Consider the following 58,364-nt stretch of genomic DNA (forward strand, 5'->3'; position numbering starts at 1 on the left):
TCATCCATGTATTTTTTTTTAACATATTTACAATTATATTATGTACTTACATTGAACTTACTAAATAAAATCATGCATGCACACATGCTTTTAATATATAGATGATTTACCGCCCCTTGCTAGACTGGCATGTGAGTCCAGAATGTAAATATCAAAGCTCATTGTTCAGTGTTGTTAGCTAATATATGCAGCTTCTCTACAAATATTGGTCCTATCAATGTTCGGTTTGGGCGCTGTTCATGTTTGACCCAAAATACACAAGCATACCAAAAGGCAAATGTCAGCTCTCCAGTTTGTGCGCAATCAAAATTGCATGCACGCACACACAGCTTTTTGTCTTTTCTGCTTTCTGCTGTAAGCAGGTGCTTTTTTTTTTTTTTTTTGATAGAGATGGTGACAGAAGACACTGAAAACAAACATTTCACTCATAGTACCAATATGACACTTCAACCTCATGTTAAAAGCAACATAACACTTAACTAAACTGAATAAACCAATTAAACTACAAAAACACAATAAATCAATAACACTAACAACACTGTCAAACTAACATGAACCACAATAACATTTAAAATTCCGAACACCCATAGTGCATTGCAGCACTTCAACTGTTTACTGGTTAGATAAAATCATTAATTTCTCAAAAGATATTAGTCCTATCAACTTCCCGTTTTCACACCGTTCATCCAAAATACATAAGCAAACCAAACAGCAAATGTCAGCTCTCCTTGGTTGCGACATGACTGAAACCATACACAAGTTCTGAACACGCTCAAGATGCTGAGTTGCGATCTCAGATACAGACGCTCCTTTCGCTTGCATCAAAGTGTGGCAAGTGGGCAACGTTATGTAAAAGTCGAAAAACGCTTCCTGGATCATCACAATTTCTCTTTTCTTTGTCTACATGTTGTCCAGCTGATATGTGGAACTGACTGATCCAGTTGCTTCTTGGTTTTCACAAGTGGTGCACAAATTGTATTTACTTCTACAAATTGGTCTCACTCGTTTCTCCTTTGGATAGATAGATTGAAGCTTTTGTTTGGACAAATGTCACCTTCTGTCTGGTCTCATATTTATATTTGGTGTAGTTCAGAGTATATCCAGAAGGACTTTCAGGGCTCAGAGAGGAGCTGAGGTACACAGAAGCTTTTAAAAACAAGCAGTGTGTGACTGAAGCTTTTATCCTCCAGAGCGTCACACTCCATTAACACCATCCTTATTTTTAGAGCATGTGCAAAACATTTCTTTTCACAGTGAAGCACCTGGTTTAAGTTTTCCACACTGTTGTACATGCGCACCTAAAACTACCCACAATCCTTCTGGAACCAGCCCGTGATGGAAGCAGAAAGGGGCGAGAATCCTGAGTGCATGCAGACTCTCTTAGACCTAGATCTTGTTAGAGATATCCGGCCTTCCTGCTGGAGTACTCGTGGGCTGTCACTTCCTTGTACTCGCCCGTAATCACTGTGGTATTTTTAGTTTGCCAGACTCAAGGTAATTAAAAAAAATAAAGGGGATCATGAAGACGGATCTCCCCTGGCTCCTGGATTCAACAAGTTTAAGGAGGACACTGGCTATAGAATTTTCACTAAGATACCGCCACACTGATGATTGTTTCAACAACGGTAACAATTCATCGCAACAGATAGGTTAGGCATGGGAGCAACTGGTGCCTGGACATCTCCTTGGCTTTCTGCAGCCAATCAGCCCTCAACACCCATGTACGTACAGATGTGTGTGTTGGTCACACATAAATGCGCCTCGTGGCCAAAATGACGAAGCTGATGCTCCCTAACAATGCAAGCGATACTCCATCTTAGTTCCCTCAAGTAACCACTTGTTTGACACAAAGTCATTCCAGAGTTACCCAAGGATCCTCTGAACTGATCTAGTCCAAAGACATCCAGTTGTCAATTCAATCCAATTCACTTTACAACCCCTGGCAAAAATTATGGAATTACCGGCCTCGGAGGATGTTCATTGAGTTGTTTAATTTTGTAGAAAAAAGCAGATCACAGACATGACACAAAACTAAAGTCATTTCAAATGACAACTTTCTGGCTTTAAGAAACACTATAAGAAATCAGGAAAAATAATTGTGGCAGTCAGTAACGGTTACTTTTTTAGACCAAGCAGAGGGAAAAAAAAATATGGACTCACTCAATTCTGAGGAATAAATTATGGAATCACCCTGTAAATTTTCATCCCCAAAATTAACACCTGCATCAAATCAGATCTGCTCGTTAGTCTGCATCTAAAAAGGAGTGATCACACCTTGGAGAGCTGTTGCACCAAGTGGACTGACATGAATCATGGCTCCAACACGAGAGATGTCAATTGAAACAAAGGAGAGGATTATCAAACTCTTAAAAGAGGGTAAATCATCACGCAATGTTGCAAAAGATGTTGGTTGTTCACAGTCAGCTGTCTAAACTCTGGACCAAATACAAACAACATGGGAAGGTTGTTAAAGGCAAACATACTGGTAGACCAAGGAAGACATCAAAGCGTCAAGACAGAAAACTTAAAGCAATATGTCTCAAAAATCGAAAATGCACAACAAAACAAATGAGGAATGAATGGGAGGAAACTGGAGTCAACGTCTGTGACCGAACTGTAAGAAACCGCCTAAAGGAAATGGGATTTACATACAGAAAAGCAAAACGAAAGCCATCATTAACACCTAAACAGAAAAAAAAAAAGGTTACAATGGGCTAAGGAAAAGCAATAGTGGACTGTGGATGACTGGATGAAAGTCATATTCAGTGATGAATCTCGAATCTGCATTGGGCAAGGTGATGATGCTGAAACTTTTGTTTGGTGCCGTTCCAATGAGATTTATAAAGATGACTGCCTGAAGAGAACATGTAAATTTCCACAGTCATTGATGATATGGGGCTGCATATCAGGTAAAGGCACTGGGGAGATGGCTGTCATTACATCATCAATAAATGCACAAGTTTACGTTGATATTTTGGACACTTTTCTTATCCCATCAATTGAAAGGATGTTTGGGGATGATGAAATCATTTTTCAAGATGATAATGCATCTTGCCATAGAGCAAAAACTGTGAAAACATTCCTTGCAAAAAGACACATAGGGTCAATGTCATGGCCTGCAAACAGTCCGGATCTTAATCCAATTGACAATCTTTGGTGGAAGTTGAAGAAAATGGTCCATGACAAGGCTCCAACCTGCAAAGCTGATCTGGCAACAGCAATCAGAGAAAGTTGGAGCCAGATTGATGAAGAGTACTGTTTGTCACTCATTAAGTCCATGCCTCAGAGACTGCAAGCTGTTATAAAAGCCAGAGGTGGTGCAACAAAATACTAGTGATGTGTTGGAGCGTTCTTTTGTTTTTCATGATTCCATAATTTTTTCCTCAGAACTGAGTAATTCCATATTTTTTTCCCCTCTGCTTGGTCTAAAAAAGTAACCCTTACTGACTGCCACAATTATTTTTCCTGATTTCTTATAGTGTTTCTTAAAGCCAGAAAGTTGCCATTTGAAATGACTTTAGTTTTGTGTCATGTCTGTGATCTGCTTTTTTTCTACAAAATTAAACAACTGAATGAACATCCTCCAAGGCTGGTGATTCCATAATTTTTGCCAGGGGTTGTATAAGCACCAAATCACAACAAAGTTGCCTCAAGGTGCTTCACAAGAGTAAGGTCTAACCTTACCAACCCCCTAGAGCAAGCACATAGATGACAGTGGTAAGGAAAAAATCCCTATGATGACATTGAGGAAGAAACCTCAAGCAGACCAGAATCAGAGGTGTGGCCCACTGCTTAACCCATTTTAACACTTTCAAGGTATTTACAAAGTTTTTAACAAGCTGAAGAAACAGGATTCAGAAAACCGGAACAGCACGTGCATTATTGAGATCAGCACACATTCAGGTGCTTCGTGAGATAAGTCCAGTGCCCTAGGGGGCAGGGCCAGCGACCATCCATCATGTCGCCAGTGGGCCACAGCATAAGCTTGTCTTAATGGAAGAGTCATCACCTTTGGTCACTGGTTAGCATCCAAGTCTGAACCATACAGTAAGACAAGAAGCACCAGTACCCTAAAGACGTGGCTCTTCATTCTCCTGCAAAGATAACCAAACAACTCTGTCAGGGACCTCATGACTACATGAGCTTCTTCAAGAACATAAATTTCACTGCAGACATAAGTTTGTCTCTCTAAAATTTAGGGTTTGATGGCACATAGATGGACTTTTTATGGCCGAGTTCAGAAACGTTTTCCAACCGTGGATCTTGGTCTTGATCCAGAACAATCAACACTCAAGATTCCTCAGTCAGCTTCTCAAGCGCCGCAATCAGGGTATCCATTGTTTTGTAAAGATCACAGCATCGTCCAGAAAATCAAGGTCAGTAAACCTTTCCTTGCTAACAAAAGTAGTTAAGCTGCTGGTTTCCACAACCCTACTCAAGATCCCGTCTATGCAAACATTGGACAGAGTAGGAACCAAAACACATCCTTGATGAACGCCAAAACACACCAGGAAGAATTCAGAGATTCTGCCAACACTTGCCCATCACAGTATCTGCGTATAGGCGAGGTACGGTGTCCAGCAATTTATTGGGGTTCCTGCAAATTTTCAGGAAATACCCGAGAGCAAACCAGTCAACTGAACCAACTGCTTTGAGAACGAGGCAACATACCACTAATTAGTGGTGGGGAGTAACTTGTTACACGTGACAGTCACATAATTAAATTGCAAAAGTAATTTTAATCAGCTGCAGTTACTGAGATAAAAACAACATATTATATTAGTTACTAGTTAAAATATTGGTGATTACATTTGGATATAATAATTTTATTTCATTTTTTATACGTATAGCGCCAAATTACAAAGTTGCCTCAAGTCACTTCAATAAAAAATGTAATGTGTAAAATGTTGTAAAGCAATGTAATTATGACCAGGTTTATGATGTAAAGTTTACATCTTTGCTGTGCATGAACTGCAAATCTCTGAAAATGTGTCACCAAAACCCACCGAGACAAGTTTTTGACTGGTCCTTTTTTATTTACTCCACCACATCTCATCTGTGAAGCAACCCGTCTCAGTGTTGCCAATTTAGCAATTTTATTACTAGATTTGGTGACCTTTTAATCTTCACTAGTAACTAAAATGCTATCTAGTGACAAATCTGCCAACTTTTAATCCACATAAACCAATCAGTTGCATAACAATGGGACTGTTTGGAGAGTTGTTGCTGAAGGGAGAGAAAAGAAGGGGACCCAGTGGAGGAGCTGACGTCCTCTGTAGGCAACCATAAAAGTTACATTTAATAACCATTTGACAGAATAATTGTGATGTCCGCACTGCCAGGTTTAAATTCATAAGATTTTTCAACTTTGTCCAGTTTAAAGCATTTATTAGAAAAGTAATTTTACATTACTCTGAAGTCATTAAAAATACGTTATTGAATTTTTAACAGTATAGCTAGTAATCTGTAACCTAACATTTCAAATTTGTAACATTTCAAGATCAACACTGCCATTAATGTTTCACTGCTAAAAAGACATTTCCTCTCTCTGAAAATAGATTCATGGAAAAAATTAATTCATAAATATTTGAAAAATTTGAATGAATAATACACCAAATATTTTTTTTTTCTTCAAATAATTTGAATGGCAGCAAACAAAAGGTGTTTAGAGTTCATTATAAAAAACAAAACAAAAAACAACACATACTAAAACTTAATAGTTCCACTGTCTACAAAAGTCCATCAGAAACAAAATTTTACAGTTACAAAAAAAAAAGAAGCAATTTTACACAAAATGAGATGACAGCACATTATTTATTCAGATACACTGCAGATATAGAGAATATAAAATTGCACATGATGATCTCAAAAATAACTACAGATTTCTACATATTGTGACTTCTTCAATAAATACACTGAGTGGTCATAAAAAACACATTAATAATAATTTGCTGCTACTTCATAAAGAGTCTGCTAAATTAAATCTCAAGTGCCTGAAAACAAGACAAATAAAACAAACCTTCATATTGATTGCTTCCTGGTGCCTCCCCTCTCTGTGACATCATCCTTGGGGGGAGGAGCGGTGAGGGGAAGGAGAAAGGCTGTTCTGGTTTGATCGGTGAGCTTAGCACTACCATCGCTCCGGTAGTGTCGACTGTCGCGTACAGGCAGGGGGCGCTGTGGCCGGTCAGGATGGCCGGTCGGCCGTGAGGAGCAGGTGGAGACACAACAGGTTAAACATCATCAGCACCAGCACCAACACAACCAGAACCTTCTGAAGCCACAAACATGAATCCAGTTTGTGCTCCAAACGCTTGTTGCGGGCCACCATTTGCATTAGCTGAAGGTTTATAAAAAAGAAAGAGAGAGAAAGATCACTTTTAAAACCTGATTAACTATTTTGATTATCTGGAATTATTATTAACAATAAAAACAACAATTACAGTAATAATAACTTGTGCTTTTATATGAATCAGTGTTTCCGACCAGTTTTAATTAAAAAAACGAGCGTACACTTTCATGAACAAAGGTACCAAACGTGTTGATTGAACCTTGCTGACATCACAGCAACTTCAGCATCGATAGCAACCAGGCAGTGGCCATTTCACTGGGTGTATGCACTACAAATCCAACTTTTTGCTTCTCTGTCTAGAATTATCTGCAGTATATCGATGGCAAAAAGGGAAAAATGCCACTCAAGCATCAGGGAAGCCTTGATCCAGTTATGCTGGTAACATCCTGCATTTAGGTCTATGTTCCTGTACAAGATAACAGCCATAAAAAAAAGCCTGATATTTAATGAGCAGAAGACTACGAGAACCTAATCAATGAGGTGACTGAGTGCCCAGGACATTTGGGAGGTCATCATTGAGTGTGCAGACCAGTACTGATGTACATTTCTTTAAGCCTTAAAAAAAACAAAAAACAAAACAAAAAAAACTTTCACCAAAGCAAGCTAACTGGTGATTACATATTTGCGGCACATGGGCTCCCAAAGTGACTTGATTTTGTTGAGCTTTTGCCTTTTGTCTATGAATATGCTGACGCTCACAGTGACGTCTGGTTGAGACATCCATGGATACGACAACAATTCCATATTTTTGGTGTTATTGGATGAACTAGAAGCAACCTTGATGGAAAACAAGAGCCATGGGGAGATGACATGTCCCCCCCAGTCCTCACAAATCAGTGATACAAAGTGTCAGGGGATCACCCAAGTTCACCCATATGCCAAATATGAATGAAATTGTTCAACTGGTTCTTCAGAGGTGGCACGGCTTAGTGGTTAGCAGTGATGCTTCACACTAAGAAGGTTGTGGGATCACTTCCCGCCCTTTCCATGTAGAGTTTGCGTGGGTTCCCTCCAGGTGCTCTGGCTTCCTCCCACACCCAAAGACATGCAGGTTATGTAAATTAGAAACTTTAAATTGACCGTAGGGGTGCGTTCGAGATGCTAATGCATTTGTTTGTCTACATGTGGTCCTGCGACAGATTGGCATACTCTGCCTCACGCACTATGACTGCTGGGATAGGCTCCTGCTCCCCCGTGACTCTTAGTTGGAATAAGTGGGTATAGAAAATGGGTGGATGGGTCTTAACATACACTAACAAGTGAAAATGGATGGATGGACGGACAGACAGATGTGTTAATTGCTATAGCACCCATATTTCATAGCAGGAATAAAATGGCGTAGAGTTGTTTTGTATGTGTGTGCATGTTTACAAATCCTACTTGAATTTACGTACGATAGGTCGACACTGTCATATGATATTACGACTGCTGTGGAGAAAAGCCCCTCCCTCATCAGAACTTACTGATGTGTTTAATTCCGGCTCCATGCTGGTTCCTGTCTGCACAGGACTGTCTGCCAGAGGGCTAAGTGGTGGATTTACACTCTCCACAACATGGCAACGCAATCTGTGGGAAAGAGCAAAGGCCATTAGGACAACAAGCAGTCTGAAGTCTACCACTGCCAACATGTGTCAGATTCTTCTGCTTATTGTCAGACTTCACGTGTGTACCTGTGCTCCATAATCTTTGTTTTTGGTACTTCTTTCCAAAATTGGGCAAGATCTTGTGGCCCCACACTGTCCATCTCAGCAGCCATGATCAAAAATCGGTCCTGTGGAGAGGCTTGATATCCTACACAGCATAATACAGGACAAAGTAACGTTTTAAAATACCATATTGATATTCTATATGCAGTACATTATAAAAACTACTCCAGGTAGTAAAATGAACCCAAATCCTTTAAAAGGCTGCTAATATACAGCTTTTCTGCAAGCAAATGAAGAGCATCTGTCAGAAAGATTGCAGCCAAAAATATCACGTAGGCACAGATGACATAAAAACAATACTCCTAAAAACAAGCTAAATTTAGTTGATAAAGTTTGATCACATGTGCCGGAAAAGAGTGGATAAAATCTATTTTTGCACAATGAGGCCTCTGTTTTCCCAAAAAAAGCAGAATGTTAAATTGGTTACCATGATTCAAAAGGGCCTGTCTAAATCCAAATGGTCACCTACATTTTTTGGAATAGTCTATTGTTTTCAATAGCTGAACAAGAGATTTTATACATGTTTAAATTAGATTAAATAAAATCTGAGCAGGCAGGCAGCAGACAGACTTCATCAGCCAGGTTTAGAAATAAAAAAAAAGAAAAAAAAAAACAAAAACACTCTGCAAACTCTCAGAAAGCATATTTGTCTAATTTCTATTCAAAATCTAATCTGCATGAGACAACAAAAGAAGTAAAAATTCAGCAAGATGTTGGGACGCGTTTTGATTTTGTAAACGGATTGTTTTGAGTTGTATCTGAGAACAAACAAGCTTTTTTTTAACTTAACATAGGATTTTTAAGATAATTGTGAAACATGCTAATACCAGTAAAACACAGATTTTTATTTTTGTTACAAGTTAAAAACACCTTGTTTTCAAGTAACACAAACAACAACAACAAAAACTACCACAGGAACATGTGAAAATTCACTTATTACTTGAAATAAGGTCAACTGAGAAAACTCATTTCCAGCTTTATTTTACTCATCTTAGTAGGCGTTACATCTTTTACAAATAACTTTAAAAAAAACCTTAAACCTGAAATTTCACTAAAGCGATTTTGTCTCATATCAAGTGTAGATTCGATATTTTGATGAGAAATATGTTTCTGCAGTGTAGACATGATGTTAAAAAGCCAAAAAAGAAACTGAAATATGCAGTGCTGCTTGTGAGTGAAGTGCAGCAGCATTGAAACCACGAGGTCGCGCGCCACATTCTGTTCCGCTCAGACGGTGCTGTCGTTTCAGGTTGATGGAAGACAGGTTTGTTTTAACACTCCTGAAATATGCATGTCAGGTAAAAGAAGGTCACCACTTTGTGCAGCTGAAAGGCTTTGAAAGTAGCCTAAGCGAGCAGGGGGTAAAGTGCAGCGCTGATGAGCGGTACCTCCGTGTAAGGACACCAGGATGTCGACGGAGACAGATGGTTCGCATGAGCTGCTGCTGGGCTTCACTCGGTACTTCTCAGGCGCTGTGGTTCGAACCTGTAGAGACACGAGAAACGCCTCAGACATCCCAGTAACCGATTTATAAACGGTAACAACATAAAGCAGCATCTGGCAACTCGTGTTATTAACACTGAAAGGCAGTTAGGGGGCACCATGTTCAGGTGTAACATCTGCCATGCAGGTGGTCTCAACGGTCCAACCCCTCTGTCTCAATATAGGGTCTGGACTCGCATGTTTACTGACTGCAACAAGGTGGTGACAGAGCTGTGGATTTTAAAACCTGAACACCAGGCACTGATTGGCTGAGAACTGGTCGTAAGATAAGTCAGAATTCTTCACCAATTTCTCAAATACTTGTAGTTACGTTGAAAATGAGATAATCATTGTGTAAGTGGGACATAGTTTCCTGTAGACCACAGGAAGAGCACAATTATGACTCTGGTGGTCATAAATGAAAGACATGCTGGTGGTGGTGGTGGGGGGGTGTCAATTATACAGATAGAAACAATCAATTGTGTAAATATAACTCAGAATACCACTGACACATTTTTCTTCAATTAAACCACCAAAAGATGGTGTTGTAGTTTTGGAAATCTTGGACTGGGCTTCTTGAAATCCACTTCAGTCTACAAAACTTCAGGTGGTTCAGAATAAAATGATTAGAAACTTGTTAAATGCCTCTCCAATGACTCACATTGGAGTTGACCAGTTTGTAAGGGTTAATATGCTGCCAGTTGAAAAGAGGGTAGATCAGCTTAAACTGAACCACGTATATAATGTCATTCATGATTTGGCACCTGATTACCTTAAATCTAATTTTATTTTGCATGTTTCATCTTATGAGACAAGGTCCAGCCATCTGTCTTTTAGCGTGCCTAGAGTACAGTCTTTTGGCTTATCATCTTTTACATTTACTGGGATTAAATTATGGAATAGTCTTCTTTTCTCTATTCGTGAAACTGCTTCTAGGCATGTGTTTAAACATCGAGTTAAGCAGTTCTTATTAACTAGTATTATAAATTCTAGTCAAGGAATTTTTTTATATTACTAACATTCTCTTAAGTCTTTTTATCTGTTTGGTCTGTATGTGAATTGCTTAGAGCTATTGCTCTTATTAGTAAGTCCCTTCGGCTGCTCCCTTGTTTGCACTCGGGGTCGCCACAGCAAATCCAAGGTGGATCTGCATGTTGAATTGGCACAGGTTTTACTCCAGATGCCCTTCTTGACGCAACTCCACATTACATGGAGAAATGTGGCAGGGGTGGGATTTGAAGCCGGAAGCTTCTGCACTGAAACCAAGTGCATTAACCACTTGGCCACCACCCCTACCAGCTATTGCTCTTATTATTGATTGTTATTTTACTGTATTATTGTATGGTTTCTGTATTTTCGTAACATATTTTGTAGAGTTTTTCTATTATTGTATTTTATTTTTGTGTACGTCTTTTTTTTTTCTTCGAGGACCACAATGTAAATAAGCATCTGTATTGGAAGCTTTCTTGTTTTTATCCTCAGCAGTATTTTTATTTATTCTTATGTAATTTTACTGCCGAATCAAATCAAATAAAATCAATATGTGAATAGAAGGAAATAATATTACAACTCCATGACCGAGACGTCGCTCCTGGATGGGGGCTGGACGCTTCATTTTTCTGGCATTGCCCACGGGGAGAGGCGGAGAGCTGGGGTTGCATTGCTTATTGCTCCCCAGCTCAGTCGCCATGTGTTGGAGTTCACTCCGGTGAACGAGAGGGTCGCGTCCCTACGCCTTCGGGTCGGGGACAGGTCTCTCACCTTTGTCTTGGCCTACGGGCCGAGCGGCAGTGCAGAGTACCCGACCTTCCTGGAGTCCCTGGGAGGGGTACTAGATAGCGCTCCGACTGGGGACTCCATTGTTCTCCTGGGGGATTTCAATGCCCACGTGGGCGGCGACAGTGAGACCTAGAGGGGGGTGATCGGGAAGCACGGCCTCCCCGATCTGAACCCGAGTGGTGTTCAGTTGTTGGACTTCTGTGCTAGTCACAGTTTGTCCATCACGAACACCATGTTCGAGCACAAGGGTGTCCATAAGTGCACGTGGCACCAGGACACCCTGAGCCGGAGGTCGATGATCGACTTTGTAGTCGTATCATCTGACCTTCGGCCATGTGTCTCGGACACTCGAGTAAAGAGAGGGGCAGAGCTGTTGACCGATCACCACCTGGTGGTGAGTTGGATCCGCTGGGAGGGGAGGAAGCCGGTCAGACCTGGCAGGCCCAAACGTATTGTGAGGGTCTGCTGGGAACGACTGGCGGAACCCTCTGTCAGGGAGGTCTTCAACTCCCACCTCCGGGAGAGCTTCTCCCAGATCCCGGGGGAGGTTGGAGACATGGAGTCCGAGTGGACCATGTTCTCCACCTCCATTGTTGATGCGGCCGCTCGTAGCTGTGGTCGCAAGGTCTCTTTTGCCTGTCGCAGCGGCAATCCCTGAACCCGGTGGTGGACACCGGAAGTAAGGGATGCCGTCAAGCTGAAGGAGTCCTACTTATCTTTGTTGGTAGGTGGGACCCCAGAGGCAGCTGACAGGTACCGGCAGGCCAAGCGTGCCGCAGCCCGTGCAGTCGCAGAGGCAAAAACTCGGGTCTGGGAGGAGTTTGGGGAGGCTATGGAGGAGGACTATCGGTCGGTCTCAAAGAGATTCTGGCAAACCGTCCGACGCCTCAGGAGGTGGAAGCAGCTCTCCACCGGCACTGTTTACGGTGCGGGTGGGGAACTGTTGACCCTGACTGGGGATGTTGTTGGGCGGTGGAAGGAGTACTTCGAGGATCTCCTCAATCCCGTCGTCACGTCTTCCGAAGAGGAGGCAGAGATTGGGGACCCAGAGGCGGACTCATCCATTACCCAGGCAGAAGTCACCGAGGTGGTTAGAAACTCCTCGGTGGCAAGGCTCCTGGGGTGGATGAAATCCGTCCTGAGTACCTTAAGTCTCTGGATGTTGTGGGACTGTCTTGGCTGACACGCCTCTGCAACATCGCGTGGCAATCGGGGACAGTGCCTCTGGAATGGCAGACCGGGGTGGTGGTCCCTCTGTTTAAGAAGGGGGACCGGAGGGGGATCACAGGGAGCCAGTTGGGTTCTTGGATGATGCCTGAGGGATCACACTCCACAGCCTCCCCGGTAAGTTCTATTCCAGAGTACTGGAGAGGAGAATTCGACCGATGGTCAAACCTCGGATTCAGGAGGAGCAGTGTGGTTTTCGTCCTGGTCGCAGCACACTGGACCAGCTCTACACGCTCCATCGGGTGCTCAAGGGTTCATGGGAGTTCGCCCAACCAGTCCACATGTGTTTTGTGGATCTGGAGAAGGCGTTTGACCGTGTCCCTCGGGGCACCCTGTGGGGAGTGCTCCGGGAGTACGGGGTCCGGGGTCCTTTGCTAAGGGCTATCCGGTCCCTGTACGACCGCAGCAGGAGCTTGGGTCGCATTGCCGATAGTAAGTCAAACCTGTTTCCAGTGCACGTTGGCCTCCACCAGGGCTGCCCTTTGTCACCGGTTCTGTTCATTATTTTTATGGACAGAATTTCTAGGCGCAGCCAGGTTGTAGAGGGGGTCTGGTTTGGGAACCACAGAATCTCGTCTCTGCTGTTTGTGGACGATGTGGTTCTGTTGGCTTCGTCAAATCAGGACCTTCAGCGTGCACTGGGGCGGTTTGCAGCCGAGTGTGAGGCGTCCGGAATGAAGATCAGCACCTCCAAATCCAAGGCCATGGTTCTCGACCGGAAAAAGGTGCTTTGCCCTCTTCAGGTCGGTGAAGTGTCCTTGCCTCAAGTGGAGGAGTTTAAGTATCTCGGGGTCTTGTTCACGAGTGAGGGACGGATGGAGCGTGAGATCGATAGACGGATCGGTGCAGCATCTGCAGTGATGCGGCCACTGTATCGGACCGTCGTGGTGAAGAGAGAGCTGCGTAGGGGGGCAAAGCTCTCGATTTACCGATCGATCTACGTTCAGATCCTCACCTATGGTCATGAGATTTGGCTCATGACCGAAAGAACGAGATCGCGGGTACAAGCGGCCGAGATGAGTTTCCTCCGCAGGGTGGCTGGGCGCTCCCTTAGAGATAGGGTGAGGAGCTCGGTCACTCGGGAGGAGCTCGGAGTTGAGCCGCTGCTCCTCCACGTCGAAAGGAGTCAGTTGAGGTGGCTTGGGCATCTTTTCCGGATGCCCCCTGAACGCCTCGCTGGAGAGGTGTTCCGGGCACGTCCCATTGGGAGGAGGCCCCGGCGAAGACCCAGGACACGCTGGAAGGATTACATCTCTCGGCTGGCTTGGGAACGCCTTGGGGTTCCTCCGGAGGAGCTGGGGGAGGTGTGTGTGGATCGGGAGGTCTGGGCGGCTTTGCTTGAGCTGCTGCCCCCGCGACCCGACTCCGGATAAAGTGGAAGAAAATGGATGGATGGATGGATGTAATTAGTCATGTGAGGGAGATCCAGAGGATCTTTCTCTGCAGATTCCAGTGCGGCATATACCAAGAAACAAAACAAACAAACAAACAAAAGACTAATAGAGTTATATGGGGCTTCCCCAGGAATCAATGCACTAAACAAGAAACTTCAATAACAATCACACTACAACAATGCTCAGAAATTCCAAATTAAAGACCAGATTAAAAAAAAAAAATTCAGACTGATATTTATTGTTATGCTTCCAGTGCGGTAATCAGTGTGAATTTGCATCAAATAACATCTACTATATTGTCCATCTTGCTCATTTTTTGGAATTTAAATGCCCTTATGTTAAGTAACACCACATGCTGTGGTGTGCACGTGCTACACCGAATCACTGTTAAAAAGCGAGTTCCACATACAGAATAAAGGTGCGACTTGTTTATTTTCCTCTTCAAGAGGCATTTTTTTTTTTTTAAACACACCACACTGCACACTTAACGAGCCCAACATTCCTCACAGGTTTGCTGCGTAACAATGAAGGTACTGAAGGCGTGGATGAACTTTTCAAGTGGTACTGTGCTCTGTGAACTATTCAGGTTCCTCACTTTGAGGAAGCATGTTGGATGTAACAAGCTATGTGTTGTAATTACAGGTGAACCACCGTTAATGCCCGTTTTGGATTAACTCAGGGTCAATTTGTGGACCCTGAAAATTTAGTCTACTGTATAAACATTTTTGTCAAATGTAACAGTTTTTGGGAGGGGCAGGCACATGTATAAATTCTGGCCCAATATGACTGGAACTGGATCATTCTTTCGTTGTCATAGCATCCACACCCACAAAGATGTTCAAGCAAGCAAGCAAGTTGTGGTTCTTAAAGCAAGCAAGTTTTCAAGTGCGCAAGTGGCCATCATGTCCAGTCGCGGGAAGGAGCTAAAGAGAAGGTCACATCCAGATCCGTAAATGACAAACTTCGAATCATCCGCACTGACGAAGCCCTCATCGCTGAAGTGCAACAGCATGAGGAAGAAAATCCCGAACCCACTCCAGATGAAGAAATCATCACCATCCAGGAAAGAATCACATTTCAAATGGTCAAATCTGCTGTAATATGACAAAGTAAGCTAATCTGAACTTTTTTCTGGTCATCTTCATTAACTCACACTTTCAGCTAAGTCACGGGTCTATTTTGTAGACCCCAACTTGCGTGAGTTAACGCAGTTTACCTGTAGTTGTCTTCTGTTGCTTTTTGTGTGGACCAAATCCAAACCGTGTGTTCTGTCACACTGTTTCCACGTGGCACTAGTGGTGTGGCCCAACAACTAAACATCGGTCAGTAAACAGCGATGTCCCGCCCCAACCCAAAACAGCAAAGCAGAATTTCTTCGAAAGCTCTCACACACACACACACACACACACACACACACACACACACACACACACACACACACACACACACACACACCTTAAAGGCCACTTGGTTTTTGGTCACATTGTTCAGGATTATGAGGCATTTCTTTTCTGTTTCTTTGGAGCCAAAGCTGAGCTCTTCTGCAGGGCTGGAAGGAGACACACAACAACAAAATACTTCATGAAGCTGTCAGGCTCTTGAAAGATATGAGGCAACATTCTGCAATATACTGTCTCATGTTTAATACAGAGTTGGTGCTAAATGCAGGCAGGGGTTCTCATTAGCATCACAGGACGATCTGATGTTCCGCTCCTGTATATTTAAAGACAACTGGATGCTCACCCGCATGATTGGCAATGACAAGGAAAGAAAAGGGTGTGCCTGACAAAACTTGTAACAATCAGACAGACAGCTGTTTTAGTCTCATGTTGATTTGTTGGCTGTGCAGTGGTGTCAGTTGATCGGGAGACTGGATCACAAACTTGAGAGAATGCAGATTCTCACGTGCGATGCCTTGTGTGTCGACCTGTTTCACTCTACCTCTAAGGCACAGCCAGTCGAAAATGGTCTATAGACAGGTTTTTCCTGCCTGGTCTGACATGATGAAGTGTGATATGGCTTTTAACAATACAAATTAAGGGAACAGAAGTGGAAGTACTAACCATAAGTTAAAAGATCCCATGAATGTTCTTTATGCCACTAGACGTCACACTTGCAGCAGACCCTAGGATGCAAAAATTCCTCTCCCCAGCCTCACCTCCTCAACCTTCCTTCCTTCAGAATTAGCAGGACAATCGGCAGTTGTAACCGTTTAATAAGTCCAATGACTCTGTGTGAACCGTTTTGGTAGAGAGTCAGACAGCAAGAGCAGTCATTATAGTTAATCGTATTGTTACTGGATTTGTTTTTGCCCCTTTCACTAAGAACTTGTGTTTACAGGGCTGCACTGGGATTGGGCCCCACCGAGTCCCAATACAAATCTTGTGGGAGTGGGCAGTTACAACAAAGAAAAACACTGTGGGTTTGGAAGCAACAGGATGACTCAGTCAACAAAGGAGAATCGTGTAAAAGTATGCGGTGTCCACATGGTACTTTCAGCTGAAATAAAACATTTTTAATTTAACAGGAGCAGAGGACAGGGAGAGCACCAGAGCAGGTACACAGACACAGATGCAGCTACTGCATGCCCATATATGGCACACATATACGAAACAGTCTAAGAAACGAAACAAACAACCCCATGAATCTCTTTATTAATAGCCTAAATCACGTATTCTCCCAGAGGACATGAGGAGACACAAAATCAATGCATGTCTATTACAGTGTGCACATAAATTCTCAGCATTTTGCCAGTGCGTGCTAGACTAAAAATTCATATTACGGGAACGGGCAGGAGTGTAACACACATGTTGCGGGTGGCAATGGTCGGATTTTCCGCGGTAGCAGGACGAAGAAATTAGTCCCTCACAGGGCGTTACTGTGTTCAGTTGGACTGTATCTCTGTTTTATCCTTTTGAAACATGAACCTTCTTTAGAAGTCACTCTGAAACCCAACTCATCTTCAATTAATGCTTCCTCTAATCAGGATCCAAATTCTATCACTTTTTCTTTGAGAATGTTGGGATTTGTTGAAGTCATCTTCAGTGGATAATTACTCTGCCAAGACAAAATGACCATGACGAAATCTAAAATCTGTCTTGTTTTTGAAAAGCTTCTCACTGATGGGAGACCTGCTGAGAACACAGGTAGGTTTTCTTTCCCCTGTCCCGGCATACTCTTTTTTTTTTACTTCCTCATGAACAGACCTGTGGAGACTCACACCGCTGGGATCACAGCATCTCTCTGGGCTCAGAAAACCTTTTTCTAACTCATCAAAGCCTCCCTATGTACCTCTAATGCCTGCAGTTTCAATTTAGGGCTAACATAGCTCAGAGAAATAGTTTAAGGCCTGAGTAAATCTGTTTATCACATTTTGAAGCCCACAGCTGCCAAAATCCTCAATTCAAAGGAGCGACGCCGCAAAAAACAGAGCATTATTCATGAAAATGAAAGGCATCATCCAAGAACCCAACTGGCTCCCTGTAAAACTCTCGCAATTCAGTCATTCTTCATTTGCATATATAATGAGTTATGAGTCTGAAACCAGTGTTCTGCTGTTAAAGACGAATCGATCATTAGCTGGCGTCTCATACTTAATGCTGAAGCATTGTAATCATTAAAAACCCCAACCGACGTACACTCAATTGATTGGCTGGAATCCTTAAATCAAGCTCATGTGTCATCAATTGAGCTCTACAAGGATAAACTCCTCAATAACTTTTCTTTAACCCAATGAATTGATCATCTAGATGCCAACTACGTGACACCAACTCAATTTGTACAGCACATAGTTTGAATACGACATGTTAAATCCACATTCAACAGGAAAGAGTGTAATCGGCCTCTTCAAAGCCTTGAGGCTCAGCGGCTTGCTCACAGGGAACGTTGGGAAGAGAACAAACGGACAACATCCAACTATTGGCTTTGGGAAACCTTACACAGCAATTACGTCACAAAGCGTACGTCTTCAAACTACTCTGTAACCAGGATGATTACCTAACGTGTAGTAAAAGGCCTTTGAAGGTGGTCAGCGGCTTCCTGGCTCCTTTGGTCCGCGAAGTGGACTCCCCTTTATCGTTGTCTTCATGGAAATTCACCTAAAACAAAGACAATTCATTAGAAAAAGACTCAATACTGATAACTTAAGAATGTGATTTCTCTGAAAATGTTTGACCTTTGCTCTTCATGTAGAAAAAGCCCACAGTTAATGAAAGTAATAATGAACAGAGACACACCTTTTCCCCCTCACAATAGCAACTCCGATACCCAGAATTAAAGTAAGCAGGTGCCAACCAATAAAAACTGCTTTTAAAAAAATCTGAACAACTCTGCAGAATAGATTGTTCCCAATCTTTATACATGAAACATGAAGTTGTATGAATAAAGAAATCAAGGCTGTAAAATTGCATTTTGACAGGGAGAGATAAATCTGAAATCACTTCAATATCTGTCACAATAAACATTCCGCATCAGCATATCCGCTAATGATTAACTGGCTTTTCAGAAACAATGTTGGTGTGTCGTTCAATCATAGAATAATTGTCTCGAAAATCATTTGCTTTTATTGGCAACACCCTGACGATGACTACTGTCCACTTTTTCTTGCAATTTTTAGAAAACCAGACACACAAGCACAAGCCAAGTTTGGGATTTTTGACAACAACTAAAAAAGGTTTGTTGATAAGCTGTTCAATCATGGCAGATGTGATGAGGACGTCAGTCGCATGGGACAACTTCCACTTCAGGAAAAACACTTTCACCCACATCAGCTGAAGGAGCAGAAAGAACCCAACATTTGCATCAAGGCGGGAAAATACAGACACTGAGGCTGGAAAACGATTCAACTGGACTTTTTTTTTTTTTGGTGCTGTTGTTGTGACCACAGTTGGTGTATAAACGGGAAATCAATTTCATCACGAGAGTGAAACAAGGAAAGAGGTCAGAGGGAAGTGGAGTCAGACAGGAGGTTTGTTCTTTGCTGTGATGAGAACCAAATCACCTGCATGTACCAGACGTGTGCCAAAAATAAAGACGTCAAGAGAAAAGTCAGCTGGTTCTGAAATGTTTCTCTTTATTCATCATTTCCCAAATATAAGCAAATAACATAAAAAAAACATACGTGGTCAATGTTAATATTAAGGAGAAAAATGTGGAGCATGTAAAGACATCAGATCATTCAATTAACAATTTAGTGCATAAAATGTCACAAAAGAATGAACAATGACATCACAACTTCCCAGAATTCAACATGACGTCTTCAAACATGCTGCGGTAGCTGAACAGATGGAACTTTAACGATAATTAGATTACACCGACACAAACAGAACATCCTGACATTGAACTTGAACTGTGAATGTTTTATCCAGTGGATTTTTTGCATAAATATATTTGGCTCGTAAAATACCCCCAAATTAACAACCAACCTCTGCTGGTGAAAAACGTCACTTATTTCCCTCAGTATTTGAGGTAAATGTTGTATTATACTGAAATTAGGAAATGTGGGAGTGAATCGGATTTGGTAATAAAATGTGAAATACAGAGTGAGCTTGTCATTACAAAAGTGACTTTGATTACTTTCAATTTTTAAAAGAAATTGAGGTTGGAGGATTAAAAATTAAGAAAAATCTTTTTTTTATGATTATTGCAATACATACACTGGATCTAGAAAGTCAACACACCCTTTGGAAATAAAAATTCTGTTTGGAAACAAAAAAGTAATTCAAGCTTCTCTACATCAAGATTTCAAAAAATTATTGCCTTCAAACCCACACTGAAAACAAATCTCCACACCATGACAAAAAAAAGCATCAAAGCCAAAATAATGGAATGCATGAGTACCCTTTACTATATTGTCTATCCCCTGACCAGTCTAAAGAGAACTGGCTGTAAGAGTTTTTATTTCCACTGCCAATAATTCTTATATTTTGCCCAATTACTTATGGCCTCTTAAAATGGAGGGAGTGTGTATAAAATTGGCTGTAATAATTGTAATTGGCTTTTCTCTCAAAAATTCTTGAAAGGGTAGTTGTAAAACAGCTAACTGATCATCTGCAGAGGAATGGTCTATTTGAAGAGTTTCAGTCAGGTTTTAGAATTCATCATAGTACAGAAACAGCATTAGTGAAGGTTACAAATGATCTTCTTATGGCCTCGGACAGTGGACTCATCTCTGTGCTTGTTCTGTTAGACCTCAGTGCTGCTTTTGATACTGTTGACCATAAAATTTTATTACAGAGATTAGAGCATGCCATAGGTATTAAAGGCACTGCGCTGCGGTGGTTTGAATCATATTTGTCTAATAGATTACAATTTGTTCATGTAAATGGGGAATCTTCTTCACAGACTAAAGTTAATTATGGAGTTCCACAAGGTTCTGTGCTAGGACCAATTTTATTCACTTTATACATGCTTCCCTTAGGCAGTATTATTAGACGGCATTGCTTAAATTTTCATTGTTACGCAGATGATACCCAGCTTTATCTATCCATGAAGCCAGAGGACACACACCAATTAGCTAAACTGCAGGATTGTCTTACAGACATAAAGACATGGATGACCTCTAATTTCCTGCTTTTAAACTCAGATAAAACTGAAGTTATTGTACTTGGCCCCACAAATCTTAGAAACATGGTGTCTAACCAGATCCTTACTGTGGATGGCATTACCCTGACCTCTAGTAATACTGTGAGAAATCTTGGAGTCATTTTTGATCAGGATATGTCATTCAAAGCGCATATTAAACAAATATGTAGGACTGCTTTTTTGCATTTACGCAATATCTCTAAAATCAGAAAGGTCTTGTCTCAGAGTGATGCTGAAAAACTAATTCATGCATTTATTTCCTCTAGGCTGGACTATTGTAATTCATTATTATCAGGTTGTCCTAAAAGTTCCCTAAAAAGCCTTCAGTTAATTCAAAATGCTGCAGCTAGAGTACTGACGGGGACTAGAAGGAGAGAGCATATCTCACCCATATTGGCCTCTCTTCATTGGCTTCCTGTTAATTCTAGAATATAATTTAAAATTCTTCTTCTTACTTATAAGGTTTTGAATAATCAGGTCCCATCTTATCTTAGGGACCTCGTAGTACCATATCACCCCAATAGAGCGCTTCGCTCTCAGACTGCAGGCTTACTTGTAGTTCCTAGGGTTTGTAAGAGTAGAATGGGAGGCAGAGCCTTCAGCTTTCAGGCTCCTCTCCTGTGGAACCAGCTCCCAATTCAGATCAGGGAGACAGACACCCTCTCTACTTTTAAGATTAGGCTTAAAACTTTCCTTTTTGCTAAAGCTTATAGTTAGGGCTGGATCAGGTGACCCTGAACCATCCCTTAGTTATGCTGCTATAGACTTAGACTGCTGGGGGGTTCCCATGATGCACTGTTTCTTTCTCTTTTTGCTCTGTATGCACCACTCTGCATTTAATCATTAGTGATCGATCTCTGCTCCCCTCCATAGCATGTCTTTTTCCTGGTTCTCTCCCTCAGCCCCAACCAGTCCCAGCAGAAGACTGCCCCTCCCTGAGCCTGGTTCTGCTGGAGGTTTCTTCCTGTTAAAAGGGAGTTTTTCCTTCCCACTGTAGCCAAGTGCTTGCTCACAGGGGGTCGTTTTGACCGTTGGGGTTTTACATAATTATTGTATGGCCTTGCCTTACAATATAAAGCGCCTTGGGGCAACTGTTTGTTGTGATTTGGCGCTATATAAAAAAATTGATTGATTAATTCCTAAATATCTGATGCAATATTTCTTTGAAACCCCTTGCATTAAAGCTTAATGTCTACACTACAAGCACATCTTAACTGTTTCATTTCAACTCCACTTTGGTTATGTACAGAGGTATGAGTGTTTCACTGTCCAAGTAGGGGAAACCGAGGCAGGGTGTATCACGGGGCACAGTGAATCAGTAGCTATATCTGCAAAACTACATATATTTGCAGCAGTTATGCCATATTTTTATGCATAAAGACATCCCCCTTAAAAATGAGTGTTCTGTTTTTGGATACATTAAGGGTAAAACTAAATGGCAAGTGAAGTCAGTTTTTTCCTATCAAAAATTTTGTGGATGTCAGCGTCTTTGTATTTATTTCTCACAACAGAGGAAAGATGCCCCCAAAAACTTATTAGTTACAACCCCAATTGCAATGAAGTTGGGACATTGTGTAAAATGTAAATAAAAACAGAATACAATGACTTGCAAATCCACCCAGTCTTTTGTTGCCCCTGTCACAGCTTTTTTGAAATGTATTGCAGGCATCCATTTCATAATGAGCAAATATTTGCACAAAAACAAAAAAGTCTATCAGTTTGAACATTAAATATCTTGTCTTTGTGGTGTATTCAACTGAATATAGATTGAAGAGGATTTGCAAATTATTGTATTGTTTTTATTTACATTTCATACAACGTCCCATCTTCATTGGAATTGGGGTTGTAGAAGACTACCCCATCTAACTGATGAGCATGTGTTATGTCTTCTCCAGACTATAAGCTATTTGATAACATGACTCGTGTCATATGCACCCGAGGCACAGTGAATCAGTCTAGAAAGTGATTTACTAAGTTATTTACTGAACAGAAACGGAGTAACAAGTAACAACGGAGGATATCTTTGAAGAAGATACAACCAAATTAAGAGAAACTGCAAAAGCTCTTACACGTATCGACGAAAAGCTAAAACACTAATGTGCTGCTCCCCCCTCAGAACGGTAGGGGAGCCCCCAGCAGACCTGGGAAGGCACACACACGAGAAGAAGAAGAAGAGAGAAGAAGAAATTATTACAGTTGTATTTATAATAGTTTCTAAAGGACTAAAGGACTATATTGGGGGAGCTGATGGTCTAGTGGTTAAGGCGTTGGGCTTGAGACCAGAAGATCCTCAGTTCAAATCCCAGCCTGACTGGAAAATCACTAAGGACCCTTGGGCACGGTCTTTAATCTCCTACTGCTCCCAGTGTGTAGCGAGCGCCTTGCATGGCAGCACTCCCACATGGGGTGAATGTGAGGCATTATTTGTAAAGCGCTTTGAGCATCTGATGCAGATGGAAAAGCGCTATATGAATGCAGTCCATTTACGATTTACTATATAAGACACTCACACATTACATAGCTGGTTTGCCGGATTATAGTTTGTATGTGCATCAGCATATATTTAATAATTTAAGTAAGTAAGTAAATTTTATTTATATAGCACCTTTCACAGACAAGAGCCACAAGGTGCTTCACAACATAAAAGCAGAGTACACCACACAAAACATCAGTCAATGGCCGAGACATAAAAACATAAAACAAACATAGGATAACAGAGCAGCCTAAAAGCTAAGCAAACGCTTGAGTAAAAAAGAAAGTCTTAAGTTGGCTTTTAAAAATTTAGAAGAAATCTTTATAATCGTGTTTTTTCATTATATTCTGAGTTATACATTTTTTGATTCACTGTGCCCCGGACACTAATTCACAGGGCACAGTGAATCAAACATTTTAAGACACCTGGGGAGACATAAATAACACAGCCTTATAAATGCTAACATGCTCTATTAAATCCACAATAGAATGACCTAAACCTATGCATAATGTGTTTATGCTGCCACAAAACATTTCTGATCCACTGTGCCCCGGCTTCCCCTACATATGGACCAGGCTGTATGGAACTAACCATATTTCCTGAGTATTTTAGATTACCATCACTGGTTTTCAGAATTCTTAATTTAAGTTTTTTTTTTTGTGGTGGTGGTGGTGGTAAGACACTGGGTCCAATACCAGACAGCAGAGTAGAAACTAATGAATGTATTCTTCAGCCTACATTAGCTAACACAACCATTCACTTTTTCAATCTTTAAACATTCATTTTCACACATGAATTGAACCCTGGATATAAGAAACACCAGAGACACTTTTACAGTCATGTTTTTTCCTTCATTGTCAAATATAAATTACAAATATAACTAAGTTGTAGCACAAATACATTTGACTTAAAAGTGCAGTGTTTTGCTAAATTGTGACTGGCCCTTCTGCCAAATTTATAACAATAGTGTACAAAACACAAAAACATATTTTAAGACCGTAGTTGACAAAAGGCATTTACAATTAAAGTCCAACTGAAATTATGTTTCCCTTTTTCTCCCTCTTAAATTATATGCATATATCTGTGTTATTTCATGTTCAGTTGTCAGATAGGACAATAGTTGGTTGTCCAACAACTAGGAGCTGAAATTGTAAAATATAAAACACAGATAGCATTTTGTTGGCAGAGGAATAGGAGTTTAACGGTCACCAGCTTGTATTTAAACAGAATGACCCTGATATTTACATGCAAGTTAGTGTATTATAAGTGCTATATTTAAACAAGCTAGTTTATTAGCCTGCTAACTAGGTTAGATATGTACATTTCAGTGTTTTTCATTGAAATGCAGGTTAAAACAATAAGGGCACTCAACAATTCTTTGGTCCCAGAATTACAATGGCAGCAAATTTTTAACTGTGAGCTAAAACATGACCAGATTTGGTTATTGTTTTAATTTCGTTACCATGAAATTGACCAATAGCTCTTGTTACTTACACCTTAAATGTATTTTCTTAAAATTCCACCATGCCCTGTTTGCGAGGTAAACTACAAATGTTTTCAACTAAACCAAGGACATACAGTATGTATGTGGTGATGAGGCCAATCACCCTACCCACACATTTTAAGTGACTGAGGAACTAACTATTAATAGGAAAACTCGCATCCTGGTTAGTGTCAAGTGCTGTCTGACATAAAAAACAAACCAGAAAAATCCAATAATTTCCAGAAATGTAAAAACAAGAGTTGCTATTCTGACAGACAAGCTAAAAAGAGCTACACATGGATTGTCTCCATTTCAAGTAAATACCTGTTTTTCCCTCTAAGCTGACCATAAAAACCAACATCTTCATGCCAAATTCAATTTTTAAGCAAGAAAACAAACATTTTTGGACTTCACATAATAATATACCCTTGAAATATAATGGATCATAACAAGAGAAGCTTAAAATAAGACAAATTTAACAAACCGTGCTAACTTGAAAATGATAGGAATGATTTGTGGTTTTACACCACAGTAAACTGAAAAAGCTTCAAATGGAGTGTTGACTGATTACAGTACATATTAAGGCACAAAATACCATAAACGGTACATGAAATGAAAATCAATAAAATCAGACCTTGGCTATAAAATAAGGCACAAAGACAGTTTTAGTTCATTTGCCTGAAAGGCTGATAAAGTTAACAGTTTAGTGTGAAGTGTTAAAAGCATACTGTAACAAAACAGTAGTTAGTTTAGAAATTTTAAAATTTCAGGTTAGTTGTTACTCTGAAAATGTTAGTGGACACAGGTGATAATTCCAGACCTTGTTTGTAGTGAAGTAATCATGACTTTGTTCCACATTATAGTGTAGAGAAAGTAGACTACATTTGTACTGTTAGAAGCTGTTAAAGGAAGTGCAATGTAAATTTAAGAGGTCAAATTCAACTGTGGGATGGAGGACAGGTCAAGGGTTGAACATGTCCAGGGTAGCAGCTTCGACAGGTGACTGTGAGGGAGGTGCACTCAGAGTGACTCTTAGACGTGTGAGTACACCTGCCCCCCCAGCCTGCAGAAATCTTCAGACCGCCTTACCACCTCCAGCCCTTGTTTCAAAAAAGAGAAAGGTAATTAGCTTCCCACAGTCATCAGTTATAAGTGCAATGCTAGAACCCAGAGGAGTTCAGGTCGAGGTGGGAGGTGGCCGTGTGTGGGGGAGACTTTTGTTTATATTGCAGACAGAGGGGCACCAAGCTGAGCCTGAACAATGTATTCAGAGATGTTTGACGTATCGGCATTTTAACACAGCCTCCAATATCATGAAATAAAGCATGTGAACGTGACTAAGGAAAGCGCTTCACTTTGTGTAAAGATGTGGCAAAAGGCGATACCAATGAAACTAATTTAGGAAATGACAAGTTTTGTCTTTAAAGGTGTCCCAAGTTATTTTTTGTGCCACTAGATGCCACACTAGCTCCATTTTCAGAACTAAAATAATGAACCCCTTCTTGGCCATTCCTTCCCAAACCGCCCTCCTCTCCAATGAACAGAAAGAATGTTAGCAGAAGTCTTTTAACAGATCTAATGGCATTCCATTTGAAAAAGCCTGAAAAATGTGAACTGAGGTGCAATCAAATTCTTGGTCAAAGGCAATTTTAGCCTCTAAATGTGATCTATGGAAAGTTGCTGCTCTCAGAGCTACTTGAAAAAAAAAAAAAAAAATATTCAACAGGTACACAGTGAAGTCAAGGGTATGCCCACGCTTCACCTTGCTGCAGCAGATAGATTGCTGCATTCAAGAAGTGGGGACAGACCAATCGTCTGTGTGTTTGTAATTGCTATTCAGGACCAAAAGTGATTCCATGGTGTAGTGATGCGAGGCACCAGTGCATGCTCTCAAAATTTACTTGAGTTGCTGTGAGTATAACAGGGGGGAGGGGCAACAGTTTGACAGCGTAGGAGGCATATGAACTAAATGAGTTAGTGGAGAATTCTCATGCATACGTGCATATGTGGCCACACCAAAAATGCAACCAGGGAATGGAAAAGCTCATAGCACAGAGGGAGTGTTGTGCATTCTCTGAACAAGACACCCTTAAGCAACTAAGGGCCTGATTTACTAAAGGTCTGCATGTGCTAAAATTTGTACAGTCACCATGACATGCGCAAAAAATGTGCGTGCCATTTTACCAACAGTGTGCACTGAGGATCACATCTTTCAAATGAGCAAAATAGCACGTACTGTCCATTTAGCGTGTTTGCCTTCATCTTCTTCTTTGTCTTTCGGCTGTTCCCGTTAGGGGTCGCCACAGCAGATCAATCGTTTCCATCTCACCCTGTCCTCTGTATCTTCCTCTGTCACACCAACCACCTGCATGTCCTCTCTTAGCACATCCATGAACCTCCTCTTTGGTCTCCCTCTTCTCCTCCTGCCTGGTGACTCCATCCTCAGCATCCTTCTCCCTATATACCCTGGGTCCCTCCTCTGCACATGTCCAAACCATCTCAATCTCGCCTCTCTGACTTTGTCTCCAAACTGTCCCACCTGAGCTGTCCCTCTGATATGTTCATTCCTAATCTTGTTCATTCTTGTCACTCCCAAAGAGAATCTCAACATCTTCAGCTCTGCCACCTCCAGCTCTGCCTCCTGTCTTTTTGTTAGTGCCACTGTCTCTAAACCATACAACATAGCTGATCTCACAACTGTTTTGTAAACTTTCCCCTTCACTCTTGCTGATATTCTTCAGTCACAAATCACTCCTGCCACCTTTCTCCACCCACTCCACCCTGCCTGCACTCTCTTCTTCACCTCTCTACTACACTCTCCATTACTTTGAACAGTTGACCCCAAATATTTAAACTCATCTATTTTCACCACTTCTACTCCTTGTAACTGCACTATTCCACTGGGCTCCCTCTCATTCACACACATGTACTCAGTCTTGCTTCTACTGACTTTCATTCCCCTTCTCTCCAAAGCATATCTCCACTTCTCCACACTAGACTCAACTTGCTCTCTACTTTCACTACAGATCACAATGTCATCTGCAAACATCATAGCCCATGGGGACTCCTGTCTGATCTCATCCGTCAACCTGTCCATCACCACTGCAAACAAGAAAGGACTCAGAGCTGATCCTTGGTGTAATCCCACCTCCACCTTGAATGAGTCTGTCATTCTGACTGCGCATCTCACCGCTGTCACACTATTCTTGTACATGTCCTGCACTACCCTAACATACTTCTCTGCCACTCCAGACGTCCTCATACAATACCACAACTCTTCTCTTGGCATCCTATCATAAGCTTTTTCTAAGTCCACAAACACACAATGTAACTCTTTCTGTCCTTCTCTGTACTTTTCCAACAGTATTCTCAGAGCAAACATTGCATCTGTAGTGCTCTTTCTCGGCATGAAACCATATTGCTGCTCACAGATCTTCACCTGTTTTCTAAGCCTAGCTTCTACTACTCTTTCCCATAACTTCATGCTGTGGCTGATCAGCTTTATGAATATGCAATTTGTGGTTTGTGTACACTAATGCACAAAAATGTAGGAGCAAGCATGCAAACAGGTGTGGTTTGCATACGCAATTCTCAAAAAGAAATTTAGCAGGTGCAGATAGCATATGTATTTGGTGCATTTGAAACCTTGGTTTGGTTAACTGATTACACTTGACAGATTGCTGATCCAGCAGCAGAGAGGCCGACGCTTTCTCATACACAGGAAAAAAGAAGAAGGGAGCAGAGGGAATCATCATTGTAAACATCAAGCACATTTAAAGAGTTGATGGTTTACTTTGCGCTCATTTCTAAAAGAATAATGCATCTCAATGCTTAACCGACAAACCACATAGAGATTGCACATATCAAGGTCAGCATGGGACATCTTGGCTGTGCGCACAGTGCATTAACACACTTAAGTGCTGGCTATTACAACAACAACAAAAAAAAAAAAAAACAATGTCCTATTACAAATATTTAACTATTGTTTCAGCCACGGTATTTAAGCAAACTGGTGACTAATTATGCTGCGGTCTGCCTGTGGAACACACAGACAAGACATAGTTGTCAGTGTGTGTCAAGTTTAAGGTTGGCACTAAAAATGCCTCATAATTCCAATATAACCTACTTGTAGATCACTGCCCCTTACCTTCCTCCTAAAAGTAATCATATATCTGCCACAGCCAGATAAAACCCACAACATTTTTCAGTTGAGGCATACACACACTAGGTCATGCTCAGAGAAGGTGCCACATGGCCAAACTCTAATAGCTGATGTTCCCTTACTATGCAAGTCTCATCTGAGTCTCAAAATGTAGCCATTTGTTTGAAAAACGTTTTTCTGATGTTGCCCAAGAATTTTCAAAAGAGATCTTCAGTGCCCTCCAAAAGTATTGGGCCGCTTGATATTTCCCACATTTTAATTTGTTTATTTGGCGGCTTTGCTTGAGCTGCTGCCCCCCGACCCGACTCCGGATAAAGCAGAAGAAAATGGATGGATGGATAATTTGTTTATGCCATTTATATCAAGTTGCAGAGATTTACTTTGAATTTGAGTTTAAGAAAGATAATTTTAGAAATTTTTGTATTAGGAAGACCAATTTACTTTTTGGATTTGAAATGGCATAAACAATTTAAAATGCGTGAAATATCAAGCAGCCCAATGCTAAGCGCTTCAGCGTCTCACCATGTCATTTAGGTCTTTCAGGCTTTTTTCAATAAATGCTTCTGGGGAGCATTAGCATGGCTAAAAACCTTTAGCTTCTGGGGGGGCTTCAGTGCCCAGACCCCCCCCCCCCCCCAACTACAGCCATCTTAACTCCCTGCCACTTAAACAACAGGTTAATATCCTTTGCTGTAGCTCCAGGAAGTGTTCAACATTTGACATTTCCTGTTTCACTGGGGGATCAAAGAGAACCCACGCAAACACAGGGAGAACACGCAAACTACACACAGAAAGGTCATAGGTGGGAATCGAACCCATGACCTTCTTGCTGTAAGGCAAAAGTGTTAACCACTAAGTCACCGTGCTGCTCCTCACGAGATCTCCTCTATTGTAAACCCAGGAAGTGTTCAACATTTGACATTTCCTGTTTCACTGTGGATTCAAACTTTGGCACTTCCTGTTTCAGAGTCCCTGTACCTCGCTTGTGCGGCCCTTCGCTTGTATTACTAAAGAAGCTGCTGCCTTATGGCCCGGTCACACGGCACACAGTGTTAGCTCAACAAAGGGGAAAAGAGTCACAAATCGTCGAAAAAAAGTGGACGAATGAGCCTGGACTTCGAAAAGCCTGTAAGTGCAGAGCACATAAAAGGTCGAAATGAAACCGAAACTAACAAAAGAAAAACGAAGCGAACGGCGACCTTGACACTTATAAACAAAATCAAAATGAAGCGCCAGCATGTGATCATTTCTGCAGTCACCTGCAGCTGCGTTGTCCTGACAATGTGTGCGTGCACATGAACGTCTTAGCCAGAGATGTTGAGAGGCTGGAGAGAGAGCGAGAGAGAGAGGGGGGACTGGAGGTTGAACAAAGTTGGACGACAATCAAACTGAACGCTGACAGTATGGGAACTATGTAAATGATGATGAACCGTCAAGACAGAAAGCAAAACGGAATACGGACGAATTGAGGTTGTCAGGATTCGTTCAAATTTTTTCAACAGTCTGAAAATTCTGACAAAGCGCCAGCTACAGAAACGAAGATGGACGATGGTTAAACGCTGTCTCCAAAAGTCAACGTAAGTCTCGATTTCTTGTTTCATTTGGGCTTCGTTAGTGCCGTGTGACTGGGCCCTTAGGTCCCTGGCTAGTGTTCAGGTCTCACAACCTGTGTCGAGTTGTGGAAATATTCACACAGATTATAGTGTGTGATTACCACTAAAGGTGCACATACTAAATGCTTTTTTAAAACATATGCCTGTAATTCAGATCCCATTGTAGCCATCCATTTTACATAGTGTCACTTCTTATTGTCAAAGGGGAAAACAAACAAACAATCCACTACAATAATTGTAGTGGATTGTTTGTTACAGCATTACAGTAATTTTACAGCATTAAATTGAATTTAATGCTGTAAAACATTAAACATGACATCTTACAAGAAGACTGGTAAATATAGACCATGTAAAGATCAGTACAAAATGTTTTAGTTATTAAGATATCCTCTTCTCTGTGCTGTTACAGAGAGTAAATATCCCCTACTTTTGTCAAAAGTGACCCAGAAGAACTGCAAAACGTTTTGATATTTATAACCAACAACCTCAACAATTCCAATTTGCTGCCAGGAATTACTGGTGAAGATAACAACTGCCTGATTTACATCTGCCTGCTTAATAAATCAGAATCTGTTGTGCAAGACTGATGTCTTATGAGCTGCAATGGGAGCACCGTTTGTTTGTTGGAGAGTTGTTTTCGGTGAAGCAATCCTGCTGGGACTCCCCAGTAGCAACAGTCTGACTCCTTGAGGCACCAGGTCATAAAAATATTCAGTTTCCCTGTAATACTGGTGCAAATGAAACGACAACCACACATTCATGTGCATATTAAACCCAAGTCAGCTTGTTGTCAGATGGTCCAAAACATTCTGACACCCATCGAACGCATGAAATGTACTCTTCTCCAAGAAGAGTAGTTTGCTTGAACCCTTCTACTATTTTCTAAGACCTTCTTTGCAAGCTGAAACACAAGTGTGAGCAGAAATGTCTTCCTGTCTTTAGCCAGGGCAAGTGACACCGCAGTGTGCTACTGAAGTGTGAAAGGAAAACAGAACTCAGTTCTAGCAGACACCGGCTTAAATAACAAACTTGGCACAATCTGTGACACATATTAGCAGAGGAGAAAAGCCACACACTAGCCGGGATACACTGGTCTTGTTGATGGGGTCTAATTGCATATTTGAAGTGACCTTCAAGAAAACAATAAGATCTCAAATCAAAGTATTAAGAGTCTCAGCTCAGTGGCCAGATTACACACTGTAATCTCAAACTGAGAAGAAGGCATGGGTATCGGCACAATGCCACTTCATTTGAGAGCTGTAAGTACAATTATTTCTGCTATCAATTCATCTGTCAATTGCTTTTTGAGTAACTGATCCAAGTCCAAGGTGACATCTCCAAATGACTTGTTTTGTCCAGCACAAATCCAAAACCCAAATAATAAGATGAAATCTTGAAAAATAACTTAAATGACTAATCAATTACCAAAGTGGGTGTTGATTAATGGAATAATTAATAATTAACTGAACTGCCGGAAATGGTAGATACAAACTTAAACCACCTGTCATACCACGATGGATCTAGGAAACACATGAGGAACAGATACAAATTTTGGATCTCAGTTGGTGTTCCTTTTTGCCCTCCAAAAGTCCTTTTCCTGTTCGCTAATTGCGTTCCTTGTCAGCTGATGTCTGCTGAGTCTGTTGGAAAGTTTTCTGCATGCTCAAGTGGAGAGTTTTCCCAGTAGCTGCATGTTTGTTTGCCGTTTTGTCCTTTACAATACTCATGCATTTATAGCCTGTGGTTGTCCAGTCCTTCAGACTGGGCTTCTGATTGGCCAAAGCTCCAGCACAGGAGTAGGAATTTGGCATGAGCGGAGAGAGGACAGTTCCTGACGCACCAACATGCAGTGGTGGCTGTTCATTTAGCCAAGTTCAGCCTAAAAAACAAACAAACAAACAAAAAAAAACCACAAACCTGCAGGTGTTTGTGTGTTTTTTTTTAAATGTGGATGTTAGAGCTCCTGGCACATTCTTATGACTAGATGGTGGAACTTAGGAGCTTCTAAACAACTCTCAAATTCGGGCAGTTTGTTGTATTTCCACGTTCACTTACCAGCCTTCCACGAGTCTTGTTCGGGTTCGGGTAGTAGGTTGGATTTGGAGGGCTCTCTGTTGGGACAGACTGCTACCTGCTGCTTTGGACTTGAACTAACAGTCTTTTTCAAGACTTTTTTTTACTTTTTTACTTTTTAATTTTTTTAACTTTTTACTGTGCTCCAACGCCTAAGGAAGACCTCTAACGGTCGAAACATCGCGACGGAGCACTTTTATCAGCTAACTTTTATTAGCGTTGGCAGGCTAACTAGCTTGCTAACGCTTTCGTTTTTATTTTTTTTTATTTTATTTTAGCACCGTTGTCGTGCGTTGCCTGTGCTGCTTCATGGCCTGTTTGGTGCCTTGATTGGGGCACTCCTTCTGCTGAATCACCTTTGGATTATTTGCACATTATTTACTTTGTGTGTTTTTGGGAATCCGCTAGCTTAGCGTAGCTACTAGCTCTTAGCCGGTTTAGCATGGCGGCTTCTCCTGTCTCTCCCGCACTTTTCTGCTCTGGGTGTGAAATGTTTAGTTATTCCTCGGCCTCCTTTAGCAGTAACGGTACTTGTAATAAGTGCAGCTTATTCGTAGCTTTGGAGGCCAGGCTGGGCGAAGTGGAGGCTCGGCTCCGCACCGTGGAAAATTCTACAGCTAGCCAGGCCCCTGTAGTCGGTGCGGACCAAGGTAGCTTAGCCGCCGTTAGTTACCCCCTGGCAGATCCCGGGCAGTCAGGAAAGCAGGCTGACTGGGTGACTGTGAGGAAGAAGCGTAGCCCTAAACAGAAGCCCCGTGTACACCGCCAACCCGTTCACATCTCTAACCGTTTTTCCCCACTCGACGACACACCCGCCGAGGATCAAACTCTGGTTATTGGCGACTCTGTTTTGAGAAATGTGAAGTTAGCGACACCAGCAACCATTGTCAATTGTCTTCCGGGGGCCAGAGCAGGCGACATCGAAGGACATTTGAAACTGCTGGCTAAGGCTAAGCGTAAATTTGGTAAGATTGTAATTCACGTCGGCAGTAATGACACTCGGTTACGCCAATCGGAGATCACTAAAATTAACATTAAATCGGTGTGTAACTTTGCAAAAACAATGTCGGACTCTGTTGTTTTCTCTGGGCCCCTCCCCAATCAGACCGGGAGTGACATGTTTAGCCGCATGTTCTCCTTGAATTGCTGGCTGTCTGAGTGGTGTCCAAAAAATGAGGTGGGCTTCATTGATAATTGGCAAAGCTTCTGGGGAAAACCTGGTCTTGTTAGGAGAGACGGCATCCATCCCACTTTAGAGGGAGCAGCTCTCATTTCTAGAAATCTGGCCAATTTTTTTGGATCCTCCAAACTGTGACTGTCTAGCGTTGGGACCAGGAGGCAGAGCTGTGGTCTTATACACCTCTCTGCAGCTTCTCTCCCCCTGCCATCCCCTTATTACCCCATCCCCGTAGAGACGGTGCCTGCTCCCAGACCACCAATAACTAGCAAAAATCTATTTAAGCATAAAAATTCAAAAAGAAAAAAATAATATAGCACCTTCAATTGCACCACAGACTAAAACAGTTAAATGTGGTCTATTAAACATTAGGTCTCTTTCTTCTAAGTCCCTGTTGGTAAATGATATAATAATTGATCAACGTATTGATTTATTCTGCCTAACAGAAACTTGGTTACAGCAGGATGAATATGTTAGTTTAAATGAGTCAACACCCCCGAGTCACACTAACTGTCAGAATGCTCGTAGCACGGGCCGGGGCGGAGGATTAGCAGCAATCTTCCATTCCAGCTTATTAATTAATCAAAAACCTAGACAGAGCTTTAATTCATTTGAAAGCTTGTCTCTTAGTCTTGTCCATCCAAATTGGAAGTCCCAAAAACCAGTTTTATTTGTTATTATCTATCGTCCACCTGGTCGTTACTGTGAGTTTCTCTGTGAATTTTCAGACCTTTTGTCTGACTTAGTGCTTAGCTCAGATAAGATAATTATAGTGGGCGATTTTAACATCCACACAGATGCTGAGAATGACAGCCTCAACACTGCATTTAATCTATTATTAGACTCTATCGGCTTTGCTCAAAAAGTAAATGAGTCCACCCACCACTTTAATCATATTTTAGATCTTGTTCTGACTTATGGTATGGAAATAGAAGACTTAACAGTATTCCCTGAAAACTCCCTTCTGTCTGATCATTTTTTAATAACATTTACATTTACCCTGATGGACTACCCTGCAGTGGGGAATAAGTTTCATTACACTAGAAGTCTTTCAGAAAGCGCTGTAACTAGGTTTAAGGATATGATTCCTTCTTTATGTTCTCTAATGTCATATACCAACACAGAGCAGAGTAGCTACCTAAACTCTGTAAGGGAGCTAGAGTATCTCGTCAATAGTTTTACATCCTCATTGAAGACAACTTTGGATGCTGTAGCTCCTCTGAAAAAGAGAGCTTTAAATCAGAAGTGTCTGACTCCGTGGTATAACTCACAAACTCGTAGCTTAAAGCAGATAACCCGCAAGTTGGAGAGGAAATGGCGTCTCACTAATTTAGAAGATCTTCACTTAGCCTGGAAAAAGAGTTTGTTGCTCTATAAGAAAGCCCTCCGTGAAGCTAGGACATCTTTCTACTCATCACTAATTGAAGAAAATAAGAACCCCAGGTTTCTTTTCAGCACTGTAGCCAGGCTGACAAAGAGTCAGAGCTCTATTAAGCTGAGTATTCCATTAACTTTAACTAGTGATGACTTCATGACTTTCTTTGCTAACAAAATTTTGACTATTAGAGAAAAAATTACTCATAACCATCCCAAAGATGTATCGTTATCTTTGGCTGCTTTCAGTGATGCCGGTATTTGGTTAGACTCTTTCTCTCCGATTGTTCTGCCTGAGTTATTTTCATTAGTTACTTCATCCAAACCATCAACATGCTTATTAGACCCCATTCCTGCCAGGCTGCTCAAGGAAGTCCTACCATTATTTAATGCTTCAATCTTAAATATGATCAATCTATCTTTGTTAGTTGGTTATGTACCACAGGCCTTTAAGGTGGCAGTAATTAAACCATTACTTAAAAAGCCATCACTTGACCCAGCTATCTTAGCTAATTATAGGCCAATCTCCAACCTTCCTTTTCTCTCAAAGATTCTTGAGAGGGTAGTTGTAAAACAGCTAACTGATCACCTGCAGAGGAATGGTCTATTTGAAGAGTTTCAGTCAGGTTTTAGAATTCATCATAGTACAGAAACAGCATTAGTGAAGGTTACAAATGATCTTCTTATGGCTTCGGACAGTGGACTTATCTCTGTGCTTGTTCTGTTGGACCTCAGTGCTGCTTTTGATACTGTTGACCATAAAATTTTATTACAGAGATTAGAGCATGTCATAGGTATTAAAGGCATTGCGCTGCGGTGGTTTGAATCATATTTGTCTAATAGATTACAGTTTGTTCATGTAAATGGGGAATCTTCTTCACAGACTAAAGTTAATTATGGAGTTCCACAAGGTTCTGTGCTAGGACCAATTTTATTCACTTTATACATGCTTCCCTTGGGCAGTATTATTAGACGGTATTGCTTAAATTTTCATTGTTACGCAGATGATACCCAGCTTTATCTATCCATGAAGCCAGAGGATACACACCAATTAGCTAAACTGCAGGATTGTCTTACAAACATAAAGACATGGATGACCTCTAATTTCCTGCTTTTAAACTCAGATAAAACTGAAGTTATTGTACTTGGCCCCACAAATCTTAGAAGCATGGTGTCTAACCAGATCGTTACTCTGGATGGCATTTCCCTGATCTCTAGTAATACTGTGAGAAATCTTGGAGTTATTTTTGATCAGGATATGTCATTCAAAGCGCATATTAAACAAATATGTAGGACTGCCTTTTTGCATTTACGCAATATTTCTAAAATCAGAAAGGTCTTGTCTCAGAGTGATGCTGAAAAACTAATTCATGCATTTATTTCCTCTAGGCTGGACTATTGTAATTCATTATTATCAGGTTGTCCTAAACGTTCCCTAAAAAGCCTTCAGTTGGTTCAGAATGCTGCAGCTAGAGTACTGACGGGGACTAGCAGGAGAGAGCATATCTCACCCATATTGGCCTCTCTTCATTGGCTTCCTGTTAATTCTAGAATAGAATTTAAAATTCTTCTTCTTACTTATAAGGTTTTGAATAATCAGGTCCCATCTTATCTTAGGGACCTCGTAGTACCATATTACCCCATTAGAGCGCTTCGCTCTCAGACTGCGGGCTTACTTGTGGTTCCTAGGGTTTGTAAGAGTAGAATGGGAGGCAGAGCCTTCAGCTTTCAGGCTCCTCTCCTGTGGAACCAGCTCCCAATTCGGATCAGGGAGACAGATACCCTCTCTACTTTTAAGATTAGGCTTAAAACTTTCCTTTTCGCTAAGGCTTATAGTTAGGGCTGGATCGGGTGACCCTGGACCATCCCTTGGTTATGTTGCTTTAGACGTAGACTGTGGGGGGTTCCCATGATGCACTGTTTCTTTCTTTTTTTTGCTCCGTATGCATCACTTTGCATTTAATCATTAGTGATCGATCTCTGCCCCCCTTCTCGGCATGTCTTTTTCCTGGTTCTTTCCCTCAGCCCCAACCAGTCTCAGCAGAAGACTGCCCCTCCCTGAGCCTGGTTCTGCTGGAGGTTTCTTCCTGTTAAAAGGGAGTTTTTCCTTCCCACTGTGGCCAAGTGCTTGCTCATAGGGGGTTGTTTTGACCGTTGGGGTTTTTCATGGTTATTGTATGGCCTTGCCTTGCAATATGGAGCGCCTTGGGGCAACTGTTTGTTGTGATTTGGCGCTATATAAGAAAAAAGTTGATTGATTGATGGTGCCGCAGAGTTGTTTGATGTCTTCACTGCTGCAGTTGCACTGAATGCTGGCACAGTAAAGAGACGTTCTTGCATGTTCTTTTGTCATGATAAACAACAAACGTGTACTGTGGTGCAGCAGGAAAAACTAGGCAGTTTTCCATTACTCTCCAAAGTGTGCAGCTTGAAGTCTTGAACTGAAAATATACTTAATGAAAAGAGGTGTATTTTGAAGAAACTCTCGAATACCCCCCCCCCCCCCCCCCCAAAGTTTTTGACACTTGCGGTTTTTAGGTGATTTGAAAAAAGAAAACCTTATTTTGTAAAACTGCAATGGAAACACTTTTCCTACCATTATAGGTCACATGGCATACAGAGTCACGTGACATTGTAAAGAGACAGTTTGTTAAATCTTATAACAGATGACATTATGCTGGATCTAAAAAAGAAAAAAACAAAACAACAACATTCAGCAGGATGTGCTCATTTGTCGTCATGACTACTGGAATTACAGGTCTCACAAGAACCTCACTGTAATGACAGTTAATCATAAGAGGAACAAAACCCAACAGTTGGATTCCACTGTTCAATCAATCAATCAATCAATTTTATTTATATAGCACCAAATCACAACAAACAGTTGCCCCAAGGCGCTATGGAAACACTGGCAGTTTGCTAGTGTCAACATTGTGGATATGCCACTTCGCTTTTGTGCAAATTTTTAATTGGAAACCCAGCTACTGTTTGTGCACTACAGGCTAAAAGCAGCCTAGTGAGCAGAGGGTCGCTGGATTGATCCCCCAACCGGTCAGTTAAGGAATTGCACTATGGTGTTCTTGAACAAGGCTCCTAATCACAAAAAGACTCCAGTGATGCTGCACAGCATCCAATACATTAGAATGTGGACATGATGGAGAGCTTCCACAGAGCTTTCCTGGCATATATTGTGAAATAAAAGTTTTAAAAAGTCTTTCTTTAGCTGCTACACTCAAATGAGATCGATAATAACTACATCTAACTTCACAAAGGAAATGTACCTTTTTGGGTTTTACTGAAACCTCTGAGTTAAAGCTGGACTCAAGTGTCTCTCTGGTGTCCGATTCACCCTCTTTACTCTCTGTGTCGTCCTCACTGACAATTGGGCCATTCTCACAGATAGGTGATTGGAAGTTGTCATCAGGAAGAGGGGGGTAGGTATATTTGAAGGGATCCTGGAACAAAGCAACACAAGACATCAATGAAAGCATGGAATTAGAGAGTATGCAGTACAGGATGTGATGAAACACAGCACTGTTGAGTATCCATAGCTACTTTAGACTTTCCTCTGCTACTTTAAGACTCATTTTCTCAGTGTGTCGTTGATCTTTGAGCTCCAGATTATCGTCATGAGGTTGCTGTACGAAGGTTGTTGGCGATGCAATATCTGTGCAGGAGAACGAAGGTCCAAGTCTTTAGGGTCCAGGTGCATGCTATCTTACATTATGCTTATGAGACTTTGATGTTAAGTGATCAAAGGCAATGACTGGATGTCTTTGGTACGTAGTCACTTAGTAGGATCCTTGGGTACAGCTGGAACAATTTTGCGATAAATGAACGGTGATTTAGAGAGACACGGATTAGGAGTATCACTTGCTTTGTGATGTCACACGCAGGACCTCAGCGGGTGGAGAAGACTAAGTGGACGCCCGTGTTTCACCTGGCAGTGGCACATAGGGAGGGCATGGAACCATGGTGGGTTCAATGCTGTCGCAGCTATGACAGCGCATGCTCCCAAACCTGACCTACAAGGATCTATGACTTATAAGGGATCCCATTTTCTCTTTATTTTTGGTTTAAATGTGATTTTCCATCTCTAATTCAGAAAAAGCCACTGTTTTGTTCGTCAAAAATCAATGGCATTGCCATAACAAATCCTGCATATAGAGAGCCAGAAGAATCACCACAATGTAGCACTGTAAGTTATGCCAGTTTTAACCCAGGTACACAAAAAGTACTACCACTGGGGCAGGAAGTTCCAGGAACCAGAAAAGTTCAGAATAAATCACTTTGACACCAATACCTCCAATAAAAACACAGCACCTATTTAGATCAAGCACTATTCCCCCAGATCAGTACTCGCACTTGCGCCGGACAAATGGCGAGCAAGTGTTACCAAATCTCTCACACAATTTTGTTAGCAAATACAAATGTGGTAACAAAAAGCGAGCAAAATCCACCAATCAGAGGAGGGTATATGACTGAAACCTGAAGTTACAATTCTGATAAAATGGTTGACATTAATTTTGCCATAATTCATTTAGGCAGATTTACAAATTTATATATCAGATTAATTTAAGAATAACATCACCACAAGAAACTCCAGAAGATGACATCAAATGATAATTTAACCAGACTACTTGTTCTTTTTTATAAACACAGAATAACCTACCGTTCCTCCCATGTAAGACGGGAGGTACTCGGGCCCGATGAATGTCTGCACTTCAGATCTGGCAACAAATTTGAGTTTGTTGACTGCCTCAGGACCCAACCAGCTCTTCACAATCTTCCATGCGGCTATAAGGAAGAGATAAAATACATACTGTTCAGGATGTACTGTTTAGTTATTGGTAGACACAGAAATATAAACAATTAAAAAAAAAAACCAAAAACCTAATCTCTCACCATTCATCACCCAAGGCATATCCACAATGACCATTTTGGCTGAAATGGTTAGAAGAAACAATGTTTGACAATTAGAATTATGTTGAAAACTGTCCAGGATTGTGAAAAATCTGGATATGCATTCATGTGCTTACAGCAGCTTATTGTTACATACATAAAAACCTGGGGTAGTATACTTTGAAGCAGTTGATAATGTACTTCACAAAGTCCATGTCCTGAAAAAACAAAGAGGGGAAAAATACATATATGATTACAAAGTGGAACCACACAGGGGACCGAACTACCAAATGTCTTGAAATGACTAAACACCCACTTACAAGAAAATTTAACTGTCACAAGTTCAGTGATGGTGATCATCTCCGTAATCTCTAATTTTCACAGACATTCCACGTGTAGCTGACATCATGAGATAATGTTATCTGCCATGTTAGTGAGCAAGAAAGGTTCACTCCTGTTAGTGTGATTTGCAAATCATTAATCCGGTTCTTCAATATCATTTTAAATTTTCTGGCTCAAATGATACTTGTATATGGTATATAAAAGCTATAATAAAATATATTTTGTTCAAAAGCCAGAGCACAGCTTAGCCCATATGGTCAGTGGTTTTATGGTCAGCAAAAAAAGCACTATAACAAAAAAAAGTCCCTTCGGCTACTCCCTTGTTTGCACTCAGGGTCGCCACAGCAAATCCAAGGTGGATCTGCATGTTGAATTGGCACAGGTTTTACGCCGGATGCCCTTCCTGACGCAACTCCACATTACATGGAGAAATGTGGCAGGGGTGGGATTTGAACCCAGAACCTTCTGCACTGAAACCAAATGCATTAACCACTTGGCCACCACCCCTGCTAAAAACAAAACAAAACAAAACAAAACAAACAAAAAAAAAACCCAAACAAAAAACAGCACTATAACAAAAATAAAAAAAAGAACTACTTCCCTAATGACAAGTGTTTCTCATGGGACCGCAGTACATCACAGGTTACTGTGCAGCCAAGGCCACTGTCCATTTACTGCTGGGAAGATTGAAAGGACGCAGAGGAAGCGTCTTGTCTAAGGATACACACAAGTAACCTGAAGCACACATACCTAGAACTAAATCCTCGTCTATATCTGGTAGGTAGTCCAACTCCTTTGCCACAGAGCCACATGCTCTAAGGCAGTGGTGTCCAAACTGTTCCAGAAAGGGCCGAGAGGGTGCAGGTTTTCCTTGCAGCCACTGACTTCAGCAGGTGATTTCACTGATGAACTCATCCCACCTGTTCAAAGGGATGTTAATCAGCAAAATCACCTGCTGGAGTCAGTGGCTGCAAAGAAAACCTGCACCCTCTCGGCCCTTTCTGGAACAGTTTGGACACCACTGCTCTAGGGGCTTGAATAGCATCAAACCATTTAAATAATGACTTATTCTTATACCTCAGGTGCACTTGCAGGATTCCAGCATGTGTGTTTGTGTGTTCCTGTGCGCACAGAGAATGGAAGACATAGTATTAGCATAGGTCTTGGGATAAATTAACATCTTCAAATGAGATCATTCGTCATCTACAATATTAGTTATGTATGTATGTATGTAGCTCGTAATGTATTGCAAGAATGTTGCTTGTTAATGAGGCAACTCGTTAGTAAGCAAAGCATTCCGCATGTGGTTCTGCTCTGCAAAATTTCAAATCAGATCTGTTTCTCTTGCTATTTTGGACCTTGTTTTTAACCCTGGGTTACTTTTAGACCGGTTCTCTATTTTGGATGCCGAGACGTTCACATATCTCAGCAGTGACATACGTGTCTCTGGGTCCTTGGCCTTTGAGCTCTTGAGGTGTCTAGGAAGAGCTTATGGAGTCATGGAGTCACTGGACAGATGTGTTGGGTGATGTCTATATCTTTGCAGGTGAATGAAGGTCCAAATCTTTAGGACCCTGGTGCCGCCCGTCTTGCTCTAAGATGTGAGACTTTGATGCTAACCAGTGACCTAAGGCGACGACTGGGTGCCTTCAGTACTAGGATTCTTCGAAGGATCCTTTGTATCAAATGAGTGGTATACTAAGACAGACTAGGATGAGGAGTATAACTTGCATTGTGAGGGAGCGTTAGCTTCGACATTTTGGCCATATGGCCCATTTCTCTGTGCATGATCCAGCACACAGGTGCCTGAGTGTTGAAGACCCCAGCAGCTGGAGAAATCCAACAGGATGGCCACGTTTCGCCTAGCTCTGGTAGATAAATGGTTACGTTAGAGATGTGGGAATGGACTTGACATGAATGTATACACTTCGGGTTCCCTTCAGGTTAATTTATGCACAGTTCCAAACTTTCACACGTTATTCAGTCAACAGTTTTCATAACACATGGTGACAAGCTGAACCAGTTTTACACATATTGTTACTTACCCACACAGTCAAAATGCCTAACATATTTATGGTCACTGTGGATCAGATGTTTAATAAATGCACAACTGGAAGATACTCAAGGAGCGCACATCTCCACCAACACGCAATATTCCTGTTTAACTGTGCTGATGTGCTAGAGATTATGGTAACTGTGGGTAATGGTGTTGTACATTAATCATATCCATCAAAAAAAAAAAAACCCATCACCTACATTCTCAGAGGACACCATGTCTCATTGCTATGCAGCAAACTCCCTTCAGAGCTTTAATGAGTTCATACTGGTCAAGTCTCATTTGCCTCAGATTGTGGTTCGACACATCTCAATAAGGCTCATTTCTAAACTAATCTTTTAATCTGCTAATTTCATATTTTAGTCTCACAGCCACTTATCCCTTTTGCCTTTCACATGTTGGTTAATTTAGATTTAAGTGTGCCTTTTCTCCAGAAGAGAGTGTCATCAATGAAATGTTGACAGAGCTTCAAAAGAGAGCCAACGTCTGCACCAAAGTGAGTCTGTGGATTAGACAGCCCACTCAAATTGGCGAACAGGATTTAAAGGTTACTTTAATCTCTAAAGAGTTAGAGTCAGTCTATAGCTCCAACTGCAAGAAATGCTAGGATTCCTAGCTGCACTTTCTGAAGCTCACAGCCATGCAACTGGCCTTTTTAAATAAGAGGGAAGCATCTTTAATTCAAAGAGAAGACAAAAAACCCCAAAACAAAACTGAAAAAGAAATGGAAATAAAGTAAGTTGTTTCACCAATCTGGGCAAGTAAAATTGGCTAAATGTATGACAAGAAGAAATAAAAGTTCCTGAAATAATTACACAATATACTGACCTTTTTCCATCTTCTTTATTTTATAGAAAGACCAATTATCTTTGACCAAAAAGTGCATTTTCTTGACTGGTCAATAATATCCCAATTCATCCAGGGAGCATTTCACTATCAACTTCAACAGCATCCTAATACATCTAATGATGTTTAATTTTAAAAGTATGACTATTTGTCTCAAAAGAGAGTATAGCCTAGCAACCCCCCAATCTTTTTTAAAGAGATGTGAAAGAATGTAACAGGTACACTGCAAAACTGTTCTTTAAGGACATCCTTCACAACCCCTTCACTTTTCAATGACCTTAGACATAAAGCATTCATGCCATTTAAACTAGGCATTACATGTGTTTTGGATGATTGGACTGGAACCAGCCAGTTCTTTACCCCATCAAAATACAGGTGCAAGGTGTAAATGCACCCAAAACTGATTGAAAGGATGCAGAGGAGAAACCACCTGTGGAGGTGGTCAAGGGGTCAAACTGTAACTTCATTGAACACCAATGGAAATGTGTTGCCAATCCACATATAACAACTACGTAGATGGTACCAAATGGTCACCGTTACCTTCTTCTCCAGCCATATGGCTGAACGCGTCCTTGTTTATAGTTAACAATGATTTCAGCCTTGTGCAAATACAATCAAGTGCACTTCCTCTTCAACTAGTATTGACTGTGTTCCTGTACCCAAATTATCTGGACAATGGTGACAACAGCAGAACTAAATGCAGCTGCATAAATCTGCATTCTCTTCTGGGAGGGGGGTGTCACGCAATGGACTGCAACGGCATCAACCAGAGGTCATTTGCCGATCACAGTTAAGTTCCCCCTGGCACGCTCAGATTTGAGCGCCTACTGTCTACAGCAGTGCAAATTCTGAATTGGGGTGCTGGGGAGGTGTAGAGACCTGTGCGTTGGGCCCTTCTAGAAATAAGCTTAGTGCCTTTGCTGACTGCCCTCATTAAAAGAAAGGCCCTTACTTTCTACTTTCAACATTCCAACGGTTGAAGGTGGTTTACCTTCCTGCTTTCAAAACCAAGAAAACACCTACATCGCAGCTTTGTGGCTGCCCATCATCCTGTTTTAGGCTTGTTTTTTGACCTGCACAAGAGGAAGCATGATGTGGGCTGGACAGAGCAGTTATGCTTCAATAGAATTTTAAAGTGATCAGAGGGGAGACACATTAATACCTGATATACAGTAGTGTTTAGAATAATAGTAGTGCTATGTGACTGAAACGATTAATCCAGGTTTTGAGTATATTTCTTATTGTTACATCAAAATCAAATCAATTTCATTTATATAGCGCCAAATCACAACAAACAGTTGCCCCAAGGCGCTTCATATCGCAAGGCAAAGCCATACAATAATTACAGAAAAACCCCAACTGTCAAAACGACCCCCTGTGAGCAAGCACTTGGCGACAGTGGGAAGGAAAAACTCCCTTTTAACAGGAAGAAACCTCCAGCAGAACCAGGCTCAGGGAGGGGCAGTCTTCTGCTGGGACTGGTTGGGGCTGAGGGAGAGAACCAGGAAAAAGACATGCTGTGGAGGGGAGCAGAGATCAATCACTAATGATTAAATGCAGAGTGGTGCATACAGAGCAAAAAGAGAAAGAAACACTCAGTGCATCATGGGAACCCCCCAGCAGTCTAAGTCTATAGCAGCATAACTAAGGGATGGTTCAGGGCCACCTGATCCAGCCCTAACTATAAGCTTTAGCAAAAAGGAAAGTTTTAAGCCTAATCTTAAAAGTAGAGAGGGTGTCTGTATCCCTGATCCGAATTGGGAGCTGGTTCCAGAGGAGAGGAGCCTGAAAGCTGAAGGCTCTGCCTCCCATTCTACTCTTACAAACCCTAGGAACTACAAGTAAGCCTGCAGTCAGAGCGAAGCGCTCTATTGGGGTGATATGGTACTATGAGGTCCTTAAGATAAGATGGGACCTGATTATTCAAAACCTTATAAGTAAGAAGAAGAATTTTAAATTCTATTCTAGAATTAACAGGAAGCCAATAAAGAGAGGCCAATATGGGTGAGATATGCTCTCTCCTTCTAGTCCCCGTCAGTACTCTAGCTGCAGCATTTTGAATTAACTGAAGGCTTTTTAGGGAACTTTTAGGACAACCTGATAATAATGAATTACAATAGTCCAGCCTAGAGGAAATAAATGCATGAATTAGTTTTTCAGCATCACTCTGAGACAAGACCTTTCTAATTTTAGAGATATTGCGCAAATGCAAAAAAGCAGTCCTACATATTTGTTTAATATACGCATTGAATGACATATCCTGATCAAAAATGACTCCAAGATTTCTCACAGTATTACTAGAGGTCAGGGTATTGCCATCCAGAGTAAGGATCTGGTTATACACCATGTTTCTAAGATTTGTGGGGCCAAGTACAATAACTTCAGTTTTATCTGAGTTTAAAAGCAGGAAATTAGAGGTCATCCATGTCTTTATGTCTGTAAGACAATCCTGCAGTTTAGCTAATTGATGTGTGTCCTCTGGCTTCATGGATAGATAAAGCTGAGTATCATCTGCGTAACAATGAAAATTTAAGCAATGCTGTCTAATAATACTGCCTAAGGGAAGCATGTATAAAGTGAATAAAATTGGTCCTAGCACAGAACCTTGTGGAACTCCATAATTAACCTTAGTCTGTGAAGAAGATTCCCCATTTACATGAACAAATTGTAATCTATTAGATAAATATGATTCAAACCACCGCAGCGCAGTGCCTTTAATACCTATGGCATGCTCTAATCTCTGTAATTAAATTTTATGGACAACAGTATCAAAAGCAGCACTGAGGTCTAACAGAACAAGCACAGAGATGAGTCCACTGTCTGAGGCCATAAGAAGATCATTTGTAACCTTCACTAATGCTGTTTCTGTACTATGATGAATTCTAAAACATGACTGAAACTCTTCAAATAGACCATTCCTCTGCAGATGATCAGTTAGCTGTTTTACAACTACCCTTTCAAGAATTTTTGAGAGAAAAGGAAGGTTGGAGATTGGCTTATAATTAGCTAACATAGCTGGTTCAAGTGATGGCTTTTTAAGTAATGGCTTAATTACTGCCACCTTAAAAGCCTGTGGTACATAGCCAACTAATAAACACAGATTGATCATATTTAAGATTGAAGCATTAATTAATGGTAGGGCTTCCTTGAGCAGCCTGGTAGGAATGGGGTCTAATAGACATGTTGATGGTTTGGAGGAAGTAACTAATGAAAATAACTCAGACAGAACAATCGGAGAGAAAGAGTCTAACCAAATACCGGCATCACTGAAAGCAGCCAAAGAGAACGATATGTATTTGGGATGGTTATGAGTAATTTTTTCTCTAATAGTTAAAATTTTATTAGCAAAGAAAGTCATGAAGTCATTACTACTTAAAGTTAAAGGAATACTCGGCTCAATAGAGCTCTGACTCTGTCAGCCTGGCTACAGTGCTGAAAAGAAACCTGGGGTTGTTCTTATTTTCTTCAATTACTGATGAGTAGTAAGATGTCCTAGCTTTACGGAGGGCTTTTTTATAGAGCAACAGACTTTTTCCTGGCTAAGTGAAGATCTTCTAAATTAGTGAGATGCCATTTCCTCTCCAACTTACGGGTTATCTGCTTTAAGCTGTGAGTTTGTGAGTTATACCATGGAGTCAGGCACTTCTGATTTACGGCTCTCTTTTTCAGAGGAGCTACAGCATCCAAAGTTGTCCTCAATGAGGATATAAAACTACTGACGAGATAATCTTTCTCACTTACAGAGTTTAGGTAGCTACTCTGTCCTGTGTTGGTATATGGTATTGGAGAACATAAACAAGGAATCATATCCTTAAACCTAGTTACAGCGCTTTCTGAAAGACTTCTACTGTAATGAAACTTATTCCCCACTACTGGGTAGTCCATCAGAGTAAATGTAAATGTTATTAAGAAATGATCAGACAGAAGGGGGTTTTCAGGGAATACTGTTAAGTCTTCAACTTCCATACCATAAGTCAGAACAAGATCTAAGGTATGATTAAAGTGGTGGGTGGACTCATTTACATTTTGAGCAAAGCCAATTGAGTCTAACAATAGATTAAATGCAGTGTTGAGGCTGTCATTCTCAGCATCTGTGTGGATGTTAAAATAGCCCACTATAATTATCTTATCTGAGCTAAGCACTCTGAGCATGGGAAACAAGGTACCAGTAGATTCAGTAGATTCTCACAAATCCAACAAGACCAACCATTCATGATATGCACACTCTTAAGGCTATGAAATTGGGCTATTAGAAAAAAAAAGTAGAAAAGGGGGTGTTCACAATAATAGTAGTGTGGCATTCAGTCAGTGAGTTTGTCAATTTTGTGGAACAAACAAGTGTAAATCAGGTGTCCCCTATTTAAGGATGAAGCCAGCACCTGTTGAACATGCTTTTCTCTTTGAAAGCCTGAGGAAAATGGGATGTTCAAGACATTGTTCAGAAGAACAGCGTAGTTTGATTAAAAAGGTGATTGGAGAGGGGGAAACCTATATGCAGGTGCAAAAAATTATAGGCTGTTCATCTACAATGATCTCCAATGCTTTAAAATGGACAAAACAAACAACAACAAAAAAAAAAAACAGACGCGTGAAAGAAAACGGAAAACAACCATCAAAATGGATAGAAGAATAACCAGAATGGCAAAGGCTCACCCATTGATCAGCTCCAGGATGAACAAAGACAGTCTGGAGTTACCTGTAAGTGCTGTGACAGTTAGATGATGCCTGTGTGAAGCTAATTTATTTGCAAGAATCCCCTGCAAAGTCCCTCTGTTAAATAAAAGACATGTGCAGAAGAGGTTACAATTTGCCAAAGAACACATCAACTGGCCTAAAGAGAAATGGAGGAATATTTTGTGGACTGATGAGAGTAAAATTGTTCTTTTTGGGTCCAAGGGCTGCATACAGTTTGTGAGATGATCCCCAAACTCTGAATTCAAGCCACAGTTCACAGTGAAGACAGTGAAGCATGGTGGTGCAAGCATCATGATATGGGCATGTTTCTCCTACTATGGTGTTGGGCCTATATATCACATACCAGGTATCATGGATCAGTTTGGATATGTCAAAATATTTGAAGAGGTCATGTTGCCTTATGCTGAAGAGGACATACCCTTGAAATGGGTGTTTCAACAAGACAATGACCCCAAGCACACTAGTAAACGAGCAAAATCTTGGATCCAAACCAACAAAATTAATGCCTCACAGATGTGGAGAAATCATGAAAAACTGTGGTTATACAACTAAATACTAGTTTAGTGATTCACAGGATTGCTAAAAAAAAAAAAGCAGTTTGAACATAACAGTTTTGAGTTTGTAGCTTCAACAGCAGATGCTACTATTATTGTGAACACCCCCTTTTCTACTTTTTTAATACTAATAGCCCAATTTCATAGCCTTAAGAGTGTGCATATCATGAATGCTTGGTCTTGTTGCATTTGTGAGGATCTACTGAATCTACTGGTACCTTGTTTCCCATGTAACAATAAGAAATCTACTCAAAACCTGGATTAATCTTTTTAGTCACATAGCACTACTATTATTCTGAACACTACTGTAAAAATCAGACCTACATACAATCTGGATATGAAACATTTTAAGGCTAGTGTATTACCCTTATATGAACTAGTATTTACCAGTGTTAATGTAGCAATTACCAAGCAATGAATGGATGTCTCTGGTAGTAGGATCCTTGGCTACTGCTGGATTGACCATATGCCAAATTAATGGTTTGTTAGGGAGGTTCAGATGAGGCGCATCACCTGCATCACAAGGGAATGCCATCTGACACTTTGTCAAATTGGTATATTTCTGTAGGTATGATCCAGCATCCACCTGACTAAGTGTTGAGGACCCCAGCAACTGGAAAAGACCAAGGGAATGCCTGCCTTTCACCTGGCTATGGCAAATGGATTGTTACTTTTGAGAAATGGAGAAGCGGTGGTTTAGTGTCTGGGTGGTTGCCATCCAGTAACCAAGATGGTCCCATGATGGCATGCGGCACCAGGGCATGCTCCTAGACCTGATCTGCCTGACTTGAGTAAATGGGGCCATTGTAAGCAGTCAAGCCTCTGAGTCCTCTATTCACTTTGACAACTGTGTCACATCACAGAAATACCAAGTTCCTTTGGCTGCTCCCTTGTGTACAACCTTTACGCCGAATACCCTTCCTGACGCAACTCCACATTACATGGAGAAATGTGGCAAGGGAAGGGTTTGAACCGGGAAGCCAAGTGCACTAACCACTTGGCCGCCACCCCTGCCACATCACAGAAATCCAGATTTATAGCGTGTTGCCTGTAGGGATCCACTGGCTCTAGATTGGGTAGTGTTTATAAACTTGGTAGCTGACATTTTTCAAGGGTGGTAGGGTGGTAAACTATGCAAAGTTTCAATAATGAGTTGGAATGGCATGAGTCCAGAATGTTTTTAGAACCTTAGACCTCAACAGTTTTAGAAAAAGAACCCAACCCTTTTATTTCCTGTTAATTACGTAATTTTTAATGTTAATTTACTGTCTTAATGTATTTATAAGTTCTTTAAGTTCTTGTTACCATATACACACTAGCATCATCATCATTATTTTATTTTTACTTCTAGTTTGTCATTTGATTTTTAAAATAGACCACAATGGAAATGACTGCTTTCATGTTGTTGTGTCATTTGTGTATTTTTTAAAGGTATTTAGAATTATATTATGTACTTACATTGAACTTACTAAATAAAATTATGCGCACACTCACGCTTTTAATATAAAGATGATTTACCACCCCCTGCTGGAATGGCGTTTTATTCCAGAATGTAATTAGCAAGGTTAGCTAACATCCGTAGTTTTTCTCCAAAAACATTCATCCTATCAATGTTCTGCTTTCGCAGCATTCATCCTTAACCCAAAATAAATACGCATACCAAACACCAAAAGTCAGCTCTCCCCAGTTTGTCAGTGATCAAAGTTATACACACACGCATGCACGGAGAGCTTTTTGTCTTTTCCGCATTCTGCTGCAAGTAGGTGTGTCTATTTTTAGACATGCACAAACAGAGACTGTGGCGGAAGACATCAAACCCATTACACTTCTCACTTATGGCACCAGAAACAGGACACTTAACTAAACTGACTAAACCAATTCAACTACAAAAACACAATAAATTAATAACACTAACAACACTAAGGGTCCTTGGGCAAGGTCTTTAATTTATTGCTCCCGGTGTGTAGTGAGCGCCTTGTATGGCAGCACCCTGACATCGGGGTGAATGTGAGGCATTATTTGTAAAACGCTTTGAGTGTCTGATGCAGATGGAAAAGCGCTATATAAATGCAGTCCACTTACCATTTACTGTTAAACTAACATGAACCACAATAACATTTAAAACCCCAAAACCTGAACTACCATGGTGCATTGCAGCACAATGTCCATTGTTTAATGGTGAGTTAATATCGCCAATTTCTCCAAAAATATTAGTCCTATCAACTTTCCGTTTACATTGCATTCATCCTTGACCCACATTACATAAGCATACCAAATGGCAAATGTCAGCTCTCCCCAGTTTCTCCTTGATCAAAGCCATACACACACAAGCACACAGAGGGCACTCGGCTATTATAATATGCATAATAATTGCTAAAAAGGAAATACAAGGGTATGAACAGGACATGGCAGTGCTGTTCTGCATGTATGGCTATCACCTACCACATTTTCCCCAACCTTAAGATTGCATAGTAGTTCTCAACACATTTTTACATTCTATGATTGCCTACACCATTTATTAGTTGCAATATTACTGGATTACTACTGCTGACAGTACATTAGTTAGAGCCATCATAAAAATAATAAAAAAAAACTTTCCAGAACCATCTTCTCAGACTGTCACAGCGTTGATTTTTGGCCATTCTACAAGATAAAATAGACTGAGCAGGCCACGTTTCTTCAGATGTTAATTTGCTGTTATTTTGAGCGAATGGTGGATTTATGTTTGAAACTCCTGGTACAGTTGCCCACAAGAGATTAACTTTTTCAGCTATTCAAAAAATATTGGCAGCTGCCAGCGCTACCCTTCAGCCTCCATGGCAGTGAAATCCCTGCGTGGCAGAATTTCTTTGGCATTAGCAAGGCCTTTATACTGACATAACCTTGGATAAGTTGCTTTTTATGCATCAAAACTTCTCAAAATATTATATTCACAGACTTCACAATACAGTGGCACTGATGCGTAATACAATGGCATTAAAAAAGATTTTATTTAAAATTTTTTAAAATTTGGCCTGTGACCTTGAACTCAAGGCCATCAATTTTCAAACCACACAGAGATCCTGAACTGATACACCTTTCCTGTAAGTTTGGTGACCCTAGCCCTGTCCATTCCAGAGCAACAGCACTAACAAGCCAACTGTTGACGCCGCCCAACGCCTGCCCTCCCACCCACTGGCCAGGGTGACAATACATCTTCAACCTATTATAGTCTGAGGGGTAATAAAAAGGATTTCTCAGAAATGAAGCAATCGTCAGCATTGAGTCCAATGCTCATGGGTTTGGCTGCTAACAATTTTCACTGAGTACCGAAACACCTTTAAGACCAAGAAGAAGCCGAGTTGTTGTAGAGTCAAAGTCTAGATACAGCATCTCCTATCCAGATGACTGATGGCCATCATCGACAGAATGTCAATGTTTTAATATCAATTGGTTTGCAAAATGTGAACTTATCCTTTAAGCATTGCAGTGACAATGAACTTACTATGTTGCTGAAGCCAGACTCTGTCATGTCAAACACAACAGTGAGCGGCATCCCGGGTTCTCTCTTTGCGTACCGTTCAAGCCAGAAAGCAATAAGCTTCTTCTTGTCCCATGCTGTTTTTGCATCCTTGATATGTAGCTTCACTCTGAACCAGACTAAACACAGAAAAAAAAAAGTTTAAAAGTACAAGTGATTATAATGCAAGTCACGAATGGCTTTGAATTTGCACAAAACATTAAAAATTCATGGAACAAACATATCTTATATGTGCAAAGATTTTGAATAGGAGACCGTAGTCTCATTTGAACCCTCCGTGATATTGCGGGATTTGACCACTTACGGGGACCTCCATTTAATATATACACAGCATAACTTTACACGGATAAATGGTGTACAGGTTTGTTTTCGGCTGCAATCACCGAAGCAGTTGTATTAAGTATTTTTTTTTCGGTTCCCAGTGGAGAAGAAAAGGCAAGGAGTTAGGAGACGTCATGTTGGTAAGCTAACCAGAGTAGCTCCGTTCTCTCGCCTGCAAAACTGCCTCGACACATTTGTGCTCCGGATAATAAACAAGCCGCAATACATGCCCACTTTCCCACCGCATTGCCACTTTTTCTTTGCATTTTCACTTTGTTTGCCTTTAATTTGCCCAAAACCCCACTGAAAATGCTGTGGTTTGTACCCCGGAAGTAGAGAAATTACGTCACATGCGTCATATTTTACTCCTTTAGCGCCCGTCCCTAATCGGGACTGCGCTGCCCTAAATAAACGTAAAAATAGTATAAGAAGATCTGGAAGTAAATTGGTGTACACACAGAGTTTGTTGCCCTCTTTGTCATAGCCATGAAGATAGACGGCACCAGTCTCAAACATCCACTTGGGAATGCTGCTCTCAGTGAGATCTGAAACACACAAAGTTGTTCATAGAACAATGATGAGAAAAATATTCTGCAGGAGAAATTCTAGATTACACTTCCCGAAACCCTGAAGTGAAAGGACAGAATAAAAATATAAATAAGATTATACATTATTGTTTTAAAAGCCTGCAAACCAGCCCAATATAGTGTACAAAATGTAGTGAATACAATAAGTGTTGTCATAAATTACACAATTAATTAACTTCCATCTATGACATGATAGCAGAGTAGGTATTTAAGAGGGATAAGATGTTGGGCTACAAATATGAAGACCCAGGTTTGATTCCCAGTCACGTTATCGGGCTGGGTCCTTGGACAAGACACTTCAACAGCATCATCCCAGTCCACCCCACTGCAAATGGGAACCAGCTCTAACTGGACTCGTGTCCCATCCACTTCATGAAAACAAATCTGTGGATAAGCACCAACACAGATGTGCTTCAGGACTTCTATAGGACTCATTACGTTTTTAAATAAATAAGTTCTATATTTAGTGGCTCTGCCTCCTCCCCCCGTCAATGTTTAACAGTTTCTATTTCCAACCCAAACTGTATTTATTGTTATTACTTAGTAGTCCTGCTAAAACCCTACAGGCAAAACACATATCCCCCTGCGAAAACCCCCCAAAACAAAACAATGAAAACAACATTAATTGGAGCCTCTTTTCGATGAATAATTCAATCAACCTTTTTCCAAATGATGCAGTAATCAACAAACTGTGCAGGAACTGAAAACATTCAAATTTCATCCATTCACTCATCTTCTATACCCACTTATTCAAATTAAGGCTACATTCAAATTCATTTTCAGTATTTTCATAGCTTAAACAAATTGTGTGTGTGTGTGTGGGGGGGATCCACACTTGTAACTAACCCTTTATTCTGGATTAATAAAATAAACATGCCTCAACACTGGACAGTAATGACTTGGGTAAAGTTCATTTCCTTAAAACAACAACTTGACAAATTAAATTTACTGACTTAAAGACAAGTAAACAGCAGCTCTGAGAAATTCCACAGTAAACAGAAACAGTGGGGATGATGGTCCAGCTGGGCTAATGTGTGGTGATACGGCTGCTGAACACAATGACGCTCTGTCTGGAGCTATCCCAGCAGTGCACAAAGGCGATTGCTGAACTGTGCACCCGGCAGACAAACGTCAAAGCAAGTCCATGTCAAAATGTATACATTTGGTTGAATGGAAATAATTGTGCAAGACATGATGTCTCAAAGTCTTACCGTTCACACCGTATTCCTTTCTCCACTGAAAACTCTCATCAATCATTTTCAAGGCGTCGTCAACGACGTACAGTCTCCATGACAGGTATCCTTCCACCAGAGCATCATCTCTCTGAAGTCGCTCCAAGTCTCTGGAGTCATATTTGTTGTCTGGCAAATCTGTAAATGGACAATCACATGACTCACAGAAGCTGAATCTAAACTTTCACTTTCTTGTCCACAAAAGTTAAAAAAAAGGAAATCGTCACATCTGGGGAAACTGGAACAAGTTAAAGTTTGCTACTGTTGCTTAATAACTTCTTTGAATTATTAATCGTTTATGACATTAACAGATTTTTGGGAACCAAACAAAAATTTCAGCTGTACTTTTCTAATAATTATTACAATCTGTTCATGAAAATTTACAAAAAGGGTCATAACTTTAAAACAATTATAGGTAGAGTACTTTAAACTACTACTAGAGTACTAGGAAACTGTCAACTATTTCAAATGATTGAACTGTTGTACTAATTTTTCAGTGACAAATGCCAAAGTTTAGCTTATGTCAGCTTCTGAACTGTAGCAATATGCTGCATTTCTCTGTGTAAAGTTGAAAGCACTTTTCTCTGACTTCACTGAGTGCCACTGGTTCAGTTTCACTTCATTCTGGTTTGCCATTAGCATCAAACTTGCTGATAACCAAAATCTCCTTAAAGGAGCTACAGTTGCAGTTTACATATGCGCTGGCTCAAATGTTTCAAACTCAGCTCACCCCCAAATAGGCTCGTCTGTGTGTGTGTGTCTTGGACCCTCACTGTGCAATTACTCAAAAACAAATCATCACAGATCCAATATATTTGTGATACAAGTTAACAACACAACCCTCATGTGTGAGTTCAGAGGGTGTCAACCTTGACCTATTTATTCTGGATCAAATCTGGGCAAAATGAAAAGGCAGTGAGTGCCCAAATATCCATAACGCAACAATTTGCCATGTGTGTTAATCTCCATTTTATTTCTTATAAAGTAATTTAAACATAATAGTTATAACAGTAAAAAAAAAAAAGCAAGTTATTTTGTCAGATACTCAGCAGGTCAACAGATTACATACAAAAAGAAGAAGAAGAAGAAGAAGGAATGCATTATATTGTGCTTTTCCACTGAGAAGATGCTCAAACTGCTTTCCAATGATGCCTCACATTTTTCTTCCCCAGCAAACGCTGGTACCCATTTTTACAGCTGGGTGAACTGAAACAATTCAGATTAAGTGTCTTGTCCAAGGACACAGATCAACAAGATAAATGTCTCTATAAACAGCATGAGAAGATGCAAAAATATTCAAGAAAATAATGGAATTAAATACTTCTGAATGACTACGGTGCATCCAGAAAGTATTCACAGCGCTTTACTTTTTACACATTTTGTTATGTTACAGCCTTATTCCAAAATGGATGAAATTCTTTTGTCTCTTCAAAATTCTACACACAATACCCCATAATGACAATGTGTAATAAGTTTTTTTTTGTTGTTTTTTTTTTTTTTTAGATTTTTGCAAATTTATTAAAAATGAAAAACTAAGAAATCACATGGACATCGCTATTCACAGCCTTTGCCATGAAGCTCAGAATTGAGCTCAGGTGCATCCTGTTTCCACTGATCATCCTTGAGATGTTTCGACCTGAATCTGATTGAACATCTCTGAAGAGATCTGAAAATGGCTGTGCACTGATGCTCCCCATCCAACCTGATGGAATTTGAGAGGTGATGCAAAGAGGAATGGACAGAACTGCCCAAAGAACGGTGAGCCAAGCTCATGGCATCTTATTCAAGAAGACTTGAGGCTGTAATTGCCATCAAAGGTGCATCAACAAAGTATTGAGCAAAGGGTGTGAATACTTACGTACACGTGATTTCTTAGTTTTTTATTCTTAATAAATTTGAAAACACTTTAAAAAAAACTGTTTTCATGTTGTCATTATGGGGTGTTGTGACTGTGAGTAGAATTTTGAGGAAAAAAATGAATTTACTCCATTTTGGTATAAGGCTGTAACATAACAAAAGGTGGAAAAAGTGAATATTTCACAGATGTACTGTAACTGACAAAATGTGTGATTCATTTGCGCAGTTGTGGCTGCATTTGAAGGTCCAACCTGAGGAACCAGCACTTTGTTGTATAACAACACAGACAGGTACGTTGGAGCACACACCTGAAATCAAACTCCAATCTATATATTGTTATATAGAAATACATACTATATAATATATACTATATACTATATATTGTCCAATTTCTACCCCACAGAGTCAACTGATAAACACGATAAGCATTATGAAAATTCAGTAAGGTATATCATATATTATATTCAAATTCTAAGGTGGAACTACGCCAGTATACAAAGGTATATCTAAATATCTAAAAAGGAAGAGTAAAATAGGAGCGTAGAAAAGAGTAGAGTAGAGCCACTTAGGTGCCTGGTCTTGAGAACCATTTGAGTTGGATAAAATGCATTTCCAGCAAAGTGTATTTTACGCTGCAACATTTAAAGGCATCAGACAGAAAAATTTTGTCTTCCATCGTTCAGAAAGCACTCCATCACTAAGGGCGGTTGAGCACAGAGTTGTCAATCTAAAATCGACATGAAAAAAAGCTTGCCATTTGGCGAAGTGATAAACTGGGAACTTTGGTCTAGCTTTCGTGGCTATTGACGCTGTCTATTCCATCCCTTTGTACAACACCCAATAACAATCCATCTCAATCGTACTGCAGCCAATAAGAAACCGACGTCGTAATCTTGAGATAAAGAGGGACATCAAGGTGTTAAAGCTGTACAGGAGGAAATTGCAGAATTTCAAGCTGAAAACTTAGACGGTATGCAGGATAAGAGTTAACCTTATGGTTGTGCATGACCTGTTATGGTTGCCGTACAAATAGCAATTTTCAGTTTGCATACGGTACCATATCAACAGCAGCCTTTTTAAAATAAACATTTTCCAGTCAAGGCTCATATCTGTATCTTATCTGAGACTCAGAGGCCATTTAGAAAGCAAATCTAGAAGAGAGAGAGAGGGAAAAAAAAACATCCAAACTTCATTAAAACCAGATAGAATAACACAAAAGTACTTCAAAAATTCTGACGTTTCTGTCAAAAGTTTGAACCTATGAATATGAATTTACTAGTTTTTAACTGCTAGCAGCTTACAGAGCTAACCAGCTAGCTGGTGTAACTTAAAAGACAGCGAAACTGCCACAACAGGTTGCTTGCAAAAACTAACATTTATAACGCCAACCTGTTCACAATGACCGCCCTGATATTAGTGATATTACCTTGGAGGTATTCACTCTTGAATCTTTGTCTCGTCTCGTTGATTTTTTTCTCGATGTCCTGTCAAAACACGATTCCTTCGGGTTAGTTATGTGTGCGTTTTTATAAAAACGGGTTCACAGACATGTTACTGAATGCTACCTGCTGTCCCTGCTCATCAACTTCAGCCATATTCAAGTGCTCAGTTTCTTTTTCTCTGCTTGTTCCTCGTTTGATGAATCAGTGCAAAGAGTGAAACTGACGTCCCAGCGCCGCCATTTCGGCTCCATTCCCGGCCCCGCCCCTCCGCCGCCTACGCTTTGTTGTTTGTTGAGTTGATAAAAGCAGACGAAGTGATGACTTCTCTACAGTGTGACAGTTACGGTGTTTATCTACTCTTTCATGCATGAAAGATGGGCTAACACTTTAACTAATGTTATCAACTCACGATTGTTTACCAGCCATCACCCACAATGCACTTGGACTGGTATCATGGGATGTATTCACTGAACTGAATTCAGATCAGTGGATGTATTCAATTCTGTTCCCAAAGATGTTTTAGGCTGACTTAAGATAGCTAACTTAGAGAAGAAAAAAAAAACTCAAAAAAGTTGTTTTCCATTTAACGTAGAAATATATAGTGGACCGTTTGTGCCACTTCAGATGAATTTATTTTGTGTTTAACATCACCGTCAATCACAGTGCTGGTAACAGTGTAAGGGTGGTACAGCAAATAGATCAGGGGATGAATGAGTCTCTCCATCCCACCCAGTTTGTATAATGTCACTTGGTAACTCACCACATTAAAAGTGGACATAATGCCAATTTTTGCCAAATTTCAAAACATTTGCAAGGCCCATGGGGGCATTATCCTGAGTGTGTATTAAACACTGGTACCTGCTGGACAATTTTTCTTTGTCAAACTGTGAATTTCAGATTTAAAGGTTATAATCAGTGCATGGTCTGCATGTGCACTGGCACGCACATCTCTTGTATCAAACTGAATGCACCTTGCTCTTAAGTTTCAGCCTTTTATTGTTTTGCACAGAGAAAAGCTGATGTCCAAAGTCCTTAGTAGTATTACTGAAGAAGTCAGATTACACATCCTGTTATTGCACTATGTTGCCAGGTGCCTTTCAAACAGATGGATATCAGTTTGATGGATAACAGTT

The 58,364-nt window shown here is 40.7% G+C and overlaps 1 protein-coding gene and 1 long non-coding RNA gene across 2 annotated transcripts; one reads left to right on the forward strand and one right to left on the reverse strand.

Moving 5' to 3' along the window:
* The first annotated feature begins 213 nt into the window (after window positions 1-213).
* On the forward strand, window positions 214-19,638 carry LOC117524668. The gene is made up of 3 exons (XR_004564824.1): window positions 214-224; window positions 13,603-13,607; window positions 19,084-19,638. It is a non-coding gene; the product is annotated as an uncharacterized LOC117524668 (long non-coding RNA).
* On the reverse strand, window positions 5,796-57,504 carry mospd2 (motile sperm domain containing 2). The gene is made up of 15 exons (XM_034186480.1): window positions 57,355-57,504; window positions 57,216-57,273; window positions 53,912-54,070; window positions 52,572-52,658; window positions 51,757-51,911; window positions 39,937-39,997; window positions 39,783-39,821; window positions 39,550-39,674; window positions 38,159-38,332; window positions 17,937-18,037; window positions 15,396-15,489; window positions 9,447-9,543; window positions 8,023-8,143; window positions 7,816-7,918; window positions 5,796-6,340 (listed from the first exon to the last, which is right to left on the reverse strand). Exons 1-15 carry the CDS (start codon window positions 57,382-57,384, stop codon window positions 6,188-6,190), a joined length of 1,557 nt encoding a protein of 518 aa, XP_034042371.1. The 5' UTR covers window positions 57,385-57,504; the 3' UTR covers window positions 5,796-6,187.
* Between the last annotated feature and the right edge of the window lie 860 nt (window positions 57,505-58,364).

Source organism: Thalassophryne amazonica, chromosome 14, assembly GCF_902500255.1.
Source record: "Thalassophryne amazonica chromosome 14, fThaAma1.1, whole genome shotgun sequence".
NCBI lineage: Eukaryota > Metazoa > Chordata > Actinopteri > Batrachoidiformes > Batrachoididae > Thalassophryne > Thalassophryne amazonica.

Excerpts from the sequence above, each read along its gene's own strand:
- mospd2 (XM_034186480.1), bottom strand. The coding sequence starts at position 57,384 with ATGGCTGAAGTTGATGAGCAGGGACAGCAG. Across the intron at positions 38,333-39,549 it reads CGTCTTACATGGGAGGAACG|GATCCCTTCAAATATACCTA; the intron begins GTAGGTTATTCT and ends GCTTTGTTCCAG. Across the intron at positions 15,490-17,936 it reads GGCCTTTTACTACACGTTAG|CCCTGCAGAAGAGCTCAGCT; the intron begins GTAATCATCCTG and ends GTCTCCTTCCAG.